The sequence below is a fragment of the Lactuca serriola genome, chromosome 7 (genome assembly GCF_051521515.1).
Source record: "Lactuca serriola cultivar US96UC23 chromosome 7, Lser_US96UC23_V15, whole genome shotgun sequence".
Classification (NCBI taxonomy): domain Eukaryota; kingdom Viridiplantae; phylum Streptophyta; class Magnoliopsida; order Asterales; family Asteraceae; genus Lactuca; species Lactuca serriola.
Genome location: NC_136414.1, coordinates 202,827,181 through 202,890,394, shown reverse-complemented (window position 1 = coordinate 202,890,394; position 63,214 = coordinate 202,827,181). Strand labels below are relative to the sequence as shown.

The window sequence follows — 63,214 nt, the reverse complement described above, 5'->3', positions numbered from 1 at the left end:
AAGACCAGGGAACTTGAAATAGATGTGATCCTTTTAGAGGTATCAATATCACTAATGGTTGTCTGTGTGTATTGCAGAATGGTGGTACTACACCAAAGGCCAGCTAGTGGCAGTTCTGGAGAGGGATCAGGTTCGGGATCAGGTTTCGAGCCAGTAGATGAGAGGCTACGCGAGTTCATCGCGTCAGAGATCACCAGAGGCATCCTTGAGTCGACCCCCATCATTTTTGGGTCGATCAAGGAAGGGATAGTTGAGCTGATGGAGGACCGCCTCAGGGCGTTCAGGAGTGACATGGCATCTGGCCAGTCAGGATCTTGCACACTGTCCTTTAAGGACTTCATGGGCAGTGGTGCGTCGGATTTCCATGGGGCGAAGGACCCCGTTGCTGCCAGACGATGGATTGCGGACATTAAGTCCGCACAGCTGACCAGCTTCTGCCCCGAGGGGTCGAAGGTGAGATATGCAGCAGGATGTTTACAAGACCGAGGTAGAGATTGGTGGGAGTCCGTCGGTGACTCATTGGGAGCCTCGGCAGTTGAGGCTATGACCTGGTCGGACTTTGTGACCAGGTTCAGGGCAGAGTTTGCGCCGGCTGTCGAGCTTCAACAGCTGGTCAGAGAGTTTTTAGACATGAGGCAGACTACGGAGACTGTGGCGGAGATCACCGCCAGGTTCCGGGAGAGGGAATTGTTGGTGCCCCAGTATGCGGGAGATGAGGATATGAGGAGGACCCGCTATCATGACATGTTACGGGCTGACATCCGGGAGCATGTTAGCTTTTCAGCTTGCCCTACCCTGGAGTCCATGATTGCCAAGGCGAGGGAAAGGGAGATTGATTTGGAGCACATTCGAAAGAGAAAGGCAGAGACGGGGCAGGTGGTTGGGGCTTCGGGGAAGAAGCCCAAGGGATCAGATGGTAGGCCGAAAGGCCAAGGAGGGTCGGGCCACTGCGGGAAATGCGACAGGTCGCATGAGGGAGCATGTAGATTGGGATCATTAGGATGATACATGTGCGGCAAGGCGGGGCACTTTAGCAGGGATTGTACTGCCCCTGTCTCGGTTGTTCAGACATCTGAGTTGCTGTGTTTCCACTGCAACTAGAGGGGCCACAAGAGGGCCAATTGCCCCCACTTGACAGCAACATCAGTGCCAGTGAAGGCGCCAGCTTTAGCGACTCTGAGGATCACAGATGGCCGGCAGGGCAAGTCAGAGACTCCAGTGGTGAGGAGTCGGGCCTTTCAGCTGACTACAGAGGAGGCACGTGCCACACACAATGTGGTGACGGGTATGATTTTTTTTATATATGCTTTATGTTATGCTGCTGTAATTTGATATGTTATATGTATGTGATCTGTTTAGGATCGTTCCATGTGAACGGTATTCCAGTTCAGGTGTTGTTTGATTCGGAAGCTACCCGATCATTTGTTTCTCTTGCGCTTAGCAAGAAGTTTCCTGAGTCTCCGGGCACATTGGATTGCCCTTTGGAGGTGGAGATTGCCGATGATCGATCAGTGCGAGCATCAGCAGTGTTCAGGGATTGTGTTCTAAGGTTGTTTGAGGAGCGCTACTTGGTGGATTTGGTTCCTATTCCGTTGCGTGGGAACAAGGTGATTATAGGCATAGATTGGTTGAGCCTTAATGGGGCGGTGATAGATTGCGCACAGCAGTTGGTGCGGATCAGGACCCCAAGTGGGGGAGAGTTGGTGATCCACGGTGAGAGGCCACAACGTGGACCCGCAGTATGTCCAGCAACGAGAGCTAGGCGCTACCTTCAGCAGGGTTGCGCGGGATATGTCGTGTATGTTATGGACACCCAGGAGGGGGGTAAGGCGATGGTGAGCGAGGTTCCGGTGGTATGAGACTACGTTGATGTATTCCCCGAGGAGCTTCCGGGAATACCTCCCGAGCGACAGGTAAAGTTCAGGATCGACCTAATCCCCGGTGCGGCTCCGATAGCCAAGGCACCGTACCGGTTGGCTCCTCCCGAGATGCAGGAGTTGTCTACACAGCTGCAAGAGTTGTTAGACAAAGGATTCATTAGACCAAGCAGTTCACCTTGGGGAGCCCCGATTCTGTTTGTGAAGAAGAAGGACGGGTCGCGCCGGATGTGTATAGACTATCGGGAACTGAATCAGGTAACAGTGAAGAACCGTTACCCACTCCCGAGGATCGATGACCTCTTTGACCAGTTACAGGGAGCATCTTGGTTCTCCAAGATCGATTTGCGTTCGGGCTATCATCAGATGAGGGTCAGAGAGGAGGATGTGCAGAAGACCGCGTTTCGGACGCGCTATGGCCATTATGAGTTTGTGGTGATGCCGTTTGGGCTCACCAATGCCCCTGCCGCGTTCATGGACCTCATGAACCGCGTGTGCAAACCGATGCTGGACCAATCTGTAATAGTTTTCATTGATGACATCTTGGTTTATTCCAAGACGCAAGAGGAACACGAGAGGCATCTACGAGAGGTGTTGGAGACCCTAAGGAGGGAGAGATTATATGCTAAGTTCTCCAACTGTGAGTTTTGGTTGCGTGAGGTGCAGTTTCTTGGGCACCTTGTCAACCAGGACGGGATTTCGGTGGAGGCCGTGATGAGGTGAGAGGTTCCGAAGTCTCCATCTGAGATTCGGAGTTTCCTGGGATTAGCGGGCTACTATCGGAGATTCATTCAGGACTTCTCCAAGATAGTCGTACCCCTGACACGGCTGACTAAGAAAGTCGTGGTCTTTCGATGGGGGCCTGAGCAGCAGGCAGCATTCGAGGTTCTGAGACAGAGATTGATCGAGGAGCCAATCTTAGCCCTGCCATAGGGCGTAGAGGATTTTGTGGTATATTGTGACGCGTCTATTTCAGGGTTGGGCGCGGTACTGATGCAGAGAGGTCATGTCATTGCCTACGCTTCGAGGCAGTTGAAGCCTCACGAGGCGAACTACCCGACGCACGATTTAGAGTTGGGGGCGGTGGTCTTCGCCCTCAAGATTTGACGACATTACCTCTATGGGGTTCGGTGTACCATTTACACGGACCACAAGAGTTTGAGGTACCTCATGGATCAGCCGAATCTGAACATGAGGCAGCGTCGGTGGCTCGATGTGGTGAAGGATTATGATTATGAGATCCTTTACCACCCGGGGAAGGCCAATGCGCTCGATCAGGGATATTTTCATGTGGATGACAGTGGTGACTCCGCTTTTGGAGCGGATTCGGGAGGCCCAGTAGGATGCCATGAAGGAGGAACATCGGAAGAGTGAGTGCATAGTGGGTAAGGTTTCCTCCTTCGACTATGATAGCAGGGGATTATTGACATTACACCGCAGGGTGTGGGTGCCGTACCTCGGAGGCGTGCGCCCAGTCTTGATGGAGGAGGCACACAAATCTCGATTCTCCATTCATCCCAGGGCGACGAAGATGTATAGGGATCTTCGTCTGGACTATTGGTGGCCCTGCATGAAGCGGGATGTGGCTTGGTACGTCGAGCGGTGCTTGACCTGCAGGAAGGTCAAGGCCGAGCATCAGAGACCGCACGGCAAGATGCAGCCGTTGGACCATACAAACCTACCAACCACCACGATGTGATGTGTCATTCGATACTCCTATAAATATGAGGCAAAGTCTCTTCATTTCCTACATCTATCTCTTTCTCTCTCCAAAGAGTTTCTCTCTCACCCTCGAGCATTTCGGTCCCTCGGGACACAACTTCTCGTTTTGTAGTTTAACTAGCAAAACTTTGGAAGTTTCAAAAGAAGAAAATAAAGTAGGCATTGAAGTTCTGCTTACGAATATTTGGACATCGTCGAAATCAAGTAAGTTATACTTACACCTACTTATATTGGATTATAGTCATAGTCATTGTTATGAACCTATAAGTACTAGATTAGTCATTAATTTTGGTTAAATGTTCTGATTATTTTACTTATGGGATAAGTGTCTAGGATAGACACGTTGGCATGGTTGTTGGATTTTAGAAAAGCTATATGCTGAAATGATCCATCATCCTGATTGTCTTGACTGGCTGATCCTTATTTGATAAACCATAAAAGTATTTTTGGGATTAATAAAGAATCTAAATATTAGTCGTTACACTCAAATAGTTAATAATCAGTATAGTATAATATAGGATGATACTTGCAACACCCATAAAAATCATGTCAAATTTAAACTTTTTAAATCATTCAAAAAACCAATAATTATTACAAAATTGTTTTCAAAATGGTTTAGTGTCAGAGTATCCCGGAATCAAATCATAAAAAAATTTTAAAAAAAAAACATAAGGAGGTGCACGATCACGCCTTTGCCTTCCCACGATCATCAAAAGTACTTGAAACATAATCAAAAATTGTAAGCCCGAAGCTTAGTGAGTTCCCCCCCCCCCCCCAAAAAAAAAAAAATACCAACGCTATACAAACCATATCAATATCATATAAAGAAACAACATGCATAATGAGTCATCAGCCTGACTGGACCGCCTCGCAGGGCCATCGGTTTATTTGGACCGCTCTCCGAGCCATCGGCATTTCTGGACTGCCTCTCAGGACCTTCAATCTATCCAAACAACTCGTCGGGCCTTTGGCCTGACTAGTACACCCTAACCGGGTCTACAGTCTATCCAGTCCACCCTGGGTATGTTGGCCTAGAGCACAAAGCATGATCGCCTCAACCCAACCCCCAATCAAACAATCATGTGCACATAAATATCATACGCTAGCATGCATAACAGGCAGACCGATCTAACAGATCACTAATCATAGCATCTTCGTATATACCAGGATACCGACCTAACAGGTCACTAACATAGCATCATCCTATATATCAAGATACCGACCTAACATGTCACTAGCATAGCATCATCCTATATACCAGGATACCGACCTAACATGTCACTATCATATCAACATACAATAAACCAGATACAAATCCGAAAAGGGACGACATTGGTGCCTTCGACCTTGTTAGTATAGCGAGGACAACTCACCTCACAAGTAGCTTGGAATGATAAATGTCAAACTCCCCAAATATAGCTCCAACTCAATCACCTACATCCACAAATGATCCACTTTCATAAATTCCTAAATTACGAGATATCCCCAGAAGTAAGACGGGCCAACCCTTGGTCAAAGTCAAAGTCAACGGTCAAGGTCAACAGTCCATGTTGACCCAACTCGTCGAGTGTAGTCCACTAACTCGTCGAGTTCCTTAAGAACTCGGGAAACCGTGAAAAATCCCAGTTGACTCGCCGAGTTTCCAGACAACTCGTCGAGTCCATGCGGTGTCCAAATGTCGGGAAAAACCTTAACTAACTCGTCGAGTCGTCTCTCTGGCTCGCCGAGTCCATGCAGAACCAATACAAGCAATCTTCATCCGACTCGTCAAGTTGACCATATGTAACGACGTAAATTTTCAAACAAAATTTTCATTTTCAAACACAATAAAAACTCGTTTCATAATTCTCAAAATCACATATGTCTCAAATGTCAACAAATAAAACACAATCCCAAAATCATAAAAACAATCTCCCGCCAATGTGTACAATCATGTTGGTGCCTTGTCGCGATCCTCAGAACTACCTGAAACACATAACACATAACACGGTAAGCATAAATCTTAGTGAGTTCCCCAAAATACCACACATAACACATTAGTCACTCGATGCTATAACTCAATAAGACCCTCTGGTCAATGTGTCTCAGTGGGACCCTCCGGTCCCACAACATAGATGGACCCTCCGGTTCTCAACTCAGCATCTAAATAATACACCGAAAGCATAACACAAAGCAAATAGCAGGATATCTCACTACACAACTCATGCACATAAGACCCTTTGTTCACACATAAAAATTACCACCAAGGTAAGTATAGTGAGAAGACTCACCTCGTAAGCTAATGAATGATAATCTCGCACTTGGGATCTTGATCTCTACCCACCGGTCTAGCCTCCGCTTAACACATAATAATTATCCCTAATTAATATTGGTTCTCAAGAAGCTAGACTAACCCTTCTACAACTCACAGAATGGTAAAAGACCATTTTACCCCTCCAAGGCTTAATAGTGTTCAATCTTGACCAAACCCTAAAAGTCAACAAAAGTCAACAGCAAGGAGTACGTTGAGCGTTCCAACTCCCTACACTGGGTGTACTCGGTTGCTATCCAGAATCGAGGGTGCTCGGCCCCTACATTGCGCGTATTGGGGTTACGCCCAGCGTACGCCCCAGTTTCACGCTTCTCATATTTATGGTCTTAATGAGTTAAGAAATAAGCTCATATCTCATATCTGGACCTTCTAATGCCTCTTAATCCATAAAGTCATCGACTTTAAGCCTTTGCATGGCTGAAAAGTCACCATCCTCCAAAAATACACACTCTTTTGTCCCAAGGGTCTCATAACACATGCATGGAGTGATTTCACCAACCAAGATTGGATTTTTATGGCATAACACTACTCATACACTCAAAAGGGGTTGGTCATGGACTCTGGAGTTCAAGATCTCAACAAGAATCCACCTTTATGGGACAAAACCCTAAAATGCTCAACACAACATGCTCATAAGAAAGGAAAGGTAGAGTCTGAAGCTTTATACCTCAAGGAGAAGCTTTCCACCCAGATTTGCTCAGATCTAGATGCTTGGACTCCAACTATCCTTCTTCAAAGCCTTCTATTCTCTTTAAAACTATACAAACACTCAAAGTTCAAACACACACACACACAAGCTCTATAATGGATATTAGGGCACTCTTAGGGTTTTCTATCTGGAAATGGTGACCATAAATGAGGCCATCGTTTTCGTTATATAGGGGACTCACCCCAAATTAGGGTTGCATTCTAGGCCTAGTACGCCCAACGTACTAGGTGGTCTCCACGTTACATGCACGCTGACGAGTACGCTAAGTGTACCCTTAGGTACGCCCCGCGTACTCGTTTTTCACGTTTATAACTATGGCCAAGAATGACACTAGCTCAAAAGATCAAGGTTCTCGAGGTATACCTGGACTCAGGATGTTATACCATGCAATTCATCGAGTCCCTTCAGTCCATTTCTCAGTCAAACGTTTTTAAGCTACCCCAAAGCTCCAAATTGCAGAAGGCCATAACTTGCTAAATACTATAACTTTATGACTATAAGGGGCTAAAGGAGTCTTGTGACATCCTCATTTTCACGACCAGAAAAGACCGATTTTGTTTATGCGTTATAAAACAGAGTACTTCTTTTAATAAAAATGTTGCGGATTTTGTTCCCAGTAAAACATGATAAATACGTTATCAAAGCATTTCGAAGAAATGTATTTTAATTCATTTTAAAACATTTGGGATGTCATTGTCAATACAGAAACATAAACATGAACAAAACTTACATTCATTTACACTAGTGATCTACACCTCTTTAATCTCTCAGTGTAATGTAACTTCGTATCCTGTGATTTAAATAAGCTTGAGTGGGTAAGGTTGGGAAACCTCGTGAGTACATAGGGTTTTCAACCCACAATAATATAATTATTATGTTTAAACATCAAACAATCAACCCAATTACCCATCCCCATTATCTTCTTTACTCTTAAGGATCTACCCTAAGAATTAGTTATTCCTCGTTCATTCATTCCTAAGGATCATCCTAAGGAATCAGCACGAAGTCCATCATTGCCAGGGTTTACTCGACATGCACTAAGTCGCATAGTCGCCAGGGTTTAGGCACTAAGTCTCATAGTCGTCAGGGTTTATTCAACAGACACTAAGTTGCATAGTCACCAGGGTTTAGAGTACACAGGGTGAACACATCGTTCACAACACCTACAGGTTGCGAGTCTGGTAGTGTTCCACTGGACTGTCTAGAATAGTCCGTGGTTGTCATCCATACTCTGCTAGATGATGAGGCCATCGCTTGGGTCATCTTTTGGCTCATCGCTTCGCTCATCGCTTAGGTCATCGCTTCTCACCATAATTTACCACTCATATATCATCGCTCATCATTCATCTCATCTTTCATCTTTTATTTTTCATCATTTATCTCATCTCTAATCTACCCATGTTTTACCCAACATATTTTATAGATATAAAATACATATACAATTTAAATCATTTAAAACATGTATAATATCGTTCATCCAGCATAGATAGCAAGTATACAGATAATATGCACACGTAGCGCATAATTTATATAAAATACTTCATATCTATGTGTAAGATGAAAATAAATATGCAATCACCTATAAAGGTGGTGATTCCGAACTCAGACAACGCTTTGCTTCTTAAAAATAATTTCCTTCGACGAAACCTAGTATTATTACCACTAGATTTTAGTGTAATATTTTCCGTGACTAATTATTAATCTTATTATTGTTATTATTATTATTATATTATATAAGCGTTTAAACAATATTTTCCAACCATTATGTATAGACAGGGGCCAGACATAAAACACCGGAGGGCAGGACCATTTTGACATATAGCACTTCTAAAATCCAACAACCCTATGCCGCCCTTTAAACTAGATTCCTTGTACCGCGAGTAGTTAAAAAGATATTATAACTGTTGGAATAGTGTCTAAGGCTGCAACTATATTAGGCAAGTATTTGACCCGGTTGTGCATGGTCCTATTGGGTTGCCTTCACCATAGCAACTTGACAGGATGATTTAATATGAGAGAAGAAATACTATTAATATATTATGAGAATAATATAGGGAATAATAATATTATTATTTGATTAATATAAGTCATAAATTAATTAGGAATTAATTTGGTGACTTAAAGAGATTAATTGAATAAAGGGGCATAAACTGTCAATCGTATGATAGTTGTACTTTGGGCTATAAATCCCTTATGGATAAGGGGTGGACGATTTCTAAGGCTTAGTATAGGCTTAGATTTCTTCCAAGGCTTATCAATTAGGGTATTGGATTGCTTAGGGCCTAAGTTATCCAATTAGGGTTTAAGGGTGAAACCCTAGGAGCCTTACAAGTATAAATAGACCCCAAGGGTTAAGGAAATCGGACCTATGCTCTAAGAAGAAACCCTGGCTGACATTCTCTTCCCTCTCCTCTCTCTCAAATCATCCTCTTGCTAGTTGGTGTTTGTAAGCCATTAGAGGAGTGACAATTGTGATTCTAAAGCTCCAAGGACAAGAAGATCAAGCAAGTGATTCAAGGTAAACTTCTACTTCTGATTTCTTATTGTTATTATACTTTATTAGCCATTAGAAGTCTTTGATTCAATTCATGTTCAATTAGAGAAACCTAGATCCAAGAATTAGGGTTTGCATGTGCACATAGGAATGTTCATATGGCTAAAAACCATCAGTGGTATCAGAGCCTAAATTGGTTTCTATTGAATTGATGCATTGGTTGCTTCTTTGATGCCTTCAAAATTCGAATTTTGTGTTTCTGTCTGATGGACTTGGCGAGTCCCATAGTGGACTCGACGAGTAGGCTCGACTCGGCGAGTCCAAGCGTCAGAAAGAGCGAATATCGGGATTTCTTGTTGTTTATCTTTGAGATACTTGCCTTTATCATATTAGATCAATATAAATCCGATTTTATGATATATATGAGTATATTCTTGATCTAATTGAAGATATTTATCAATTAATAAAATATTTTTTTCCTTATGTGATAATTGATTAATTATTTTGATTAAATTGGTAAATTGTTTTGCAAAAAATTATTAAATAAATCAAATATGGATAATTATGTGATTAAATGTTAATTTGGATTATTTGTTATTTGATCCTCCATGTTTTGAAAAGTTTAAAACTTGCCCTCAAGTTTTGAAATTTATGTTTTATGATTAGAAGTTTAATTTAGACGATTTAAATTTCAAACCCTAGAATTTTACAAGTTTAAAATTCAACCATATACTAATATAATATTACAAGATTAATATATATATATATATATATATATATATATATATATATATATATATATGTATGTATGTATAATTAAAATGCTAGTCTTACCGTTAGTAGGCCTCATTCACGAAGCCGGTCTATAAGGTGGGTATAAGGTTGCTGCCTATAAAATGGCGCTTAATGGGTGTACACTCACACCCACCGCTTGCTTGATCGGTGGAGGGTCGTTAGCCGAACGGGTAGGAGAGGGCAACCTCATCTCTTCATTAAAAGTATAATATGAAATACAAAGTAACTACATGTTTTTCAAAAATTCCCAATCCTAGTTACTTTAGGAAAAGTGAATTGATGCAATCCCATGAAATTACACTTTGCACCCTTGCTAAGAAGTTAGTGGAGCGTGTGTGGTTTACCGGCACACTAATTGGTTCTAAGCAAGGATGGCAAAGGGTGATTCATTGTTTATCATAGTTCGATGGAGCGTGTGTGGTTTACCGGCACATCGAATAGGCGATTGTAACAATGAAGGCACCATGTGAATTTGCATGGTAATTCACACCCACTTTGTGATCCTCGGTATCCCAGTCACAAACGAGAGAGGCATATCGAGATTTAAACATGCCATTGAAAAGTTTGATGAATCTCATCCAAACCTAAGAATTCTCAATACATTTAGAACTTAAAGTTATGTTTTCGTGATGGAGAGTTAGTGAATCGTCATTCACTTACCTTCAAATTGTTTGCATGTTAGATTACGGTATCCCTTTTCTAATATGTAAATATTGTTGTTGGATCCTAGCCCTAATTTTTCTTATTGGGTGATAATTAGGGATTCAAATTCTAATCTATCTTTGTCCTTTCTATTTATAGATGTCGAACGCAAACAACGCTGCTGCTAGTTCATTCACATTGATGAGCCTTTGCCAAAAGGTGAATTTCGATGGGACGAACTTTAGCAAATGGATAAGATACATTCGCACAATTGCTCGCTACGAGGACAAGGAGTATGTCCTCAATGAGAAGCTCGAGAAAATCAACCCAGAAATCGCTACTCCGGCTGAAATGACTGCTTTTGAGACTCATGAACGTGATGCGACGAAGGTTCATTGCATCATGATAGCCACAATGAGCGTTGAATTCCAAAAGTCCTATGAGGACATGTATCCGTACGAAATGCACCAAGACTTGTTGGAGAGATACCACCAAAACGCGAGGCAGGAGCGTTACGAGATTTTCACCAACATGATTTCCGCCCAAATAGGTCATGGAGAATCTCTAACCGTGCACCTACAAAAGATGCAAAGGTATGTCGATCGTCTTCGCAAGTTGAATGTTGACTTTGGGGAAGACTTGGCGATCGACATGGTGCTTCACTCTTTGCCTCCGTGTTACAATCAATTTAGGATGACCTACCACATGAATAAGGAATAGGTCACCCTAAGTAAGCTCCAAGGTCTCCTTAGGGTTGCTGAAAGCAACCTCAAGGACAAGTCTGTTGCACCCACTCCCAATCCACCCACTGCTCCTGTTTTGGCCATTGGGCTAGGAAGAGGCAAGAAGAGGAAGGCTCCGTCTAAGAGCCACCGCAAGGGAAGTCCCGAGATGGTTCCTCTTCTAGTGGGACCAAAGTTGATCCCGCTAAGCCTAACCCTAACCCAAAGGAGGCAGAGTGCCATCATTGCCATAAAATAGGGCATTGGAAGAGAAGCTGCCCAGACTACCTGCAAGCCATAAGGGAAGGAAAGATCAAGCCGTCTTTCGCAGGTATATACAAAATTAAATCTAATGATTCATCTCATGCTATTTCTTGGGTCCTTGATACCGGTTGTGGTTACCATATTTGTTCTGAATTGCAGAGACTAAGAAGAAATAGGGATGTGGAGCATGGAAGAATAAATCTAATCATGAGGAACAGAAGATCGTCGCCTGTGACCAAGATTGGAGTGTATTCTTTAGTGCTTAGGAATGGTTTATGTTTAGATTTGAACAATTGTTGATATTTGCCAGAAATGACAAGAAACATCATTTCATTTCATGGTTTGTTTAGACAAGGTTTTAGATTTTCTTTTAATAATGAGAATGGTTCTATTCTTGCTTATCTAAATGGTGTCTTATATTTTGAAGCAATACCATGTAATGGAATTTATGAAACTGTTATGATTGTAGATAACTTAGGAAATGATGTTTTATGCATGGATTCTTCCAATGGTATGGATAGATCATCCTTGTGGCATTGTCGTCTTGGACATGTCAACAAGAAGCGCATAGCCCAACTCCAAAAGGATGGAGTGTTGGAGTCATTCAACCTTAGGGAAGATGACACATGCGAGTCTTGTTTGCTAGGAAATATGACTAAGTCACCCTTCACTAGTACGTGTGAAAGCGGTGAGGGTCTATTGGACCTCATACATACCGATGTATGTGGACCATTTAGATCAACCACGAAGGATGGAAACCGATTCTATGTGACTTTTACCGACGACTATAGTAGATATGGGTATATCTACTTAATCAAGCAAAAGTCAGAAACGTTTGAAAAGTTTAAAGAGTTCAAGAATGAAGTGGAGAATCAATTGGGCAGGAAAATCAAGATGCTTCGATCTGATCGAGGAGGAGAGTACCTAAGTCTTGAATCCCACGACTATCTCAAGGAGTGTGGAATAATTTCACAATTGACGCCACCTAGGACACCGCAGTTGAATGGTGTGGCAGAAAGGCGTAATCGAACCTTGTTGGACATGGTTCGCTCTATGATGAGTCGTGCTTCACTACCTATCTCTTTTTGGGGGTATGTCTTAGAGACTGCCGCCCATATCCTTAACCGAGTCCCTACTAAGAAGGTTGCCAAAACACCTCACGAGATGTGGACAGGGAAAGCTCCCTCGTTAGCACATATCAAGGTTTGGGGTTGCGAGGCTTTCATAAGACAAAATACTCACGACAAGCTCGAACCTCGTAGTGAGCGATGTATTTCATCGGCTACCCGCAGAAATCCTTTGGATGTCTCTTCTATAGACCGAAGGACAATGTTGTCTTCGTTGTGAGGAGAGGAGTTTTCCAAGAGCGAGAACCAGTCCATGTATGACAACCAAGTTTGGAATTTGATTGATAATGTGCCCGGACGTAAGACCGTTGGGTGCAAATGGATCTTCAAGAAGAAGACTGGCGTGGATGGAAACGTACACACATATAAGGCGCGATTGGTTGCGAAGGGCTTTACTCAAACTCCCGGAGTTGACTATGATGAGACCTTCTCACCAGTTGCGAAGATAAAGTCTATTAGAGTGATGCTAGCTATTGCCGCATTTCATGATTATGAGATTTGGCAAATCGATGTCAAAACCGCTTTCCTTAATGGGAAGTTGGCTGAGGATGTTTACATGGCTCAGCCAGAGGGTTTTGTCGATCCGAAGCATCCAAATAGAGTGTGTAAGCTTGAGAAGTCCATTTATGGAATTAAGCAAGTGTCTCGCAGATGGAATCTTTGCTTCGATGAGAAAGTCAAAGAGTTTGGATTTGTGCGAAGCGAAGATGAATCATGTGTATATGTCAAAGCCAGTGGGAGTATAGTAAGCTTCCTCGTTCTGTATATCGATGACATACTACTCATAGGAAACGACGTCCCGACTCCGCAGGAGGTTAATTCCTGGCTCGAGAAGTGCTTCGCTATGAAGGACCTCGGAGAGGCTTCCTATATTTTGGGAATAAGGATAGTGAGAGAACGAAGTAAGAGACTAATAGGACTTAGTCAGAACACTTACTTAGAAAAGGTACTAAAACGTTTTAGTATGGAAAACTTGAAGAAGGGAGAATTACCGATACAAAGTAATGCCAAGTTGAGTAAGACTCAAAGTCCGAGTACCGAAGCTGAAATAGCAGAAATGAGCCGAGTTCCATACGCTTCCGCAGTTGGCTCAATCATGTATGCTATGACTTGTACTCGCCCTAATGTAGCCTTTGCTTTGAGCATGGTTAGTAGATATCAAGGGAACCCTGGCAGAGCCCATTGGATTGCGGTCAAGAATATCCTTAAGTACCTTCGGAGGACAAAGGAATGGTTCTTAGTCCTCGGAGGGAGTGATGACTTGAAGGTGCGAGGGTATAGTGACGCCAGCTTTCAGACCGACAGGGACAACTACCATTCGCAGTTGGGCTGGGTCTTTACCCTGAATGGAGGAGCAGTAACTTGGAAAAGTTTCAAACAGAATACCATAGCTGATTCAACGTGTGAATCATAGTACATTGCAGCGAGCAAAGCATCGAAGGAGGCAATATGGTTGAAGAACTTCATCGGTGATCTTGGAGTTGTACCTGCCATAAAGGAGCCCATGGAGATTTTCTGTGATAATGAATGAGCGGTTGCCTTGACCAAGGAACCGAGGGATCATGGCAGATCTCGACATATCGACAGAAAATATCACTTTATTAGACATCGTGTAGAAGAAGGAAAACTCATAGTGAAGAGGATATCATCAGAAGATAACCCAGCAGATCCGCTTACGAAGGGACTGCTGCAGCATGTTAGGAGTATTGGGTTGAAGGATGATATTAGTATAGATTAGATAGTATAAGAAACGTTTAATAGATAAATGTAATTAACATTTGATGATTAAATAAAAGAGTATTATTTATGAGTAATGTTACTATCTTATGTTAATTGTTTAACTATTGTTTCACTTTGCATGTTTTGACTTCCAGAATAATTGAGTTTATTAAGAATAATCGAATTATTCAAATTGTCCACAATCGTTCATATGTTGGAAGTAGATATGAATGAAGATTGTCATGAATTGGTGTGTAGATTGTCTAAATGGTATTAGACATAGCAAAAGATTGTTGCAACGTTCATGAGTGCCTATGAACTAGTTTTGAGCATTGGAATAAACCCGCGCTTGCTGGAATCACCTTATGGAATGTGATAAAAAGGGTGATCGCAAGACGATAATATCATATGGTCTTAAAACCAAGATATATGGTTTGTTATTTGTTAATTGGTTGTACATTGATAATGCGAAACCGCATCAGTAACTTGATGTTATAAAACGCATTGTTGTGTATAGTTGATTAATGAATAAGTAAATGCATATAAGTCGAAGTTTATCTGTTACTTTTATCCTAAGAGAGTAAAAGCGATATCTCGGCCGCTCGATGATTTGATTTGACTTATGTGCCGGGCCCGGTCAGAACTGAATTGATGTGTTCGATTAAGTTCTATGTCAAATAAATCGGAGATCGAGAAACCAAATGCTAGACAAATTGGTTCCATAGAATTGTCAGCATGATATCTAAACAGAGGACTGTACGATCCCTTATCTAAAGGACAAGATTGATTAGATCAGAGTTTGACAGCGTCTTTGAGAGCTACGATTGCTAATCGGATTAGACTTGTATATATAGTTACTAGACTTATCCAAGTGGGAGACTGTTGGAATAGTGTCTAAGCCTGCAACTATATTAGGCAAGTATTTGACCCGGTTGTGCATGGTCCTTTTGGGTTGCCTTCACCATAGCAACTTGACAGGATGATTTATTACGAGAGAAGAAATATTATTAATATATTATGAGAATAATATAAGGAATAATAATATTATTATTTGATTAATATAAGTCATAAATTAATTAGGAATTAATTTGGTGACTTAAAGAGATTAATTGAATAAAGGGGCATAAACTGTCAATTGTATGATAGTTGTACTTTGGGCTATAAATCCCATATGGATAAGGGGTGGACGATTTCTAAGGCTTAGGATAGGCTTAGATTTCGTCCAAGGCTTATCGATTAGGGTATTGGATTACTTAGGGCCTAAGTTGTCCAATTAGGGTTTAAGGGTGAAACCCTAGGCGCCTTACAAGTATAAATAGACCCTAAGGGTTAAGGAAATCGGACCTATGCTCTAAGAAGAAACCCTGGCCGACATTCTCTTCCCTCTCCTCTCTCTCAAATCATCCTCTTGCTAGTTGGTGTTTGTAAGCCATTAGAGGAGTGACAATTGTGACTCTAAAGCTCCAAGGACAAGAAGATCAAGCAAGTGATTCAAGGTAAACTTCTAATTCTGATTTCTTATTGTTATTATACTCTATTAGCCATTAGAAGTCTTGGATTCAATGCATGTTCAATTAGAGAAACCTGGATCCAAGCATTAGGGTTTGCATGTGCACATAGGAATGTTCATATGGCTAAAACCATCAATAACGACACTTATATAAGTCATAATAGTATCCCAAATATTTATTATAAGTTCATAATAACAATACTAATTTTAAATATGAGTTCTATAAAAATAGGGTAAGCATAAGTTACTTGCAAGGGGGTTTTAGCTAGGAGTCGGGCTCTGCAGGGGCAGAACTTCGTCTCTGAATCTTTCTAAGAAAGATTCGTGCAGCGCTTCAGCGCTCACCTTACTATACTAAAACTAAAGAAAGTGAAGTTGAATCACGAGAGACCGAAATGCTCGGGGGATAAGAAGAGAAAGACTCTTGAATCAAGAGAATGGTGTAAGAAATATGAGACCCCAAGACTCTTATTTATAGTAATTGAATTTTCAAAAACTAGGCTCATAGTTACTTAATGACCTTATAGTTATAAAAACAACTAAACACCTCTTTATAATACTATTTTTGATAGATTGAACGATATTTGTACTAAACTAATGTCGAAAATATTCAACATTATTCTTATAATGACCGCATCGTCGATACCTTTCTAATAATATATACATTTGTGTGTGTGTGTGTGTATATATATATATATATATATGTGTGTGTGTGTGTGTACGTATATATGATTTATACTTTATTTTAATACGTAAACATGCTGTTATAATTTGTAACTCGTTCATACGAACTCTGTTTTTGACGCTCTTTATATCCACACGTAGGCGGAGACGTACTCTACAACTTTCATTTTGACTTCGTCGGCTAATTTTGACTTTATTTTTAAAGTTATATTTTTAACAAATCTTGACATGAAAAATCCTTTAAAAATTCATAACTTCTTCATCCGACGTCTGTTTTCGTCTGTCTTTTTACCGTTCCATTACTATTAATGAGATATTCAATTCTCATTTAGGCTGCATTGGCCAAAAATCGATCGATCTAAAATTCAAATTTCGGGTTGTGCTTTGCTATGTCAAATCTTTGAAAAATCATAACTTCCTCATACGAAGTCAGATTTTGACGTTCTTTTTATGCACACTCTTGGTTTAACGTATATTACAACTTTCATTTAGATATCTAAGGATAAAAATTAGTTTATCAAAAATTTACTTTTTACTTTACGCGGTGTCGTGTCGGTTTCGCCGTAAAACTTCGACGGACCATAACTTCTTTGTTATAACTCGGATTTCGGTGTTCTTTATATGTACGGAACCTTTGTAACATATATTATAACTTGGTTAAGATTAATCCTTTTTTAATAATCTTCCATCAAAAACTTATTTTTGATGCTAATTATCTCTAAATTGACTAGCCCAGATCTGCAGGCGTTACAAGTCCATATATGAAGTTACAAATTTAGATCATGCCTAAAACATAAATAACTCCACAACACACGAGAAATAGCCCTAAACATTTTCATGAAGAGATCTAGCTAGAGATAAGTCAAGGTAATGACTTGTTACCTTCAAGATGATGCTAAGATGAGATAGAAATTAGATCCACAAGCTTCTCCTTGCCCCAAGCTCCTTAGACTTCAAATCTCTTCACAAAATCCACCTTCCAAGCTTCTTAACACAAAAAAATGGAGAGTAGGCGTGATTAGGTTTTTATGAGCTCAAAGGGGGCGGTAAGGGAGGTGGAGGGAGGCTAATGACCCTTTTAAATAGGGTGTAAAACCCTGAAAATTAGGGTTTCATTTTCCAGCTCATACTCGTCGAGTTGGGTCCTCCAACTCGTCGAGTAGACCTCATAAATCACGCAGCCTGATTCGCTTCTACATGACGAGTTGGGGCATCCAACTCGTCGAGTAGGTCTAAGAATGTGACTATATGCTTTAAGTTTTATACGTGGGAGTCAGGGTGTTATAATACGTATTGGTCAAGTTGTCTGCAAAGCTACTTATGTAACTGCTTCAAGAACTGTTCAAGTGAGTTTTATAACTATAATATATATTGTTATATGCATCCTTGTATGTTAGGATGAGATTGTGCTCTTAGGTGGATAGGCTACTTAGTCAATTGCATGTAGTGTTGAACTATTTGTTATATATATATATATATATATATATATATATATATATATATATATACATGTAACGCCTGGTTCCTGGTATGTATTTAACTTATAATTTATTCCATTTTATAGAGCAACCCGACGAGATGGGATCCCCAAACTCATCGAGTAGAGATCATAAGGGCCGCATAACCTACTCGACGACTTGGGAGGTCTCAACTCGACGAGTAGGCTGGCAGGGATGAAACCCTAATTTCTGGGGTTTGCACCCTTTTTAAACACCCTAAATCTTTCATGTTAGCCTCATTTCCAGCCTCCAAGTCCTAAACCCTAAATCTTGAAACCCTAATGCTATTGTGAGTGTTTGTGAGCCATTCTAAGTGATTTAGTGTGTGCATTGAAGCCATTGGACGAAGGAAAAACTTGAGGACACGAGAAGGAGTTTGTAGATCCATAATCCTTGCCTCATCCACGACATTTTGCTGTTATGAAGCTTGAACCTTGCTTTGCAGTTGTTTAGATCTCCTTTTTGGGATTATCTTGCTTGTTTTTGTCCAAATGATATGATTATTGGGATTTTGACGTCCCAAGTGGGGAACACTTCATATCTAGGGTATTGAGGGGTTTTCATGGCATAAAGGTGCCAACTTTATGGCCATGGAACCCCATGCAACCTTTAGACCGTCATTTTTGTTAGGTCCGATTTTGGATCTAAAACTGATAATCAATCAAACATGAATCGAGAATAACACAATAAGATAAATGAATTGAGCTTGCACACGATTAAACACTAGAAATCATCAGGTACAACTCAAGGACAGGCAGTAAACATCTAGAGCATCCAACCCCCAACAAGACAAATACGTAGACTATTTATACTAGACAAAGACCACAAACGAAGTTTGCTGCCGTAAACACGTTTACGGCCGTAAACGTGTTTACGGTCGTAAACACCTCAAAACACAAAACTGACACAAATGTAAATACAGACATGAACCAAAACAAATCACATGCTAAGCCTAGCCCAGACCATTTACATGACCCTTCAATCTCCCCCTTGGTTTGGAGCAGGCTTGGATTTAGTCTTTGTCGACAACCAGCACATCGGATCTCCCCGTAGCTCCATTCCATATTCTCTTGTCGATAATCGTAGCCACCATCCTTGTATATTCCTTTGCAGCAGGTTCAAATAACTCATCAACAACAAGAATCTGATGTTTGGCAAGCTGATGAATGTCTCGCTCACCAAACCGGAGTAGATCCTTTTTGTCATACAGGCGAATGCAATCTTCTTTGAGCTTGATAACTGCAGCATCTGAAGTTTCATCATATACCCAATAAAGCATAGAGTGTAAGGATCCATTAGGACAATTTTGAGGAACAGGGATATGTTTGACTTGAGCAGTGGCAGGCCACATCACTGCCCGAATAGGCTCGCTGGTTTCTTTATCTAAAACATGCTTGTGAACTGCAACAAAAGACGCTGCAGTTTTCATTGATGGAAAACCCTTAGCCACATGATCTTCCAAGAAAGATTTAAATTGGCTAGCCTTTGAATTCTTTGACGGAATTGAGAAGGGAGCTTTAGATAGCTAAATAAGATCAACCTTGGTAAAGGAGTTGAAATCATGAGCATCCCTATACAATTCTTTATTCCCACTCTTCCTTCGTACCATAAACATATCCAGCGTATCATGAAATCCCCACGATATAATTCCTGACCTATCACCATATATGTCTCTGAAAGTTTGAGTGCTTAGGTCAGTGAAAGTTACTCGAGGCCTATCCCAGGGAGCTTTATGATCCACGCTTCTTTTAAATAGCCATTTGTTCTTGTCAGTCGACTTCTCATCAGCTTTCTTTCTTTTGGCTCCTTTAGCCTTTGCAGCTCTGGAGGCATGTTCTGGGTCTACTTCAAAACGATCTACAACTGTAAAACCCCGTTTATTTATTAAATAAATAAATTAATGAATGAATGGCTTGTAGTCCTAAAATAAATAATTATATATAAGCGATGAAGAGCTAATTGTCATAATTTTAGAAGTTGGGGGTTAAAAGTGTCAGTTCCGAATTAGTTTTGTAAATTTTATGAAGGCGGGGACTAAATGGTAACTTCGGGGACTTCATTTGAAGAGATTTTGGGGCTAAGGGGCTATTTGTTAAATTAGGGATCGGATTTGAGTGGAAATATGGAAGCAAGGGTATAATTGGTAAATATTGTACCTAGGATGAAAGGATTTTATGAAATCAGGGACTAAAAGGGTAAGTTTTGGGTTAAATTGGAAAAGATCCGTTGAGGAGGGGCCAACATTGGTAAAATAAGTAGAAGTTTGAGGGAGCACGGGTAATCCCGTCAACCTCTCATGCAACCTCCATATATAAGGGTAACACTAACCCTAACCCTTAAGGATAACACCCGCCGCCACCTTATGTCTCCCATCATCGGCACCATCCCCCCCTTCACTTCTGTTTCCATTTAGCGAGCAAAGACGGAGACACTAGACTTCCACCATGTGGCTGCCGGCGAAGGAGGGTTCAACGAGTCGAGATCTTGGCGACAGGGTCGCGAGGAGTGAACGAGCGAAGCTGCCACCATCTCCGCCTAGTCGATGTCGGCTGCCATAGATGATGTCGCCGTTCTGTTGCTGTCAGAGTCACAACCGCGCTGAGTTCCCGCTACTAGCGACATCTAGGGCCACCGAGAAAGACCGCCGAACAAGCTTAAAACCACCGCTGCCACCCCTCCGCCGTCATTATTTTCCTCTGCCTTTAGTCGTTGCTGCTACCGTGCTCATATCTACGAAGTGGGTGTATGTGTTTGCTAAGCTGGGAACCCAAAGGAACCACCGCCACCACCACGAAGTGGAGGCTGTCCTTGTAAAACCCCCTGCCGCCGCCAAACGCCACCAAGAGAGTGGAGGTGCTCCTGTTCCGGGCAAGGCATATACATGGGAATGCTTTCTATGGAAGTGTGTGTGTTGGGTGTGATTTGTATATCCAGAAAAGCAAGAAAAAGGCCACCGCCACCACCATGAACCACCGTGTTTTTGTGTGTGTGTTAGTAGGTGTGTGTGCACATTTGAGATTTAGCCTTGTAAATGTAATTCAAAACTGGAATAATGAAAGAAAAATCAAAACCACCACCTTAGGGTGGTGGCTGCCGCCACCGGCCGCCGTTTCGGGTGGCGGTGTGCCTCGTTGATGTTGTGTTTTGGTTTGGATGTTTGGATAAGGGACTAAAACCCTAATGGGCTCAAAGGAGCTCTAATGGGCCCAATGAAGCTTAATGAACTCTAATAGACCCAATAAAACCCTAATGGGCTCAATGATATTATAGTGGGCTTGGTAGGCCCAATAAAGCTCTAAATAACCTAAAAGTCCAACAAATTGATAAATGTGCTAATATTTGGATTGGAAAACCCTAATTCAAATGAAACCCTAACTCTAAGAATTAATCGGGTCACACACGAGAATTATGTAATAGCTTGGAATATTAAATAATAATCATTGGTGGAAATTAATCTAAGCAATATTGGACTTAATGGATTAAGTCCCTAATGGGTTAAGTAGGAAACTTAACCCTAATCATCATTTTATGTGAAACCCTAATTTCACTTGGGTTTATTGTTGGGCCTTTCTATTGGGCCTTGATGATTTGGGTTATTAAATGGACTATCCAAAATCAAGCAAATGGTCTAGAGTAATTTAATGGGCCTAGGGTAAGGCCCATGTAAGGGGCTTGGGCCCAATTTGGAAAATTGGGCCATAGATGGGCCATAGTTTGGGCTTTAATGATTACATGATGTTGGGCCTTAGAATGAGACCATGTATAGGCCTAGGCCCAATTTGGAAAATTGGGCCATGTGTTGCGCTTTGATTCCTAATTGACTTTGGGCCTATGGATTGGGCCTTGGGCTTGAATAAGCCAAGCTAGGGGTAATGTAGTAATTACCCAAAGAGTGTACTTATGGTTATGCATTGGGACCCAATTATTAATTGGGTGTTATTTTGGTGTTGACAGTTCGGGAATCTGTCAGCCAATAGCTGGGGTCGAGTCTGCGGGACTTTAGCAAGCGTGAGATTGTGTCTTCGGGACTTCAGCAGTGTGAGGTGAGTTACCTTCCAGTAGCGGTGGGTCTACGGCCACAATGTCGGCCCACCGGTAGGAGTTGTATGTTAGATGATTGTCTTTGTGATATCATCTAGGTTTGCTACTACCTGATATGTTATATGCTGGCATGATATGTATATGTGATAGTAGTAGAGTTCGGTTGTTAGGACCGAAGGGTAGGTCAGACACCCCAGATATGTCTGACAGTATGTGATGATATGTTTATATGCTGGCATGATATGTTATATGTGATAGTGGTAGTAGGAGGGGAATAGTCCCCAAGTTCGGTCGTTAGGACCGAAGGGTAGATCGGACGCCCCAGATATGTCTGATAATATGTTATGTTATGATATATGTGATAGTAGCAGTAGGGGTGAAATAGTCCCCGAGGATCGGTTGTTAGGACCGATGGGTAGTCAGCACCCCAGAATGGCTCGACATGGGTAGTCAGCACCCCAGAATGGCTTGACATGGGTAGTCAGCACCCCAGAACGGCTTGACACGGGTAGGTCGGCACCCCAGAATGGTCGTACCGGGTAGGTCGGGCACCCCAGTATTGCCCGGCAGTATATATGATATATGATTGTATGGTATGTGGTATGATGGGGGAACTCACTAAGCTTCGTGCTTACGGTTTTTAGTTTTGGTTTCAGGTACTTCGTGCTTAAAGGAAAGGAGCCGACTTGATCGCAGCGCATCACACTATGGTTTTCCGCACATGTGATCTTTGGGATTACACTCTGATATTGTTAACATGTTTGATTATTTCTACTTTGGTTTGGCATGACATAATATTACAGATGTTTCATTACACTGTTGGTTTTAAAATGACGTAATAAAAAAAGAAATTTTTGGCCTGTATTTTTGGGATGTTACAATAACAATCGTGGATCTGATTGGTTGAGAAGAGATTGGAACATCATCGTTTGGAGCATCTGGAACCGGGGGATTGACATGAGGTTCATCAACAGTTGTCTTGAAATTATCACCAAACCTGTCTTCAAGCTTCTTTTGTAACTCCAGGAAATTTGCAGCCAGACGACTATATTGCGTCTGAAGATCAAAATTTTGCTTTGTCTTCAGAGCATCTTCTTTTTTAAGTTCAGCCATTTGAATGCTAAGCTCGGTATTCTCAGAATGGAGTTCTGGGACTTTGATTACCAGCTCAATATTCCTCTGATCAAGTTCAACATTATTCTGTTTGATGGCGTCAATCTGGCTTTGGAGTGAGGGGGAGCAATCTCTTGTGTTGTCACCTCCGATAAGAATTCCCTTGCCACGAGAAGGTGGTGTCGAGATTTGTTCCTCAGCTAACAGATGAGCTAGCTTGACTGAGACATCATCTTCATTTGGTCTAGGAGATGAAGGATTCGTGGGTTCGGTTGAGACAATGACTGGTGTGATTGTTGGAAGAGCTGTAGCACTTTGTGTCATTGTACTCTGAGTTGCTAACCTTAGTACAAGTCTACGTCGTTTGTTAGGGGGAGGAGTGGCATGAGAGGTGGTAAGATCTGCTTCCATTGGCAATGATGTAGGTAGGCCAGTGTCAAGGGGAGGAATCCCTGACACTGTCACCGTGGGAATTACTATTTCTGCCATTGGATTTGAAGCAGGAGGAGAGATCACAAAAATGTCTTCTTCAATCCTTGTCTCAGTGGTCACAGGAGCCACTTCATTGACATTGTCAAGCAAGCTGTCGAGGTTCAACCCAGAAATAAAGTCGTCATTTCCACCAAAGTTCTGTGGAATATCATCATGATCAAATCCCGATAAATCAACGTTCTCATCTTCATTGTCATCTTTTCTTGATTCCTCATTATAGTCACTCTAAACCTGAATAGATTGCAATTCAGGTTCATCATCAACTTGAATCACTTGAGCAGGAGTCTCAACATCTTCATGTTCGAAAGTAGTGATAATAAACTCAGAGGACACTTTTTCTGATGAAGTCGATTCTGATAGAGTCTTTTCAGAAGTTTCATGGGATTCGGAAGACTCATTTATCTCAGCAAATTGTCCGAACTTCACCAAGGGATGAAGACCTTGAAATACCACTTTACCCTTTCTGTTTTGTTTAATAAGCCCAACGGTGTGAGGGCCTAGGGACTTAGTATCCATCTTATCACCAGATTTAACCATGTCAGGAAACTGATCATCAATGAAAGTTTGAATGAATCTGGGATACATCATAAATGCATCTCTGTTTCCCCGAGTCAGTGCACCAATGTTCACAAGAAATTCATCAAAGATATACTTTGAGAAGTTGAATTTGTTGCCAGATGCCAGGGATACAATCGCTCCTATGTTTCTGATTGAGATCTCATCCGCTCCCGATCTCCGTCCTGACACGCAACTAATGAACACATAAGCCAAGAAGCGCCAGTAAGGAGGCAAGAGCTTTTTCATGGTAGGAGGATAAGAACCCTCATATCCCATTCTTTCAAGAATATTTGGAATTTCCGCAGCATCAGCTTCGGTTGGATAGTTAGAATCATCAAGAATCATCAATGTGTCTCTGATAAATTGCTCCGAAATCTGGATCTTGCAGTTTTGCACCACAACTTCAATAATTACTTCCTTGTTCTTCTCGGTCATCTTGGTTGATTTCCAGAACTCTTGAATAAGGCATTCATAAATGACAGGATTCACTGTGATTGCATAAGCCAAGCAGCATTCTCGTAAGCGATACATCATGGATATGAAATCTTTGTGAGCTTCTGGTGGATCATCCAACACTATTGCAAGATTGTGCATCTCAGCTGTCTTAAGATATGCCATTATCTGCACTTAAACGAGCCAAGTAAGAAAACATAGTTTACGGTCAAACTAGGTCAACGGACCGTAAACTAAGTTTACAGTCAAGCTAGGTCAACGGGCCATAAACTGAGTTTGCGGCCGTAAGGTCAAACCTAGTTTACGGTCGTAAGAACAAGGGACCGTTTACGGTCGTAAATGTCAAAGCGGGTTTGCGGTCCATGAATTAAAAACAGGTTTACGGTCTATGAAGCAAAACGAGTTTACGGTCTATGAGTTTACGCATATGAGTTTACGGTGTATGAGTTTACGGTATATGAACATTCGAACACCGTAAACTCCAACAGTCTTCAAATGCAAAATTCTTCTATGATTCTAAGTCGATTCGAACAACAAATTACAAGTTCAGGGTCGAAATTAACGTACCTTTGATGAGGACTAAACAATTTTGAGGAAACTCACACTTTGATTTTCGAAGATTTGAGAGAGAAAAGGCAGTTTACGCTTTTTGAATGAGAGAGGCGGTAAAGAGAGTTTACCACAGTAAACTCTCACATTTATACTCCTTTGACTTTTCAAAACCGCATACACTGATAGATTGCCAATCCAATTTCCAAACTAATTTTTCAAAAATAAAACCTTTTGAGGATTATTAAAATAAAAAATTAATAGTAAAATAAAAATAAAAATTAACATAAAATAAAAATATTCTAATTTCAACAAATAATAAAAAAATTCTATTACTTAAAAATTTTAAAAATAAAATAAAAAATAAAAATAAAAATAAAAATAAAATTTTAACTAAACAACATGCGTAAACTTTTGACTTCATCTTGAGATACTAGGATCAAAGTTGTTAGACAATCTTTATCCACTTGTCGGTACCTTCCATATTCACATCTTTGTCTGGTCGATCGTCGATATTGTGGTCCACTTAAACACGAAAAATTATGATAGATTTAGGACATACTATTTGTTACAAGATAGGGTGAACTTAAAATCCTAAAATTTATATATGATCCTAATTCCTTAGATACTATATCTTAAGGTCCATTCATCTGACGACGACCAGGGATATTGTTGTCCACCTAAATTGAGCAGCGAGATCTATACACAATCTGTATGAGTTCAATTTTAAGTGTATTGGAACGTGTTTCCCGCTTCCTGATATGCCCCAGCCATCAAGAACTTCCAGAGTACTCCTTACACCGGGTGAGCAGACAACCATTCATAGAGAGGATAGATTCAGAATTCTATTACTTATTACTTGTAACACCGTAAATTTCAAAAACAATTTTTTGCATTTTATAAAAACATAATTCATTTAATATCCATAAAAACATCAATGTTTGAAACTCAATCCATGCCATATAAAATCCCAAGATCTCATAACATAAAAATCTCGTGTGTGTGTACTGATCAAGCCGGCGCCTTCCCACGGTCATCACTAGTACCTGAAACAAGTAACACCAAACACTATAAGCACAAAGCTTAGTGAGTTCCCCAAAATACCACACATAACACATATTAGCCACTCGAGGCTATAACTCTGTGGGTCCGTGGACCCTACTCTGTGAACCCTCTGGTTCTAACTCTGTGAACCTTCGGGTTCCAACTCTATAAACATGCACAGCATAAATCACATAGAAATAATGCAGTACAACACATAACATACATATAGCATACAGATACTCTGTCACATAACTCTGATTACCTACCCAAGGTAAAGTATAGTGAGAAGACTCACCTCGCGTATCTCGATAACTCGCGAATCCCGGAAATCACTCGCGCTTGATCCCCCGAGCTATAATCCTCCTATAACACAATATATCTCTAATTAACACTTTCACAATTAAGGTTGACTAACCCTATCAAGTCAACACTGGTAAACTTTGGTCAATGGTCAGCGGTCAACTTTGACCGGACTCGGCGAGTGCACTAGAGCGACTCGACGAGTCTATACGTGTTCACTGACTCCCTCGGATCCTCTCTTGACACGTCGAGTACTTCCCTAACTCAACGAGTTCCACCTCGCATGAATCGCGGGGCCACCACGACTTAACTTGCCGAGTCTCAAGAACAACTCGAAGAGTTCCGGCTTAACTCAGCCCCCTATTGACTCTCCCTGACTCACTGGGTCATCCCCCAACCCGGCGAGTCTACTCGCTGAATAATTTACGCGAAACCCCAACCCTACTCGCCGAGTCCCAAGAACAACTCGACGAGTTCATGCCATGCACAAACTCTATTGACCTTCTGAGGTCAGATCTGCTTCCCCAAACTATAGATCTAGTCTTCCCAAGCATGAATGTCACGTAAAGTTCGAAACTTGATGCTTGTATAACTCCCACAAGGCATCAAAAGGAGATTTGGTCCCAAAAATGACAACCTAGGTCCAATAACTCCATAATAACCCAAAAAGCTCCAAGGGTTAAGGTCTCTGGACCTCTTTGAGTCCAGATCCAAGGCACAAACTCGAAGAGGGACCATTTGCTTCGCATAATCACTCTCCAAAGGGGTTAGAAAATCCTAACTCTAAATATCAACCCTAAAACTGAAGGAGATTTGAGCTATTACCTCAAAATGAAGCCTCTGGACTCTGGATCTGCTGGAATCTAACCTCCTCCTTGCTCTTGCCACCTTCTTCTTGCTAAACAAGGAATACAAGGGCCCAAGAGTGACTTCCTCTCTCCCAAAACGATTTAGCTCTCTTAGGGTTCTCTCAAGGGACTGGTAGCCGCAATGGGAGGCTATAAGTGCCTTTAAATAGGCTCCAAACCCGGGGAATTAGGGTTTCACTAAACAGCGTGGACTCGCCGAGTCCACTTTTTGGACCCGCCGAGTCCAGACGCGAACCCGTGCCCATAGCCGCGATCATACTCGGCGAGTTTTGGCTCCAACTCGCCGAGTCTCCCCACAAATCACCAAAAATATAAGAATGAATGATACCTGGGAATCCAGGCTGTTACAATTCCCCCCACCAGAACTAGACTTCGCCCTCGAAGTCTCGCTTTGGAAATAACTCTGGATGCTGCTCACGCATCTCACGCTCCGGCTCCCAAGTCATCTCGGACCCCTTCCGATGCTGCCACTGAACCAAAACCAAGGGTACCTCCTTGTTCCTCAGAACCTTGATTTTACGATCTCTGATTGCCACTGGTCTCTCAGCATAATTCATGCTCGCATCCACCTGAATATCCTCTAATGGAACCACTGCCGACTCATCGGCTATACACTTCCGCAATTGCGACACGTGGAAAGTGTCGTGAATCTGCCCCAACTCTGCTGGCAATTCCAAACGATAGCCTACCCTGCCTACCCTCGCGACCACCGTAATGGACCAATATATCGGGGCCCCAACTTACCCCTTTTCCTGAATCGAATCACTCCTTTCCAAGGAGAGACCTTCAGGAGCACAAAGTGTCCGACCTGAAACTCAAGCTCGGACCAACATCTGTCCGCATAACTCTTCTGACGACTCTGAGCGGTCAACAACCTCTATCTGACCTGCTGGATCTGCTCTGTCATCTAAAGTACGATCTCTATACTGCCCATCACACGCTGTCCGACCTCTCCCCAGCAAATGGGGGTCCGACACCTCCTCCCATACAACAGCTCAAAGGGCGGCATACCAATGCTCGAATGATGGCTGTTGTTGTAGGAAAACTCTGCCAAGGGCAAGTACGTATCCCAACTCCCCCCGAAATCCAACACACATGCCCGGAGCATGTCCTCGAGCGTCTGAATCGTCCGCTCACTCTGTCCGTCTGTCTGGGGGTGATATGTGGTACTAAAATGCAGCCTAGTACCCAACTCCTCATGAAACTTCTTCCAGAATCTAGAAGTGAAACGTACATCCCGGTCTGAGACAATCGAGATCGGCACCCCATGCCGAGATACCACTTCCCTCACGTACATCTCTGCTAACTTCTCTGCGGAGGAGCTCTCACTAATAGCAAGGAAGTGGGCGCTCTTTGTCAATCTATCCACAATCACCCAAATTGCATCAACTCCCCTAGCAGTCCTTGTCAATTTGGTGATAAAATCCATGGTAATCTGTTCCCACTTCCATTCGGGAACCTCCAACGGCTGCAACTTACCATGCGGTCTCTGGTGCTCGGCCTTAACCCTACAGCAGGTTAAGCACCTCTCAACAAACCACGCAACATCCCTCTTCATACAGGGCCACCAATACTCCCTCCTCAGGTCCAAATACATCTTAGTGGCCCCAGGATGGATCGAGAATTTCGACCGATGAGCCTCTTCCATCAAAATGGTACGCGCCCCTCCCACAAACGGTACACATATACGCCCCTGAAAAGTCATAAGCCCCCGACCATCAGTAACGAACTCCGATACCAACCCAAAAACTCGCTCTCTCTTCTGGTTCTCCGATCTCACGGCCTCAGCCTGTGCTCCACGAATGGTGTCCAACACCGGAGCCATCACGGTCAATCGCAAACATACACCTCGCAATGGGGCGCTCTCCGCCCTGCGACTCAGGGCGTCGGCTACCACATTAGCCTTGCCCGGATGGTACAGAATCTCACAATCATAATCCTTGACCACATCTAACCACCTCCTCTGCCGCATATTTAGGTTGGGCTGATCCATCAAATACTTCAGGCTCTTATGGTCCGTGTATATCGTACACCGAACCCCATACAGATAGTGACGTTGAATCTTGAGGGCGAACACTACTGCCCCAACTCTAGATCATGGGTGGGATACCTCATCTCATGAGGTTTCAGCTGTCTCGATGCGTATGCTATCACATGCCCTCTCTGCATCAGCACCGCTTCCAACCCCAAGTTCGATGCATCACAGTATACCACAAAGTCCTCCATCCCCTCTGGGAGGGCTAACACCGGGGCTTCGCATAACCTTTGGCAAAGTGTCTCAAAGGAGGCCTGCTGCTCGGGGCCCCATGAAAAAGCAACACCCTTCCGGGTCAACCTGGTGAGTGGCATTGCGATCTTAGAGAAATCCTTGATAAATCTCCGATAATAACCTGCCAACCCTAGGAAACTCCTGATCTCGGAGGGTGACCTCGGCACCTCCCAACTCATCATCGCCTCAACTTTGGCCGGATCGACCAATATCCCTTTCTGGTTAACAAGATGACCCAGGAACTGGACCTCTCGCAACCAGAAATCACACTTGGAGAATTTGGCATAAAGCCTCTCCGATCTCAGAACTCCGAGGATCTCCCTCAAATGCTCCTCATGCTGCTCTCTAGATCTCGAATATACCAAAATGTCGTCGATAAATACAATCACCGACCGATCCAACATTGGCCTGTACACTCGGTTCATGAGATCCATGAACACTGCCGGAGAGTTGGTGAGCCCGAAAGGCATTACCACAAACTCGTAATGCCAATAATGCGTCCTGAACGCTGTCTTCTGGATGTCCTCATCTCGCACCCTCACCTGATGATATCCAGACCTCAAATCGATCTTGGAGAACCAAGACGCTCCTTGTAACTGATCGAACAAATCGTCGATCCTCGGCAACGGGTAACGGTTCTTGACCGTCAGCTTGTTCAACTCTCGGTAATCAATGCACATCCAGTGTGAACCATCTTTCTTCTTGACAAACAGGATAGGCGCTCCCCACGGCGAGCTGCTCGGCCGAATAAACCCCTTTCCCAGAAGCTCCTGAAGCTGCGAGGATAACTCTTGCATCTCTGGAGGTGCAAGGCGATAAGGCACCTTGGCGATAGGCGCAGCCCCCGGAACCAAATCGATACTGAACTCCACTTGCCTCGCTGGAGGCACACCCGACAACTCCTCCGGAAATACATCCGGGAACTCACGCACTATCAGAACCTCCTCAACTGACCTTGGCCTCTCGGAATCCACCCACGTATCCATCACATACGCCACAAAACCCTTACAGCCCTGCTGTAGACACTGCCTCACCCTAGCGGCCGAACAAAACGTTGACCCAGAACGTGTACCCTCGCCGTACACCGTAAGAACTCCCCCACTAGGGTCTCGTATGGTCACTAGCTGTCGCTCGCAGTCGATAACCGCACCGAATCTGCTCAACCAGTCCATGCCCACAATGACACAGACATCACCCATCACAATAGGAACCAAATCAATCGGGAACTCAACACCGAAGATCTCGAGCACGCACCCCCGGAGAACCTCCGTGGCATATATCACCCTCTCGTCAGCTATGGAAACTCTCAGAGGCCGACTCAACGCCTCACGACTAACACTGATATGCTGACTAAAAGCCAAATATACAAAAGACCGACTCGCACCCGAGTCAAATAACACCAAGGCAGGTACAAAATTCACAAGAAAAGTACCTACGCATAACATAATATAAGCATAATATCTCAACATCAAAATAAATACACGAAAGAATACATACCAGCCACGACATCGGGCGCTGCGCGGACCTCCTCCGCGGTCAACTGAAAGGCTCTCCCTCGTGCCCTCGGCGCCTCGGCCTTCATTGGCCGACTCTCGGTAGCTCTGATGGCGGTAGGGGGCAGATCCCTAAGGTGCTCCCTGAGCTGATCCCCGCAACTGCGGACACTCCGCCTTCCGGTGTCCGGTCTGGTTGCAGTGAAAACACACTGCAAACCCCCTGGGGCAGTCCTTGGCCATATGCCCCTCCTTGCCACACTTATAGCAAGATCCAGCTCTACATACTCCATCATGACCCTTACCGCACTTTCCACAAGTGCGACCCTTCTGGCTCCCCGATTTGGGATCAGCGGGCTTGGCCCGCTTGGCTGCCGGCTGGGACTGTGCCGGTCGCCGATCCCTCCCCTGAGACTCCGCCTCCTCCCTGGCCTGAGTCTCTCGCTCAATCTCTCTCTTCCGGGCATTTGCCTGAAGCTCGGCAAATGTCCGGTACGAGGAGTTCGCCACGAACTCCCGAATGTCTTGCCTCAAAATACTCAAATATCGGCTCATACGTGCCTACTCAGTGGACACGTGCTTAGGGCAGAACATCGCCCTCTCGTGGAACATCCTGGTAATCACCGTAACAGACTCACTACCCTGCTTGAGGGTCAGAAACTCCTGGACCAAACGCTCCCTCTCCACCTGGGGAACGTACTCATCTCGGAACATGGCAGTGAACCTCTCCCAGGTCATTGCCGGAAGCTCAGCAGGCGTAAAGTGCGCCATCACAAACTTCCACCAGTCCTTTCACTCCCAAGCAAAGCTGGTTCAACGCGAACCGAACTCTCAAATGCTCAGGAGATGAGCAAGTGAAGAAACACCCCTCTATGTCAGAAATCCATCTCATAGCCGCCACCGGGTCCTAGGTCCCATCAAACTCCGGAGGTTTTGTGTTGCTAAACTCTCGGAACAGCAATGCATCACCACCCAGCGGCCTCGCGGCAGCAATAGCTGCGGTGGCCGCAGCAACAGCAGCCTCAGAAAGAGCAGCATAACGCTCGTCGAAAGTCTCAATCAACGTGGTCTTAATAGACCCGAACATCTCTGGTATCTCTGCCCTGATGGCTGCAGCCACCTCCTCATGGATGATCCGGCGGATCTCCTCATCACTGGCCCCACTGCTCTCAGGCATAAGACGTGTCCTCACCATGATCTACCTCTGAAATACAACATACAATAAATTAGAATCCATTCGAGCATACTCACACTCGAGAACTCATTCCTCCTTAATTCTTGGTATTCCAAAGATTCTTACTTGGGCTGTACACCGCCCCGGTGCTTTCAGTAGTACGGGCCCAATACTACTGTCTGCACCGTATCAGAATACACCCCAAGTCCTCCTCTTCAGATCCCAAGTTCCAAGTACTCTATTATGCATAATCCACTCTCTAACAGATCTCTCATAAGCTCCTCGCTGCTACCTACTCACTCTTAAGCATCTCATAGCAACTCACCTCTCCCTAGGCTAAGGCATCACAAATCGGGCCACTCTAGTCCTAATAAGAGTACCTAGCCTACTCTAGCATGAGAATACATCATATCAATATCAATATCACATAACATGAGGGTATTTTGGGAAATCATTGTTCGGGCGCGGACTGATCGTACACACAACTCTACTCTGTGTTTTTCCAAAAATCTTTTACTCTTTTTGAAAATACTTCTCAAATCCTCAGTTTGAGTTCAAATACACCCGAAGGTGTACTCGAATCCCTCAAACCAAGGCTCTGATACCAACTTGTAACACCGTAAACTTCAAAAACAATTTTTCGCATTTTATAAAAACATAATTCATTTAATATCCATAAAAACATCAATGTTTGAAACTCAATCCATGCCATATAAAAATCCCAAGATATCATAACATAAAAATCCCATGTGTGTGTACTGATCAAGCCGGCGCCTTCCCACGGTCATCACTAGTACCTGAAACAAATAACACCAAACACTGTAAGCACAAAGCTTAGTGAGTTCCCCAAAATACCACACATAACACATATTAGCCACTCGAGGCTATAACTCTGTGGGTCCGTGGACCCTACTCTGTGAACCCTCTAGTTCTAACTCTGTGAACCTTCGGGTTCCAACTCTATAAACATGCACAACATAAATCACATAGAAATAATGCAGTACAACACATAACATACATATAGCATACAAATACTCTGTCACATAACTCTGATTACCTACCCAAGGTAAAGTATAGTGAGAAGACTCACCTCGCGTATCTCGATAACTCGCGATTCCCGGAAATCACTCGCGCTCGATCCCCCGAGCTATAATCCTCCTATAACACAATATATCTCTAATTAACACTTTCACAATTAAGGTTGACTAACTCTGGTCAATGGTCAACGGTCAACTTTGACTGGACTCGGCGAGTGCACTAATTTATATCGGAATTTACCAGTCTCCCCATCCAACCGGAATTAAGGACAGAATCTGCATACCGAGGAAAAGTTAAACCACGGTTCCAAGTACGGGTTCATTTAATGTGACGAGTAGATTCCCATATATATATATATATATATATATATATATATATATATATATCCCTGCTCAACCTATCCGAGCGTCGTATTTTCAGGCTGAACGGATCTAACTAGGTCAAGATTTGTCAAGTCTATAAATTTCATAAGTTCAACTCTCCCTAGTCAAGTCCATTTTAAAATTTTTCGTGCTTACCGACGCATCAAACCAGAGCATAGACCCTTCAACTTCGGGTACGTTACGCAGACTCAGGTTTCCTGTTATCACTTTATCATATCACTTCCTAGAACATCTTTCTCAAGCACATTTCATAACCAACATATTTTTTTATTTTTTGATTTTCTAATGTTTTTGGATTTTTAAAAAAAATTTTGTTTTGTTTTTATTTCTCCCCCTAAATTTGTGCATAGGAGAGAAACGAAAGTAAATGCGCAAATTTAAACTATCCTAAAACAAAAATTAATCCTCAAAACGAATCATTTTTAAAAATCCCACAAGCACATCGAATCGAGCTTTGTTAAACGGCTTAGTGAACATATCCGCCACATTACTATCGGTGGGAACCTGTTCTAGCCGGATGAGCGAGCGCACATAACAATCTCTGATGAAATGAATTTTGATGTCAATGTGCTTGGTTTTGGAATGTTGGACAGGATTTTTAGTTATTTGTATAGCGGCCTCATTATCACAATGAATTGGGGTTTCTAGATAGTTCAGACCGTAATCCAACAGCTGATGTTAGATCCAGATAACTTGAGAACAACACGCCAAGGCAGCAACGTATTCCGCTTCTACTGTAGAAGTAGATACCGTATGTTGTTTCTTGCATTGCCACGATACCAGTCTATCACCAAGGAACTGACACCCTCCTGATGTTGATTTCCTGTCAAGCTCACAGCCTCCATAATTACTGTCAGCAAAAGCATATAAATCAAACTCAAAATTTTTCGGATACCAAAGACCCAGTTTTGGACTGCCTTTGATATACCGAAAGATTCTTTTGACAGCAATAAGATGTGAAAGTTTAGGATTAGCCTGATAGCGAGCACATTGACACACTGCAAACATGATGTCGGGACGACTTGCAGTGAGATACATCAAGGAACCGATCATCGATCTGTAGTGAGTTTGATCTACAGGTTCACCGTTAATTTCTGGAGTCAGCAGGGGTCTTTCAGCCATGGGAGTTGAAGCAGGCTTCGCGTCTGAAAATCCGAACTTCTCAAGAATATCTTCAACATACTTTGCTTGATGTAGCAGGATTCCAGTTGAATTTTGATTGACCTGAAGCCCCAGAAACATGGTCGTTTCGCCTAGAGAACTCATCTCAAATCGCTTCTTCATCACGCTTTCAAACTCTTTGCAAAGCATTGGACATGTGGACCCGAAAATGATGTCGTCAACATAGATCTGAACCAGTATCTGATCATCACCCACATGCTTGATGAATAAAGTTTGATCAATAGTACCACGAGAGTAGCCATGTTCGAGCAAGTGCTTTGTTAGGGTTGCATACCATGCTCGAGGAGCTTGATGTAACCCATACAATGCCTTGTCCAACTTGTAGACATGATTAGGGAACTTTGAGTCAACAAACCCAGGAGGTTGATCAACATAAATTTCTTCCTTCACCTTGCCGTACAGGAAGGCAGTCTTGACATCCATCTGGTAGACCGTGAAATTCTTGTAGGAAGCATACGCGAGGAAGATTTGAATAGCCTCTAGACAAGCCACGGGAGCATACACCTCAGTATAATCAAGACCCTCGATTTGTCGAAACCCTCGGACCACCAACTGTGCTTTATTTCGAACGGTTACACCAGAATCATCTTGCTTATTACGATAGACCCAACGCGTGTCAAGAGACCGTTTGCCTTTTGGTAACTCAACCAGTTTCCAGACTCCCGACTTTTCAAATTGATTTAGCTCTTCATGCATTGCGTCTACCCAACTGGGATCAATTAAAGCCATTTCAATATTTTTGGGCTCAACTTGAGATATAAAGCAAGAGTAAAGACATTCATTAACGTCTCCACTCTGACTTCTGGTTTTAACTCCATCACCCAGCCGGCCAATGACATTGTCGATCGGATGATCGTGCTGAATTCGGGAGGGTATGTATTGGATGATCTCATTGATAGAAACAGGAAGAGTGTGAATATTGAAACCTCCATCATCTGCTGATTGAGTCCGATTAGAAGACTCTACTACAAATTTGTTTGCAATTTCTTCAGGAAAGAGGAGTTCTATAAATGTTGGATTGACAGCGGAAGCATCTCTAGACATGAACTCTCTCTCGATGGGTGCTAGAGGTGTAGCTTCAGCTTTGGAGTTTCAGTTGGAATCTCAGACACTGGACTAGTCGGTTGTACAGATGACTCCCCCTCAGATTGAGCAGAGAACTCCCCCTCAAGTGGAGCAGAGGATTCCCTTTCAACCGTTGGGGGTCTGTAAAAAACCTCTTCATTTTCGTCTTCAATCACAGGAACATTCTTCAAACCAGAGGAAGATCCACTTGAATTATTCGAAGATACGTTGAGAGATCTGAATAGGGATGTGTAATCAAATAACCAGTCGGGACCCACTCTAGCGTCAGTTTCATTCTCCTCCAGCCAGTGCATGTCATAAGATTCAATGATCTGCTTAGTCCTTTTGTTGTAAACCCTATATGCGGTGCGCGCAGCATACCCCACAAAGTAACAGTCATCAGCTTTGGCATTAAATTTAGGGTTGGAATCTAAGTAAAGAAGGGTGTAAGGACAGCCAAATACACGGAAGTGGCTTACGGAAGGCTTGTGTCCATAAAGAATCTCGTATGGTGTCTTCATCTGTGCTTTGTTGATTAGAACACGATTCTGTATGTAGCAAGCAGTGTTAATCGCTTCGGCCCAAAAGAAGACAGGTAGCTTGGAGTCACAAAGCATTGTCCTTGCAGCGTCTTTCAATGTTCTGTTTCTCCGTTCAGCAACACCGTTTTGTTGAGGCGTGTGAGCAGAGCTATATTGATGTACTATCCCCTTTTATACGCAAAAATAGTCAAGAATCGAATTCTTGAATTCAGTTCCATTATCAGTGCGAAGCGCCTTCACTTGATTGTTAGTCTGCTTCTCAATCATCACCACAAACTTCTTTATCAGATCAGCAACCCCCGTTTTGTTGGCTAAGAAGAAGAACCACGTAAATCTAGAGAAATCATTAATCACAACAAGACAGTACGAGCTTTTGTTGATGCTCAGGACGTTGACCGGACCAAATAAGTCCATATGCAATAGTTGAAGCACTTGATTGATTGAGCTGATTTGCTTGGGCAACTGTGGTTTCCGATGATGTTTGCCTTGAGCACAGGAAACACACTTTTCAAATGTGATAAAGTCTCTGACAGGAAGGCCTCGGACCATCTCATTTTTTGCAAGATGATTCAGGTTTTTTGCATTTGCATGACCAAGTCTTCGATGCCATAACATTGCATTATGTTCGGAAACCTTTGAGAATAAACAAGTGACTTGTTCAGGTAGGTTACTGTTCATATCAATGATGTAGGCGTTCCCATCCCGTTTTGATTTGACTAGAATCCATTCTTCTGGGATGACGATGCCAGGCTTGAGAATCATACACTCTTTATCAGTAAAATGAGTTGAGTAGCCTTTGTCACATATCTGAGAAACGCTCAACAAACTATGCTTTAACTCGGGTGCAAAGTTGACGTTCTCGAAGCTCAACACTCCATTTGTAACAGTTCCATGCTGTGTGATCTTTCCACCGTCTCCGCCCGCAAAGGAAACATAACCCCCATTAAAAGATTGAATTTCGCTCAGCTGGGAGATGTCTCCAGTCATATGTCGGGAACAACTGCTATCGACGTACCAAGGACGGACGATATTCCTCCACAACTGCCCCTGCAAAATGAGCGGAATCATTTAGACTTAGGAACCCAGGTCATCACTGTTCTGGGTTTCCTTTTCACCTTTTCTGATTTAGATTTCAAAATTTGCAAATTAGGATCTTCATTTCTAATCACTTAAGAGGGTGGTAACGATGAATATGAAAGTGATTTGGGCTTCCATTGAAGTTTAGGTTTTACAACATTCTCTGATGGTTTTGAAATAGACTTCACAGGAGTTTGCATAGACCTTCTGGATTTTCTACCAAAATTAGTAGAAGATCTAGAATTGCTTTTTGACAAAACCGATCTTGGCTGAGCCTTGTTCGGTTTTGGCAAACTGTTTTGAGTTTTGTTAGTAAAAACCTTTTTATTTGTTTGAAAACCAGCCCATTTTCTGTTCTTACTATCTTTCTAATCCTTACTTCGAGAGTGAGTTCTTGAGGACTTTCTAATTAAAGGCCTTCCTTGAGACTCATTCTCCCCTCTTGGTGACAGATAGTTTACAAAGATCCTATTTTGACAATTCCTAGCTATATGACCACCAACACCACAATTGAAACATATTTGTTTATTATTTGAATTTGTATTGCATTTTTCAGATTTATTTTCTTTACAAACACTCTTACATTTCATAGAAGAACATGCATGAGAATTAGATTGAGAAATAAGTGAGGGTGCCTCATTTGATTTGACTTGTGGAGTTGATGATTCCTCATGAGAATCACAAGCATCAGAATTACCAAACAATTCATCAAACATATCGAAAAAATTAAATTCAACAATATCCGATGAAGAGCTAACACCAGAAGCTTTTTCAGTCTCAACATCAGAAACACACTCAAATTTGTTCATAATAGAAAAATCATAATTAAAACAGAAACAGATTCTCCATCTTCACACTTGGCCTGATCTAAGGGTGTATCTGCAGAGGAAGTAGAAACATTAGTACTTTCAATGTAATAAAACCTCTTGAAACGAAACCAACAGGTTTGCCATATCGAAGATGTGGCTCCCTATCAGTTTCATCCTGTGTCAAAGGGATTGATGTGTAGTTATGATTAAAAGGAGGAGGAACACAATCATATCCTAAACCCTTGTTTTGATTTTCTTTGAATTTCAATTGCGTTTCATATAAAGACTCAACTGTTTTACTATAAGCAAAATAATTTTTGAAACTGACATCTGTTTTTCCACTTTTAATTTTTAATTCGTCAAGTTCTTTGGTCACAACATCAATTTATCATAAATTTCACACTTTTCACAGAATTCTGATTGAATTTTTCTAAAATCTTTTGTTTTGGCTTCTAGTTGGGCCTTAAGTGGTTTCTGTCCCTTCTTAAGTTGATAACCCTCATATTTAAGGTCCTCTACTTGTCTACGTAAGGTTTGAATTTCATTGCGAAGAAGTGTAACATATTCTTTGCAGGCAAAAGAACAGCACGGTAGATTTACCTCGTTTTTCTTGGGCTCGGAAGAGGTGGAAACCATTAGGGCAAGCTGCAGTTCCATCATCTCTGCCTCGGGATCAGCATCATTGTTCTTTGAAGCAGCATCATCAATTTGAGCTAGATGAGCATTCTCTGACCCTGTGATGTTTAAGGCTTGAATTTGATCCTCCCAATCAAATAATTGAGCAACCATAGCTGTCTCTCCATTGGTTGTAGCTCCTGCACGATTGTTTCCCAGTGCACCAATCTGTCGGTTGTTGTTGACTCTGCGATCTGGCTTCAGGCAATCACGAGCAAAGTGACCCGGCTCGTGGCAGTTAAAACATCTCAACATACTTTTGTTGAATCCCACCTTTTTGTTAGCATTCATAGCCCAGTTGTTTTTCCCTATTTTCTTGGCGAATTGTTTGGCTCTGAAGACAGTCATGGCAATCTGCCAAGTAATGTCCATTTCCTCCACATCTTCGGGTTGTATTTGGTCCAAGTCAGCAAAGGATATCTGAGGTGGACGATCTCCGGCTACAAAGGCATTGTAACAATTAACTAGCCTAGTGACTAGAGCCAAATTTTCATCAGATTCTTTGGTGTTTGAAGAGGAGACTTTGATTGACATATTGGGAGCAGGAATAGTTTGTGGAGATGGCACACTTGAAGGTTGATGTTGAGGGATGGATGTTGCAGCATTGAAGGTTTGAGTCTGAGGTTGTTGAACTGCAAAAGCTTGACCTGAGGAAGTCATGAAGGATGATAGTGCTGCATTGTTGGATGAAACACCAAGGTTTGCAGTAGAATATGAATTCATATGGTTGATTTCTCTCTGTTTGTCATCAATGTCACAGGCTTTGATGACTGCCGTGATCACTGCAAGAGTGAGACGGATCAAGTCCTTGGTTTTCTTAATTACAGCAACATTCATATCCCATGATCGAGGAAGTGCATTCAAAAGTTTCTTGTTGATTTCTGACTTGGACAAAAAGATCCCTGAAATGTTCATGTCAGTTGTGAGAGCGGTGAACCTTTGCAATTGAGCCTCAAGGGTTTCTCCTGGAATGTAGTTAAACATGTTAAATTTTTGTCTTAACATGTCCTGCCGACTTTCTTTCATATCTTCATTGCCCTCGTAGACCTCAATAAGAGCTTCCCATAGAGCTTTAGCAGAAGAGTATTCACGAAAACCTTGAGCAATATCAGGAGATAATGCCATGGTTAAAGTAGCCAATGCTCTCTCCTGTTCTTCAACCAGTTCAAACTCTTCATCAGTGTAGTTTTCAATGGCTTTGTCAATCAACTGACCTCCAACTGTCATCGTGACTCTGACAGGGCCTCTAAGGATACTTCTCCAGATCTTGAAATCTTTCATTTTGATGTATTTCTCAATTCTGTATTTCCACTTGGGAAAACCTTCAGCAGACATCAACCTCGGAATGCGTGTAGTAGTCCCCATAACAACATCAAGTTATTGAAAATGAGTTTGAGAATCCATTTGAAATTTAAAGTGATTTAACAATTCCAAAGGAGTTTACGGTTGATAAGACCAGGCAGACGTTTACGGCCGTAAACTAGGCAAACTAGGTTTACGGTTGAAGTGATTGCGACCGTAAACTGAGTTTACGGTTTATGGGTTCACTGTTCTTCAAACTTGTTTACGGTGTATGAATATTTAGAGATTACGGTTCTTAAGTGGACAGTAAACAAAGTACACGGCTGGCAGTAAACTCTCAATTAGCCTTTAAAATTCGTATTTTCCAGACGAAAATAGTTCCTCCAACGCCTAGAACGCAGAATCTAATGATCAAACGGTGAGAATAACAACTTGAACACACAAAATCTCGATCGGATGAGTTTGATATCAGTTTACTGCTCTGATAGCAATTGTTAGGTCTGATTATGGATCTAAAACTGATAATCAAACAAACATGAATCGAGAATAACACAATAAGATGAATGAATTGAGCTTGCACACGATTAAACACTAGAAATCGTCAGGTACAACTCAAGGACATGCAGTAAACATCTAGAGCATCCAACCCCCAACAAGACAAATACGTAGACTATTTATACTAGACAAAGACCACAAACGAAGTTTGCTGCCGTAAACACGTTTACGGTCGTAAACACCTCAAAACACAAAACTGACACAAATTTAAATACAGACATGAACCAAATCAAATCACATGCTAAGCCTAGCCCAAACCATTTACATGACCCTTCAATTTGGTCTTTTGAAGCTTCTATGGCCATGCATGTGGATAAAGTTTAAGACTTTACGTGATCATTTAGTCCCTTAAGTCCAGATCTATGACCTCATGGTCTATCTTGAAGTCTTGATGGCTTTTGGAGTTGGATCTAAGTCGTTTTGGTTTGGAGGTTAAGAACTTGAAAAGTTAAATAAATTCAAGCTATCAATTATTCCCAGAGCAATCTTTTCTATCTTCATACCACCTGCAGAAAATATAAAGAGGTTAAGAAGTTGTAAAACACCCATTTGGTTTGGAGCAAAAAAGAAACCGATGATTACCTTCAAGATTGTTTGAGATGACCCAAACATGTAATCAAATAACATGCAGCTCCATAGGCATTGTTGTAAACATCCACACCATTCCCTTTTTACCGGTAAGTCTTCTCTTTCACACCCACTTAATCACCAAACCTCCTACACTTAAATAATTGGTTTTTACGTATAGTCATATGTCTAATTTTCATTCCAAACTAATAATTGTTTTTTAATTAGTAATTAATAGTAATAATACAAGATTTAAACTTACTTGCTTAAATTCTTTTTATTAAAAGATAGCAACCTCATTGGTGGAATTTCAAGAAATTTCATGCTAACCTTTATGGTTACCATTAACATATTCAAAGAACTTTCCCTTTTAAGGTTTTCTAATTTATGGAGAAGTAGAAAATATAATTCCAAATTTTGAGAGTTTTACTCATTTGGATTCCAGTTGAAAAGAAGCCATAAGAATTTGGTTTATTTCACCCATTAGTTTCCTCGTCTCTTCTCTGTTAAAAAAATTAAATATAAAAGGAAGATAATCAAGTACCTGTTAGAGTGTGGTCAAGTTGAATGATAGTTTTACTCATTTGGATTCCGCTTAAAAACAAAGCCTAAGAAATCGGTTCATTTCACCAGTTAGTTTCCTCCTCTCATCGTTGTTAGAAAATTAAAATATAAAAAAAAAGAGAACGAAGAACCTGTTAGAGTGTGGTTGTGAAGCCAACCACACAATCATATTGATAAGAACCGGTCACATGTGACCTCTGCAGTAACCCATTCAAAATGAAGTATCATATTTAACGGTGCATCTGAAAAGATGGAAAATGTAATGAACGTTATGTAAAAAATGGTATAATATTTTAATATTATGACTTTTAATAGTTATTGAATACTTGATCTGGAAGTAAAAATGGATGTTTATTCCAATAACGTAGTATACAATGTAAACAATCCTAGAAGACATGTGTCACACCCCCGAACCGTCTGAAACAAACGGCGGAAATGCCTGGGGGCGGGTGACGTCATGCGTAGTATCACAACAATCATATCATAGTAATCAAAGTAAACACAACCATTACATTACAATATGAATATTTACATATGTTTGAAAACATAGTTTGTATACATCAAAAGTATCAAAAGATAAAGACGAGACTCCAAAATGCTCCGTCTTCTTCAAAAGCTGGCAAAGGTACCTGTCTGTCGTTGTCCTGAAAATACAAGCAATTTTGAAAACGTATCAGCATAAAACTGATGAGTTCATAAGCATGTTTTTGGTATTGAAAACTAGTCGTTGAATTTGTACAAATGATTTCTTTTCTTTATAAGTAAAATATCATTTGTATCGAACCCTGGTTAATCACCAGTAAGTAAAATGCGTTACGTTTGAAAACCCTGGCTATTACCAGTAAGTAAAGTATACTTTGATCGAAAACCCTGGCTACTGCCAGTAAGTAAGGTACATTCTATTCGAAAACCCTGGCTACCACCAGTAAGTAAAGTATACTTTGATCGAAAACCCTGGTTACCGCTAGTAAGTAAAGTAGTTTTATTGCTTAAAATAAAACCAAAGGTTGTATCCCTGGAATACCCTCCAGTAAGAAGTGAGTAGTCTTATTAATGAAAATAAAACAATTGAAGAAGGAAAATCTCATAAACAAGGTTAGTTTATACTTATTGTGAGTCGTATAACCATGTTAATATGATCGGTGACCTCCTTGACGTTTCTTCAGGCGTCATACGATTACAAAATTTGTCACCCCATGCGTGCCCGCCTAACTGTAGCTCATAGTTCAGGTGTGGGATTGTCGGTCCCAAATAAATCTATTCACAAATTTCACGCTCTCCCTCCAGGAGACTATGGTTATACTAAATGTGAGGATTTACTGGTACCCCGAAGGGCATAGTGAAAAAAGGTCTCACAATCCTGTATTAACTAGTTTACGTGTTGTTCTTGTTGTTCTCGTATTCGAAATCGTTGTATAAGGTGTAGAGTATAAATAATTATACGCAAAATAATTATTTAGCTTAATACTCTTGTTTTATGTATATATTAATGGATAAACTAAATTTATCATAGTTTATGTGTTCAACCTTGTACGTAGTTTGAATCTGTAAAACTGATAATGAATTTCCCAAACTATACCTATTATAGTTTGACTGGTATGTTAGGTTCATGTACTGTTCTGAAAACTATGCAATTATGTTTAAAAAACGTCCCTTATGCTCCGCATATTACAAAAGGGACAAAGTATCTAAATGTTTGATGCAAATCGTTGTAACTGCATCAGTTTTTAAATTGTGAAAACGTGTATGTTTGGCTTGTATTCCCCCCGAAAACGTTTAAAAAACTATAAAAGCGTAGGGGTATGAACTCACAGTTTGTTGGTTGCAAAGGATTAAACTGGAAGATCCTTGAGTCGACGCACGTGACACTTAACGGAATCCTAATATCAATAAATACATATATGTATCTAAATAACGATTTCGTTAGATAAAGTGTTAAATAGACACTTGGTTTTGGTTAAGGAATGTTACCGGGACTTGGTTGAATTGAGGAAACAGACTTTTCCCCACTAAAGAGCTGTTTACGGCCGTATCTGGGGTTTATGGCCGTGAACTGGGTTTGCGGTCGTGAACAAGGTTTGCGGTCATGAATGGAGTTTTCGGGCGAGAACTGGGTTTACGACCGTGAACTGAGTTTGCAGCTTTTTAAGATCTGAAGGATTATGACCGTAAACTCAAGAACAAGGGTGCTTGTTTTGACGAAAAAGTGTTCCAGAGGCTCCCATACGGGCCCAAATGACGATTTCTGGCGTTTTTTGGGTGAAAGGAGGGCTTTTTGGTGTTTACGGTCAAGAGAGTTGAAGAGAGAAAATGGATGTTTTCGGCCAAGAAGGTTCAAATGAGGGTGGGGGTCTGGTATTTATAGGCTGGGGGGTGGGGTCGGTGGTGGGGTCCACCTGGCACCGACTGTAAACGGGTTTACGGCCGTACACGAGTTTACGACCGTAAACTCGTCTTGGCCGTGAACTCGGTGTTTTCGACAGAAGTTTCGAGTTTTCGCGTGATTTCCGGTTTATTCCGACTTTGTGTAAAATACATATTATTTATTTAAAACGTAAAGCCTTTCCCAAACCAAGAAATTTATCGGAATTTAATAAAAACTCAAAGTTTATTAACAGAAACTGGATAATAATAACGGAAAAAAGTTTCGGGTTGTCACAACATGAACACACAAATTTAGCAAATTCCCTAAAACTAACACTCTTTAATAGCCTACTTGCAGAACATACTGGATTACTCAGTAAATAAATCACCTGGAGTCTCAAAACTCGGATCCTTGGAACTTCGAACTCAGAGATTCACTGGGTCTAGGCTACTACTTCAACAATCATTCAAACGATTTATCATTTATACTTAAAGAATTAAGCGAGAAGTAAAATCCAAAAGACCAAAAAGAAATAGATAAAATCATTTCTTTTGTACCTGTGCTTAAGAAGCTAAGGAATTATTTAATAAAATTACCATTTATAGTCGATGAATAACAACTGTGTAAGGGTGTGTGTCTGGAAAATTGCGACGCGACAATCACTCCTTTTCTTATATGATAGGTGACAGATCCTATCAATTTCTTCTTGTTTAGCGCATATGACGAACCAATACAAATATTTAAGACAATCTGACCAAAAAAAACATTATATGTTTTAGTGTCCGCCCAACAATCCCACACCAGAATCTAGTGGACTTTAAGAAATAATTCTTGAGTGTGAAAACATCAAATGGATTAGAAGAAAAGTATTTATGATCATCACCTCATATTAGGCACATTGAGTAAGACACGTCACTGGTTTTCGACCTGCCTTTGGAGTTGCACCATCTACATCCTATTTTAAATAAAAACATCTTTTACAGAAATCACAATTTGCTTTCAAAATTAAAAATATGTTCATCATTTGGTAAGTGCTCACGTATGGGGTAGCTGCAAACCACCAATCACAAAAAATGCAACCATAACCTAAAACATTAGATATTAGGTCCCGATGAAATTAGACGCGGGGTAAAAAAATCAGAGTTTGATCGCGCTACTCAGTTGCTAAGGCTATGGTTTCTGCTGGCGATGACTGTTGCCGTGATGGTGTCGATCTTAACAGCTAAGACATACAAAAAAACCCTATAAAATAAGAAAAGGGGTTGTAGAGCACATATAAAGTAACCCAATGATGGGAAATCCAAGAGCGTTGGCAGCGGAGGAGGAAAGGGGGGGGGGGGGGGGGAACGGTGTTGGGCGACGTCATTTAAAGGAGTGGGGGTGGTCGTTCTTCAATGCTGGTAACGTCGTGGCGAAGAGACGGATAAAAAGATATGAAGAAAATGTGCTCTTCTAGAAATCGATGTAAGAAGCGGTGGTGGGAAAACTATAGATGGATAGAGGGAAATGTTTGCACTGATACCGTGAAGGAGGCGGTGGGAATGATCCGATTTTAGTTTCAATCTATGGAAAAAGGAACACGTGTATGGACACAAAGACCAACTTATTGGACTATAGAGACGGTGCCCTTTAAGTGCAGAAAATATTTAATATATATTAAAAAAATAAATAAATCTTGTGCAAAAACGAATATTGCAGAAAAAAAAAACAACCACTAACAATGAAGAACTGTTCACAAATGAGTCTTACAATTAATATATTATATAATTAAAAGCATATATTAATTGAATACTTTACATTTAAGCATATTAAAACAAATCACTAGCTTTCAAGCAAAATAAAAAAAACATGAGAAAGAAAGAAAGATGTTAAGGACTTAATAAAGGTGGTTCACGTCGATAGTGGTTAAAATCTGGCATGTAACAGGCGATGAGCTGCGGCTACTACTGGTGATGTTAATCGTCTTCGTCACTGGAGATAGAGAACGACTTTCAAAATGAAAATAAAGACAAAATATAGGTGGTTCACGACGGAGGTGGTTGAAACCAATGGTGGTCGGTGGCATGTGGGGGTGGTACTGAACTGAAATTGAAAACAATTGGAATCAATTATTGGTATTTAGTTATTAGTTTATGACTTATTCAGTTTTTGGTTCTTGACCGGTTCTAAATCGATTTACATGCTTACCATAGAGTAGGGATAAGTGAGACATATTGCGTAATCAGGAAAATGGGAAAAGACGATCTAAGGATAGCTAGGGTTTAGCGGCGACGCCAAACATTAGCGACGACAAATGACGATTATGGAGGTAATATTCACGATCAATTCTTTTTGGGCATTAGCGGTGGCAAATGTCGCAGTTGTTGATGTTGCCACAAATAGAATGCACAAGGAGAGATGCCAGTCGTTTGATTGAAAATTTAATCAATGGGTAAGGTTCTTCGATCATCAATCACACGAATTTGAGTCAAAAGTCTTTAATAACAACGCCAGCTATAACAACGACACAAAATACATATAGAGCGTGTTTGTCACGGAGCTTTTAGAAGCGTTTAGGAGCTTATAGCTTTTAGCTTTTGATAAAACGCTATAGTTTAAACAAAAAGCTTCGTTTGGTAGTACGAACGTTTAGTTTTTAGTTTTAACAAAACGCTCCGATTCTAAAAACTACTTCATGTAGCGTTTAACAAAACGCTCATGAGCTTTTGAAATCAATTTCCATAATTCTCCTTAAAATTATATTTATATATTTATTTATTTTTAATATATTGTCCTTTTATGTAATTTTATATATTTCAAAAGCTTTCAGTTACTTTTGCCAAACATTCATGTAACAAATAAAAGCTACAGCTTCCTACTACCATCTACCTGCTACACGCTACCAGCTAACCGCTACCCGCTTACGGCTAACAACTACTTTTGCCAAACACACCCGTAATCATCAAATGTCGCCGCTACGGATTCCGCTCCAGCTGCATATGACTTCACCGCTACAAACCACGTGGCTAACATTTACTTGTTGTAGTGGCAAATTGACAATGACCATCCCTAGGAGCCTAATGATTTGAAATGTGGTGGAGCTTTTTGTAAACAGGAAAAGTATAATTTAGCCATCTTCATCATGGGGTTTTGTCTCCCAAAAGTCAAAATCACTGTCAACGTCCCCAATCTCACTCCATAGCACACACACTGGAGTGTCGAACGAAGCACAATCCATAAAGAAAGATCTGGATCCCCAAGATTCACATTCTATGCCCATCAATTCAGATCCCAATCGATTAATACCCTCACGTATTTAATAATCGAACCAATAAACTGTTGTTATTGGCCCTGGTGATTTGATTGATGGCTTCCCCTGGAAATCAAAATCAACAACCAGGTGGAGCTCCATTTGATGTTCAAAGATTGTTCAACCCTTCTTCTTCACCACCACCGATTTCACCAACCCTACAAAACCCTAATCATCCTTATCCTCCACCATCTTCCGCCGCTTCGTATCCTCCACCCACGGTTACCGGAGGTCCATACTCTTACCACCCTCCTCAAACTAACCCTCTTTTCCACCATCAATTTCATATCCCACCACCCCCTTTCCACCCTCAACAACAACCACCACCAGAGAATCATTTGCCTTCTAATTTGCAACACCAGCGATCACTTCCTTACCCGACATCCCCTCTTCAACCTCCCAGCCCTAAAAACACGAACCCTAACCATGGAGCTCGACTCATGGCTCTTTTAAGCGCCCCACCGCCTTCCATTCCCGATATTCCTTCCCAATCATCCATCCCTTTACCTAACCCTAATCTTAACCCTATGCTCCCTTCATCGACCGGTCCATCGCGTATGTCGAGCAGTAAGCTACCCAAGGGACGGCATTTAGTCGGTGATCGCGTTGTTTATGACATAGATGTTAGGTTGCCTGGAGAGATTCAGCCTCAACTTGAGGTCACTCCCATCACCAAGTATGGTTCAGATCCTTGTCTAGTGGTCGGTCGTCAGATTGCTGTTAACAAGACTTATATATGTTATGGTTTGAAACCGGGAACTATCAGGGTTCTTAATATAAACACTGCATTAAGATCACTGCTTAAAGGTCTTGCTCAGGTTCGTTATTTTCTTAACTATTTCAGTAGATTATAACGAACCTCTTACTTTTCCTCGAATCTATTCATAGCAACAATTTATCTTTCGTTCTCAGAGGGTTACAGATATGGCTTTCTTTGCGGAAGATGTTCACCTTTTAGCTAGGTAGAATCTCCTTTATAGTTTATTTATCCTACTGTATCATGTCGTTATACTGAAATTATTGCGCACAGTGCAAGCATGGATGGACGAGTTTACGTATGGAAGATTACAGAAGAACCCGATGAAGATGATAAGCCACAAATTACAGGAAAGATAGTTACAGCCGTCCAAATTGCAGGAGAAGGAGAACCTGTTCATCCTCGAGTTTGTTGGCACTGCCATAAACAAGTAAAGCTTTTTTTCCAATACATCGTGTGCTTCCATTTCTGTTATGGCAGAAAATTTGAATGTTTTCATATAATGCAGGAGGTTCTTGTAGTTGGAATTGGAAATCGCATACTTAGATTTGATACTACAAAGATTGGGAGAGGTGAAACATATTCTGCAGATGAACCACTCAGATGCCATGTTGACAAGTTGATTGATGGAATTCAGTTTGTTGGCAAACATGATGGTGAAGTGACAGATTTATCAATGTGCCAATGGATGACCACTCGTTTGGTTTCTGCTTCAGTAGATGGAACAGTAAGTTCTATTCAATAACTATACAAAATTACTACAATACCCTTTTTTAAGTTTTTCATGTAAAACATTATGTTGTTTAAACAGATCAAAATCTGGGAAGACCGTAAATCATCTCCAATTGCAGTGCTGAGGCCACATGATGGTCTTCCGGTCAACTCTGTTACATTCTTGACTGCCCCTCATCGCCCAGATCACATCATACTGATCACCGGGGTATGCACTATGAAACCTTTTCCTTTGAAAATACCCAAAATGCCCTTCCTTTTGCTCATTCTGATACTCTGCAGGGTCCCTTGAACCGTGAAATGAAAATATGGGCTTCAGAAAGTGAAGAAGGATGGTTGCTTCCTAGTGATGCTGACTCATGGCATTGTACTCAAACATTGGAACTGAAGAGTTCTGAAACAAGAACTGAAGATTCCTTCTTCAATCAAGTTGTTGCATTATCTCAATCCGGTCTTCTCTTATTAGCAAATGCCAAGAAAAATGCTATTTATGCTGTCCACCTGGATTATGGTCCAAACCCGGAATCCACCCGGATGGATTACATTGCAGAATTCACTGTCACTATGCCAATTTTGAGCTTCACTGGCACTAGTGATCTCTTACCACATGGGGAACACATCATTCAGGTTTATTGTGTCCAAACACAAGCCATTCAGCAATATGCTTTGGACTTGTCTCAATGCCTACCACCTCCATTTTATGATGAAAAAATTGGTTTGGAAAGCAAATTGGATGACATGCCATTGGCGGAAGCTTCCGCCTCTTCCCTAAATGAGACTGATATTTCTTGTGTTTTGTCACCACCAGTTTCTTCAAGCCCTAAGTTATCTAGAAATGTTTCTGACCTGAGAACTCCATCTGGCGGTTTTGAGCCACGTCAGCAAGTAAACGGTTATGAGGATCTGAAGATTCTGGAAACTTCTAATTCAAATTTGGCTAATACGCCCTCGCTGGATGATGATACAAGGATTGATGAAAGTAAAGTTGTTAAAGATGATCGAACTGTTAAATTTATGCATCCGACTCATCTAGTGACTCCTGCTGAATTGATGGCCACGTCATCATCTGAAATAAATCATGTTACAGAGGTAACACATGACGTGGCGGTCAACCCAGATACGCAGAATGCTGAGGTGGAGGTGAAGGTTGTGGGTGAAATGGGAACGAGTCAAAATGCTGACGAGGCGAAGGAAAAGTCAAAATTATTCTCGTCACAGGCATCGGGACTCGGAATCGATATGGCACGGGAGACTTACGAGCTGAAACAACTTGATGAGGTGGCGGATCAAACTTCAGATGTTCTGGATGATGTTCAAGACATGGAAATTGAGTCGGCTGTTCCTGTGGGTCCCACATCAAAATCAAAAAAGAAAAAGGGAAAGAATGCTCAAAGCGTGTTGAAGTCAACCGATTCGTGTGATGAATTAGGTGGGAGTTTGAGTTTGAGCATCCTTTCACAAATTCAGTCAATGCAAGAAGCAATTGGTCAAATTCTGAGCAGTCAAAAGGAAATCCAGAAACAGATTCCGGTGGTGGTTGGGAGCCCAATTACAAAAGAAGGAAAAAGGATCGAGGCGGGAATCGGGAAAACCATGGAGAAAATTCATAAAGCCAATTCTGATGCTTACCTGGCGCGTTGTCAAGAAGAGTTTGCAAAACAGGAAAAGTCAAACCGGGAACGCTATCAGCAGGTCGCCACGTCAGCTGCAAACAGTCACAAGGAATTGCTTACATCATCCGAGAAAATCTTGAAGAAGGAAATGGCTGCAGTGGGGCCCGCTGTCGGACGATCTGTTACTCCAGTTATCGAAAAGGCAGTCACGACAGCTGTCTCCGAGGCTTTCCAGGTAACTGATTTTAACATCCAAGTTCTCATTTAAAATATTAAATAAGAAAAAATCTAATTTAAAGTCTAAATTTGCATGCAGAGAGGCATAGGTGATAAGGCTGTAAATCAGTTGGAAAAAACAGTTAATACCAAGCTTGAAGCAACTGTTTCAAGGCAAATTCAAGTCCAATTTCAAACATCTGGAAAACAAGCTTTACAGGTATGTGATACAATAGATCTTTCAAGAATCTAAAATGATGAGTTTTGTTTTTTAAAATCTAAATGTTTTTTCCAGGAAGCACTGAAGAGTAGTATGGAAGCTTCTGTTCTTCCTGCTTTCGAGATGTCCTGCAAAACCATGTTTGACCAAATTGACTCCACATTTCAAAAAGGAATGGTTGACCATACAACCGCAGCTCATCAGCAAGTTGAATCTATACATTCGCCTTTAGCATTTGCTTTGAGGGTAAGAAAAGTAGAAAACACAATTCCTTCCTTTTTTTTTTTTTTTTTTTTGCTTCTTTGATGTTAATTCTTGTTTTCTTTCTTCAGGATACTATCAATTCAGCATCATCGATAACTCAAACATTGACCAGTGAGTTGACTGATGGTCAACGGAAATTGGTGGCTCTTGCAGGGTCAAAATCGGTAAATCCATTATTAAGCCAAATCAGCAACGGGCCCAACAGTGGTTTCCATGAGAAGGTCTTTTTTTTTTTTCACCATGTCCAAATGTAGCCCAAGGGGTCGCCCTTCTTCATTTTTCCTCCCAGCTATCTATCACATTGGGATCGATGAATATTGTAATAATTGATGAATATTGTGAAATAAGGGTTAAATGGTCATTTAGTCTCTTTAAGACGGTTTACTAGAAAAGAAACAAACCATATGTATACAACACTTTGTCCTAACAAATATTATTTACCCATATTTTTACTTTTTTTTTTTTTTTTAAATAGATGGAAGCACCAGTGGATCCAACAAAAGAGCTATCAAGATTAGTATACGAGCACAAATACGAGGAGGCTTTTACTTCCGCCCTTCAAAGAAGTGATGTACGGATCGTTTCCTGGTTATGCTCACAGGTATATTCTAATACTAAATTACATTTTTGGTCCCCGAGTATAGTTGATTCTTGCAATTTTGGTCCCAATATGTTTTCTCTTGCATTTTTCGTCCTCATCTGAAGTGAGGTTTTTGGTCCATTTTCCAAGTAAAATCACTACTTTTGGTTTATCAGCCATTAAAAGTAAGTCTACATATATTTATATATGAAATTGTGGTGATTTTTGATTTTTGTTGGGAAAAATAGGTGGATTTACAGGGGATATTAACGAGTAATCCTGTACCTTTGAGCCAAGGGGTATTACTGTCATTACTGCAGCAGTTGGCATGTGATATCGGGAACGATACATCTAGGAAACTTGGATGGATGATGGATGTAGTGGTGGCGATCAAACCAACGGATGGGATCATCGCGATGCATGTGAGGCCGATATTTGAACAGGTGTATTCAATCATGAACCATCAATCGAGTATTCCCACGACTTCCGTTGCTGAGCTGTCAAGCATACGTGTTGTTATGAGGCTTGTCAACTCTACACTTCGGACCATGTAATAATGATGTAAGTAATTTCATTTAAGATTCAGGAATCTTTTGTTTTGTACAAAGTTATTTGGATTTTTGTACCCAAGAATTGGATATTTTTTTTACCTCTGTTTTGTTTTCTCTAGAAAATTGACATTTATTTTTTATGTATTGATAATTCTGACTTTTTTTTTTTTTTTTTTGCAATTTAGTGTTTTGGTAATGCTACCACTAAAATAACTTAAAGCTAGCTTTTTTTATAAAACTCATGAGTCATTTTTCCAAGAGTTTTCGAAATATACCTACAAAAATCTGAATATCATTTATGTGTTGCCAATTAGTTTGCGAAACTCAACCTAAGTTTATGTTTTAACCTCTCGCCATAAGCATAATTCGGTTGCTCTTTTTTGGTCTATAATATGTTGTTTGTGAACAATTTTAGTCAAAAAACTTCAGGAAATGACTTATAACAGAGATGCACATTAGGGGACTAGATTTCAGACCAGATTGATACTATGGCTTTAGTAAACATTTTTGGTAATTGGACTCCCTCATTGGTCCTATCTTTATAACTTCTAGATTTAATTTGGCTTTTTGGGCCGATTTTGACCAGACCAGACCTCTACTTGGGCGAGTTTCGGGTTCACCTAGACTCTAGAGGTGGGCAAAAAAATAGGTCAACTCCTAATCTGACCCGCACCGGTTATAAAGGTTTGACCTTCGGCTCATTTAGAACAGTCTGAGGGAAACTGGTTAGAAAATCCGGTTCCAATTTGTTTGTTTGTTTGTTTTTTTTCTTTCCAAATAGTAAGAATTGAGCTGCTTTTTGGGTTTTGGGAGCTTATATGCTGTTTTTAGCCTCTCTTTTTTTTTGCCTAAATGACCATTTTGCCCCTTATTTGATAGTATACATTTGTACCATTTGTACTAGATATGTTAGTTTAATTAAGCCACTCAAAAACATTTTCTAGCAATGGCATCCGAATGTGGCAATCACAATATTTCGTTAGTGTTGGAGCTTCGTCAACTAATATTACGGTTGTTTCAATCAAACGCATTCGGGACAATTATGATTTTTATGTTATGTCGAGCAATCCAAAGTCCAAACAAAGTGCGATGCAAGAAATATGATACTTTTTTAAGGAAGATGAAAACATAACTTTGAAAAATCATTTAGTTTTGTACTCGACAACAATGAAATTTGAAATTTGTTACCGAGCATGATCAAACAACGGTAAATGATGATACTCTATGGTGGTATTATGACACAAGTTTGGTTTGAGAAAGGATGGTGAAGTTTGTGATTCAAGAAAGTATCTTTCGACCATTTCGACGATCTACAATTGACAAGACTCATCCAAGAGACTTTTCAAACGAGTTATTGGAATGTAAGATGTTAGACTCTTAGACACTATTGTACAAATATATGGAAAATTGCTAAAAAAATAAAATGATTTTAGGATTACAAGATATAATGTAACTTGTGATGTTTGGACAGTTCTCCATGGTTCATTGGATTTGTTCCCTTGTGTTACCTTGCATTTGGTAAATCCCAATATTTGGCAAATGATGAAGCCAACAATTACCTTTGAATTGTTTGGATGTCCACAAACCGGATAAAATTTATTTAAAGTTTTAGATTACATGGTAAAAAATTATAAATTAAAAGACAATTTTTCCTATATCCTTTGATAATGTATCCAATAAACTCATAACAAGGACAACTAAAAAATATAAACCAATTTGTGAAGAAATTTTTTTCTTTCCACAGTCGATGTGTTACACATATTATTAATTTGGTTGTGCAAGACGAACTAAAATGTATTTACACATAAAAAAACTTTCAAGTAAATGCTTTGTGATGCTTATTGTTTTGGTAATGCTCGATATCATAAATATATGTAGTTTTGTGCCGATATAAATGTCTTATGGTTAGGTTAGAACTGGGACGTACCTACTCGGTGTAATTCAAATTGTAATATATTTGGAGTCAAGTTGGTCAACTATCATATAACTGAAATGCTTTGAGTTTTTGAAAAAACTACCTTTTTTATTAGTTCATTGTCCTACAAGCTGTTTAGTTTTAAACCAAATCTTTTAAATATGTCGAAATTAAACGAGTTTGAAATGAGAGATGAAATGTTTGAACAAATTGTGAAAGCTAGACAGATGAAAACAAAAATTTATAATATATATATATATATATATATATATATATATATATATATATATATATATATCCTTAAGTGTGCGGACCACCTCTGAAACCCTTTGTAGCAGAAAAAGGGGACCAAATGACTGTAACATGTAATAAAAAATTTGTTTGTTTTTTAACCTCTGTAGACTGCTGTAATAAGTCAAAGTAAGATGTGAAGAGGTTTGAAGCAGAGGGTCCAGTGTTGCGCCACGCAGTACACACGCATCAATTTTAAGTCAGAAGTCTTATGAAAAACAAACAGCTACGAAGGGCCAAGTGTTGCATGTGTGCTGCACATTGCAACAATAAGTGGTCCGAAATTATTTTTTAGAAAAAACAAACAACCCATAAATGTGGTAGGGCTAAACAATTACTTTACAACATTTATTACGATTTTGGTTTATTAGACAAAGACCAAGATTTTTTATCAAAAGAAATATTAATAATGTTTTTATTCTAGCAGCACTGCAACAATAAGTGGTTAGAAATGATTTTTTAGAAAAAAGAAACAACACTTAAATATGGTAGGGCTAAAACATTACTTTACAACATTTCTTACGATTTTGGTTTATTAGACAAAGACTAAGATTTTTTATCAAAAGAAATATCTAAATTTAACAATGTTTTTATTCAATAACCATTCATGACATGATACGACAAAAGTATCCGAATCAACTTCCATGATAATGGTCAAACAATTTGACTATATAATACTTTAAGAAATGAAAATATCAAAACTAACATCCTAGTGAGCTAGAAAGGCACATTAGTAGCGAGCTTGAATGATACATTGGATCCGATTTTTGCAACATATAAGCATACAAGAGTTTGAAAGTTTGGATTTTTTTGGCTAGTGGAAAGAAAATGAATCCCAATTTTCAATTCTAGCCGCTTGTGATCTATGAACCGACCAAGCTTTTATGGTAACTTCGGAATCAAATTTTCCTTGAAATTTTTCCCAGCTTCTTGCTAGTGATGTTTTATATAAATCAGCCGTTCAAAAAAAAATCAAATTCATCCCTTTATCGGTGGAAATGTGCAATTGCTTGAAAGACTTCTTGGACAACGTGAAATGGATACAAAATGTTTCACCACTTGAAAATGAAATTGTGAGGGTGAACAAGCAATACACGAATAAGGAATAACAATGAGATTATTAGTACCACTTACCTTAAAAGAGCATGCTTACGAAGCAGAAATACGCAACATGGTTGAGGAGGACTAAATCCAAACAACAAACAGTTAATAAACGCTTGCTACGAATGATCAAATCGACAACAACGATGCCAAATTTCGATAAAAAGCGTTTAATGTTTTTATGTTTCATGATGTACTTTCCTTTTTTTTTTTTTATGTATTTTCCAGCAGAAAAAAAAAAAACTCAAATAAAGTTGATACGATTTTTTTTGGGTTCTGATTATATCATTTTTTTTTTTTTTTCAAACCGGTTTCAAAGCGATTTGTACTGTGCCACATAATTTTTGGCTTGAACCGCCGGTTTCGATCTGATTTGATTTTAGTCCGGTTAAAAAGAAAGCGGTTTGTTTTGACTTTCTTTCCATTACACTTTACAAATTACTACTTTAAGAAAGTGGGGTTTCAATGATTCTGCCTCGATATAAAAATGTGAATTCAGTGCGAATTATTGTACATAAAAATCAAGATGGGCCATCTAACCTTATATTTTATTGTTAATAAATGATATATACCCAGATATTTGTAATGTTCTCAACTATTTTACTTCAACAACCATGTTAATGTTTTATCGATAACTTTACTATCTTATTCATGATATTCAATGAAAATCAAAGAAAGCGTCGTGAGTTAAGTAAAACCACTGATATAGTGAAATGTTCCTAAATTACCCGTTTTGGTTTAGTATTATTTAACTTATAACTCGTTTTTATTACCTCTAAACATTTAATTTATACCTGTTGTATATATATTAAAAAAACTAAAAAATGGTTATTTAGAAAGTAAAGTTGGGTCATCTGGAAAGCAAATCAATTTGTATTGACGGGCCCTGTCATTGTAGTTGTAGTGTAAAAAAAAATTAAATTAAAAAAACTAAAAAATACTTGTTAAATCTAGAATTTTTTGCTTTATCCTTATTTTCTGGAAGTTAAAATTCAATTAACATTTTTTTAAAGTGTTCAATTTCTTTTTGAATGTAGGTTAACAGTCTATCTTTTTCATCTTCTTTGTTAGTACTAAAATGTCTAACTACATAAAGCGACAATGAAAATAAATTTTATGGTGAATCATTTTTTATGGAGAAATAATTATTAAATTTTATTATTAGTTATTAAGTAATCAAAAATATTATTTTTAAATAAAATAATTGTTTTTAGATCTTATATTTATATTTTTTTGTTTATAATATTGATGTAAATTAACTGATAACGATGTCTAATTTAAGAAATATAAATTAATTTATATATATGACTTTCAATATTTTTAAATTGTCATTTTGATACGAATTGAATTTTATTAATAACACTAGGTGTGAGACCCGTGTATTACATGAGTTAATTTAAAAAAATAAATAAATATAAAGGTCAAAATATTTGACAATTTTGAATTTATAAGAAAATAAGAAAAATAATGATTTATTATAATGGAATTGTTTTTTATCTTTTAAATTTAAAAAAATAATTTAAATAAAGAAAAGAAACTAATAAGTTTTAATTTTGGGAATTTTAAAATTAAAAGGTAAGTTTATTAGTGAAATTAATATCCATTTATTACTACATTTATTGCAATTATTACATTAAAATATTATGTGAAATTTAAGAAAATAAAAAAACTCATAAAATAATATTGAAAAAAAATTAATTTAAAATAACCATAAAATGACATTTGACAAATTGAATGAGAGATTGACAATTGAAAAAAAAAATATTTATTAGAGAGGATTCCAAATTCAGGTCTTCACACTTTTTAGTTTTTACAAGTATTAATGATTTATTTATGTATAATTGATTTGTATAAAAGGTTTTGTAATTTATACCTTTTAAAATTTAAGATATGATAAAAAAAAATGTTTTATAATATAGTATAAATATAGATATATTTGTTATTTTTATGTAAAAATATATTATATTATATTGTTTCTTAAAATTAAAGTATATCGACTAAAATAAATAAGAAAAAAATATATTCTAAAGTCTAACCTAAGATACATTATTATTGCTGTTCAAAAGAAAAGATACATTATTATTGCATTTAACTTTTTCTTTAATTACTTCATCCATTATTAAAACATGAAACACCCACATACCTAATTTGGTAATAGTTCCGCGAATTATATTGTTTTTTTTTCTTTTCAAAAAAGATCTTGTATTATTTTAACTTTTTATAAAAAAAATATTTTTTTATTGAAAATACCCTTATCTTTGACAAGTTTTTACGGAAAAAACTGTTAAAAACCAAATAAAAAAATAAAAAATAGTAACTGGCTTTATAAATAATAAAAAAATGATGTTTATATATATATATATATATATATATATATATATATATATATATATATATATATATATAGAAAAGGAAATGAAGACCCGGAAACGGGAGGCATGGAATATACATGATTTATTTAATTCTCTTTTTTTTAATATATATTTTTAATAATTTCTATACAAGTTTTTGGTTCCTAGAAGATCTACCAGCACTGGTCGGTCTCCCATCGCCGGCAGGTGTAAAACCCTTGTCTCTTCCCGACCGCCGTGTACAATCCTGATTTCCGTCGCACTCCGGTGCTCCATTTCAGATCATACGTAGCTCTCGCCTCCGGATCCGATAACGTGGCATACGCGTTGTGAATTTCGATAAAATCACGATCACCTTGCTGCTTGAAATCGGAAGCGTCCGGATGGTAAAGTTTAGCCAAACTCCGGTAAGCTGTCTTTATCTCTGTAGGCGTAGCGTCTCTCTCAACTCGTAATACCTCGTACAGACTCTCCGGTCTCCTGAGCTTCAGTTGAGCCACCGGCTTCGAGTTGAGAACGGCGTGCATCGAGGCTTTACAGGTACGTCCACCACATAAAAATACATTTGAGGTAGATCTGGTGGAATTGGGAGGAGGTAAGCGGAGAGGGATTCCGCCTATAGGTGTTGTTAGGGTTCCGATCATATCAGAATTGAATGAAAATTGAAATTGAATTTAGGGTTTATAGAGATTGTGTGGATGGATGAGGGTGGAGAGTAAAGAGGGTGGGTTATATAAAGACGGAGGTGGGTCCGCGAAGCCGGGAAATTCGTTTCTGCGAGACTGGTTTTGTGTGGGACCATTGTGCTACCCTTCTGCGGTCATTGGATTTATATGATTGTTTCTAGAAGATTATTACTACTCTAAACTGTTGAATTGACGGTTATTCATGAGGAGTCGACATCAGGGCTAATAAGAAAAAATAATGGGAAATCAAGAAATCTAACCACATTTTAGTGTACTAACCAAAATAAAATACTTTTGTCAAAATCATCATTTGGTCTGAAATGGGATATTTAGGACCAAGAAAAAACACTTTTACTCACAAAAAATATTTTTCGGAACGATATTCTGAATTTCAGACTAAAATTTCGGATTTCGGAAAAAAAAACTCTGGAATTTCAAGAATAAATCCAAAATCCGAAGAACAAATTCGAAATTTCAAGAAAAAAAAAACCGTCTTTTACTTAAATCTAAGAGTGAGTCGCATGAATGATCCTTTAGTTTTACAGTTTTTCTTTGAAATGGTCTTTACGAAACTTTTTTTTTTCTGAGATGGTCCTACGGAGCAAACCTTGGACGTAAAGAGCCTTTTAGTTTTAATTTTGTCCCAATACAGGTCCTTTTGATTAACTCTTTTAAAGTTTTATAGTTAAACCTATATGAAATTATCAATATACTCTTAATGATTTTTTTTGTTTTCTTTTTAAATTGATTTATAATAAAACCTTATAGATTGGTGCTCTCTCTATCTCTCGTCTTCTTCTTCATGCCTTATAGATTCTACTTATCTTCCTCTCTCATTATTCATTGGTCTTGTTATTTTATCACAATCTTCTAATCTGCTAAAAAAATGGTGGTAGCAATTCAATCATATACCAACACCACCAGATCTGGAAAATGACACACCTGCAAAAATCGCCACACACACACACTTGGAGATCAAATCATACACGCATACTGGTAAATTTGATGAAGTTAGGGTTTCTTGAACTTGAAAATCAAGCTTGGATAAACAATAATGACAAATCTGATGCTCGAATAACAATGGTGGATCTGATGCAAATTGAGGTTAAACTTTGAAAAGTTAGGGCATGTCTTGAACTCAAAAATCAAAAAGAATACGTCTTGATACTTGAATTCGAAAATCAAAAGTTGAGGATGATGTTTTGAAAGTTCAAGATGGTAAAATCTAATGGAAAACGTGATTGTTCTTGTAAGGTTTTCTTACAGATTTTGGGGGAAGGTGACGATATATATATATATATATATATATATATATATATATATATATAGAGAGAGAGAGAGAGAGAGAGAGAGAGAGAAGAGAGAGAAGGCTCCGATGAACCGATATCTAAGGAGGAGTAAAGATTTCTTCCATTAGATATGCTTTGGTGTTTGCAAATTCCGATGAACCAATATATGAGGAACAGATCGGTAGTGGATTGGTGGAGAGAGCTAGCGAGAGAAGGCTCAATACATATCTGGTGGTGGCGGAGGAAGGAGTAGTTGGTGGTAGTAGTAGGCGAACAACAATAATGAACTTTGGTGATGGTGGTTGATGGTGGCAGTAGGTGGTGTGTTCTTGAGAAGGTGTGTGCTCTTGAATGTTTAGTGTTTATGTGAAGGAGAAATAGATATATGTGTAATGATGTGCAAAGGCAATATATTATTTTCATTTAATTTAACAAAAAAGCTAACGGTGTTAGTCAAAAGGGTTGTTGGTGTACAATGTTTGCTCCATGGAGACCATTTCAAAGAAAAAAAAAAGTTTCGTAAGAAACGTTTCAAGGAAAAACTGTAGAAATAAATGACCATTCGTGTAATTTGCTCTAATATTATTATTACATATAGAGTATTTCTATAATTTTGTGTGATTTATGTGATGTTAAGGTCATTTTGTAATTTTTACTTTCTATTTGTTACAGATTTTGTAATTTTATTATTTTAAAACAGCCACTTTTGTAACTGTACAAATTAAAAATGAAAAGAAATATTGATGTGACTTTAGCTACAATAGCACAAACATGATAAACAAACATGATACATGTTGATAAATGTTGTAATGTTATGCGGAAAGCTTCTAGAAGAACAAACTTAAAATAAATATATATTTTCTAAAATTTCAATAAAATGGTATGCTTTATTGCGATTATTTATGGTGCTTTTTGGAAGTTATGGAAGACAAGAAATGATAGGTTTTTTAATAATATTTTCTCCACTCCAATAAAGACTGCATTATATAATCACCACCATGGTGTATAATTGGATTAAGTGTCAGGGTTCTTTTGACGTTTGTAACTGACCTGAATGGGTCTGTTGCCTATTTAATACATTGTAATTTTTTGTTTGTTTGTTTTCCCCTTGCCTTCTTACCGTTTAAAAATAAATAAATAAATAAATAAATAAAAAACGTAGGTGAATTGGTGAATACGAAAACGTTTCAAAGGTTTCTGTGTAATTATCAAGCTGTTTTTTGTATCGATTTAAAAAAAAATGACATTATCCAACTGTTGAAACTTGTATTATTAAGACCATGTGACAACTATTTTAGAATGCTTAATTTTTAAATAATCTTTCATTTATATATATATATATATATATATATATATATATATATATATATATATATATATATATATATATATATATTGGACAATTGTTAGGAATAGTAAACTATATGGCGTTTTCACATAAGTGGTCCTTCAATTATAGTGGTCTGTCATATTTTGCCTTGTTGTGCATTTATTTTATGGGCAGTTATTGTCATTTTCTACAAACATTGACGACATGTGTTTCTCACCTAATATCTTCATCGATTTCCTAGCCAATCACAATTCGATTGTTGTACTTCTTTTCCGCTCTTTAATGCAACGACATCAACCAATCTCCTCCGCTACCTCTTGTCAGGTTTATAACTCAGGTCGGTGGTTTCACCACCATTAGCTCCACCATCCTGTGCCTTCTGCTTTTTTATTTTATCCCTCTGCTTCGTTTCGGTTTTGAATCAGCTGGATGGATTGGAGGCGTATTGCCATTCGTACCCTTTCTCACCGCCCCGCCCCTCCGCAACGACACCCACTTGCATCGCCGACCTCCGCCAGCTTCAACCACCGTCATCCCCGTCGCCGTTGCCTTCAGGCGATGATGCCACAGAAATAGCCAACTCTATTATCTTGGCACCAGATATCCAACATTGTGGAAACAACCGTTGTGAAAAAAAAATCTTCTAGGCTTTTTTGAATCCATAAGGTAAATCTTACGTTTCTAATTTCAAGTTAACTGTGACATCCCGTTTAAAATAGAATAATTAAATAATAAACTCGGAACCCCGAGAAGTAATTTTTATAATTAATTTAGATTATTATAGCCCAAAATCAAATAATAATTAGCGGGGTGTTGGTTTCGGGAAGCCAAATGACAAGATTGAAACCTCTGGGGGTTAAAGTGTAATTTCAGGACTTGTTTTGCAAAGGATTTAGAAGTCAAGGGGTGTTTGGTGTCATTTGGACTTAATATGTAAGGATTTATGAAAGCAGGGGCTGATTAGTAAGATTTCGGACTTGATTTGAAAGGGTTTTCAGAAGGCGGGGTTTAAATGGTAAATTATGGATTCGTTTAGAAAAGAATTTGTCATGGAGGGCCATTTGGTAACAATTGGAATCAAATTGAAAGAAAAAGAGAATGAGGGGCCATTTATGTCATTATGGGTTGAAGTTTGAAGGGATCGGGTATATAACCCGTCACCTTCCCTAACCCTAACCCTAATACGTAGGGGAGTCGCCACCTTATGCTCCAACCTCCATCATCGCTGCCCAACTCAACCACCCCCATTCTCTGCCGTTCTGATCAACCAAGACACCGGTGGACCCTTTGATGCCGGCGAAATAGTGAGCCATCGAACACCACCATCGTGCTAGTCAGGAAGACCGAATCCGTAGCCACCGCTAACGCCGGTAGATTTGTTGTTGATGTTCGTTGTGGCCTACTGTGATTGCCCTGGTTCCTTTCCGACTCGTAACTGATGCCGCCATCCCCATTTCTTGTGGCTGTTTCCCTTC

General features: G+C 39.9%; 2 protein-coding genes across 3 annotated transcripts; one reads left to right on the top strand and one right to left on the bottom strand.

Annotated features, from left to right (window-relative positions):
- The first annotated feature begins 47,636 nt into the window (after positions 1-47,636).
- On the top strand, positions 47,637-52,943 carry LOC145063142 (enhancer of mRNA-decapping protein 4-like). Of its 2 annotated transcripts, none has more exons than XM_079010733.1 (11): positions 47,637-48,661; positions 48,756-48,805; positions 48,874-49,030; positions 49,109-49,327; positions 49,412-49,540; positions 49,615-51,180; positions 51,262-51,381; positions 51,457-51,627; positions 51,714-51,809; positions 52,121-52,246; positions 52,474-52,943. In XM_079010733.1, exons 1-11 carry the CDS (start codon positions 47,900-47,902, stop codon positions 52,777-52,779), a joined length of 3,702 nt encoding a protein of 1,233 aa, XP_078866859.1. In that variant the 5' UTR covers positions 47,637-47,899; the 3' UTR covers positions 52,780-52,943. The 2 variants fall into 2 exon arrangements, with proteins under 2 accessions (XP_078866859.1, XP_078866858.1); XM_079010732.1 differs by having other exon boundaries at positions 51,714-51,866.
- Positions 52,944-58,518: 5,575 nt separating this feature from the next.
- Positions 58,519-59,154, bottom strand: LOC145060942 (dnaJ-related protein SCJ1-like). The gene has a single exon (XM_079008276.1). It carries the CDS (start codon positions 59,076-59,078, stop codon positions 58,608-58,610), a length of 471 nt encoding a protein of 156 aa, XP_078864402.1. The 5' UTR covers positions 59,079-59,154; the 3' UTR covers positions 58,519-58,607.
- Between the last annotated feature and the right edge of the window lie 4,060 nt (positions 59,155-63,214).

Excerpts from the sequence above, each read along its gene's own strand:
- LOC145063142 (XM_079010732.1), top strand. The coding sequence starts at position 47,900 with ATGGCTTCCCCTGGAAATCAAAATCAACAACCAGGTGGAGCTCCATTT. Across the intron at positions 51,867-52,120 it reads ACAGTGGTTTCCATGAGAAG|ATGGAAGCACCAGTGGATCC; the intron begins GTCTTTTTTTTT and ends TTTTTTAAATAG. Across the intron at positions 52,247-52,473 it reads TTTCCTGGTTATGCTCACAG|GTGGATTTACAGGGGATATT; the intron begins GTATATTCTAAT and ends TGGGAAAAATAG.
- LOC145060942 (XM_079008276.1), bottom strand. The coding sequence starts at position 59,078 with ATGATCGGAACCCTAACAACACCTATAGGCGGAATCCCTCTCCGCTTA.